This window comes from Pyrgilauda ruficollis, unplaced genomic scaffold (genome assembly GCF_017590135.1).
Source record: "Pyrgilauda ruficollis isolate IOZ18807 unplaced genomic scaffold, ASM1759013v1 scaffold24, whole genome shotgun sequence".
In the NCBI taxonomy this organism is placed as follows: Eukaryota; Metazoa; Chordata; class Aves; order Passeriformes; family Passeridae; genus Pyrgilauda; species Pyrgilauda ruficollis.
Window position 1 is genome coordinate 11,834,014 of NW_024523648.1, and position 71,570 is coordinate 11,905,583.

A 71,570-nucleotide genomic window follows, 5' to 3' on the forward strand; every position below is an offset into this window, starting at 1 on the left:
CTCTAGGACAGCTAATTTACATGTTAATGAAAGTGTTAGCAGGAAAGCCAATTAAACTGGATTTATACAAGTCAAATAAAATCTGCTTTATTACTCTCCTTGAATAAGAGACGGATGTGGCCTTTAGCATTCTATCTTATGTCTGTGTCTGTGGCAAGCTGCCCACCGAAGGATGAATCCCGGCAGCTCGCTGGTTTATGCTATCAGTGACAGGAGATATTGCTCAGTTGCAGCAAATCAAGGGAAGGGGACAGACAGTCCAGCTGAAAAGGTTACAGCACAGAATGAGGAATCTCCTGTCTCAATAAATTACCTTCCACACTGGTGCCCAACATCCCAGCCAAGTGTTTTCTCAGAGGCAGGAGCTTGTGACCTGCTTGTGATCTGGCTCTAGTTTCAATGGTTGGAGGAAGCAAAGCAGAGCCAGACTTGCTCCATGTTTGGGAAATCACTACGGAAAATTCAGCCTGCAGGAGGCAGTGATTCTTTCCTTCTCGTTTGGGATTAAGCCAGGCCCCACCTGCAAAAAGAGGCCAAGTAATCTGAACCCTTAATACCTGATGTCCACAACCAGGGAACCCACAGCACAGCTCTGTTCTCAGCTCTGCTACCCATCCTCATTGGGACATAATCGATGGAAATCAGTGTCCTCAGGGACAGCTGTCACTCTTCAGGGGCATATAATGGGCTGTAGGGAGTGGTTATCTCGTGACATTCTGCCAGTCATGAGCCCAGCACTTGGCAAAAATTGTTGATGGCAGCTGTGAAGCCAGGTATGAATGATTCACCAGACACAAGTCTACAAGTGTCTGCTTCTTTAATATGAGAGGCTTTGGCAAGACACCACATGAGTTTGCCCAAGGTCTGCAGCTTCAAGTTGCAGCAGGCACCCTGGTGGCTCTGCTGCATTCATGTTTGGGGTGGGCAAGTGGCTCTCCTTGGTAAAGCAACTGCCTGAATTAGCTTTTTTAGGGGGGTTACCACTGAGACAAACAAAGAGAACCAAAACATTGGTTAAGATTTTCACTCTGACAAAACAACGTTTTTGCCTTTCCCTTGGCATCCAGAATTGGCATTTTCACCAGATGGAAAATTTCTCATTTCCAGCCAGCTACTCGGGCTGGCACCAGGAAGCACAAATCACAGCAGAAGCCAGTTCACAGCACTGTAACCACAGCAATTGAATACTTGGTGGCTGTTGCTGCTAGAAACACCAACACAGTTACACCAGACTGCTGGACAAGGGCAAGAGGACTGACCAACCCCTTCTAGCCCTCCATTCCCACCTCACTATTTCCTCTTGGATGCCACAATGCAGATGAAACATCATCTCCTGAGACAACTCACACACAACCTGCCTGCCACACCTGCAGCTGAGCCACTGGATGGGATTAAAAGAGTACTTTGAGACCTGAGAATTTACAGAAAGACACTACTCTCAATTAATGTGACACCAGGAAGCATAAAAGCATCCAATTCCCGATGGGAAGCAGACATGAGTGCTAGGCCTCAGAGCTGCTGGCCCTCAAACTCATGTCTGTACCCTGCTGCAAAATCCAAAAGCACAACTGACAAACTGCTCAGTTTGGCAAAACATTCCTGACCAGCCACCCCCCAGCACTGTGCCTCTTACCCAAGAGAAGGGTAATGCTACATTGTCCCAGCACAAGACAATCACTAAAAAATATGCAGATCTTTAACAAAAAAGAACATGGTCCAGAGTATTCAGCTGACAGATCATGAACCTTTAATACACTTTGTGACATATCCAAGGCATATTTTAAATCACATTTTATTACTATATTCCAAAAAAATAAAACCCAAACCCAACGACCCCCCACCAAATATTAGTTTTAGAAGTTACACATATATAAATACAGTTACAAAAAGGAAAATATTGCCTTAAGAATTCCAGTTACAAAACACAGATGCATTTACTAAGATTAATGTTTAATGTCACTGATCTGAATCTGTGTAAGCCAAAGGAGTCTATTAAAACCAATAGATTTGTCACATGAAACAAGCATTCAGTTATTAGAAGTCTTGTCTATTCACCATGAATTCCACATACTCTGTTCTGTGAATACAAAGTGTACTAATATATTTACACTCTGAAATCTAAACCACAGTGTAAAAAATATAAACCTCTTCAGAAATTAAGACACTTCTGTTACATTTTCTGTACGAAATACTGCCATGCAGTGTTCTCACCTACATCTCAGCTGGGGGGCGAAATGCTCTTTTTGCCAGTGTAGTGCTGTACAGTCTCTGTACTGCTCTTATGAATTTTCCTTTGCAGTTCCCTCAATTTCCAGAAGTGTATTTTGAGCTGCAGTGTCCTCCTGGGCTGCTCTCAGGACCTGGCAGGACTGCAGTGCCCACAGCACCAAGCCCATGCAGAACTGCAAGGAGCATCCCCCCTCCTTGGCAGCTTTCACAGCCACCATTTGAAGGACACCAATTCTGGATCCATCTCACAGGAGTGACATGAGGAGACACCTCAAGCCTGTCATCAATACAGAACTTATTTAACAAATGGTCAGCAAAGGCATTACAGCTTTACACAGCCCATGTTTGTTTTCAGAGAGGGATGCAGGTGTAAAGAAAGGGAGTAAAGAGACCACAATAACATGAGGCTTCTTCTATTCACAGTGCAAATTATCTAAGACTTCAAAAAAGTGACTGTGCACTGCCATTTTTTAATCTAAAAATACTGATTTCTCAGTACTGTTAGGGTATCCTAAACATAAACATAAACTCAAATAAGACACTGCTGGTTTTCACTGTATTTACACCAGCAGATATATTTGGGCCCCAGAAAACCAAAACATTTGTGGTAGTTTCCAGTGAGGCCTTACAATCACCTGATTTTCTTCCTGCTTTACTTTTTTCTACCTCAGCTCCAAACTCTAAGCATTAGCTTTCTTTTCAGGGCCTACATCTGTTGTGCTTCACCCGAGCATTTTCAATGCTCTTCTTTAAATCAGCTACAGAAAACTTTCTGTATGAGTAACATGAGCCAGGAATTTGAATGTACCAACTTCTTGGGGTGTCCCAAGAGCAAAGCAGAAGAGCTGAGCTCATCAAACACATCTTCAATGTGAACATGCACAGAACTGCCCTGTCTGACCAGATACACGCTGTCCTAAGGAAAGCAATCTCACAAGTTGCTAAGACTTAAGAGGGAAATGTACAAGAAGATGAATATTTCTTTTCTTTTGTTTTCATTAATAGAAACAGACTAAAACAACCACAATTTTCTAAGCAAGGCAAGCTACCAACCTGTCTCTTTCTCATGCAGAAAAACAGATGCTGTGTCTGCTGACCAATCTGGGCGATGTGTTAAAAGGCAAATGACAAAACCTCCTAAAACTGGGTCACTAGGCCAAAATGCTACCTTCATTCTCTTGAACAGTAATTTTTCAGGCTCCAGTCAGGCTACCCTAGCATGGACATTAAACCAAAACTTTGCAGCAGCCACATGCTGCTTCTGCCCTTTGACACAACAAATAACCACCTCATTTGTTTCTAATCCTGTCTATAAGACTTTATCCCAGGTGTATATTTACCTGCTTTCAAAGCAAGCTTGGGGTTTCTTTTGCTAAAAGAAGATACCCTGGGCACACACTTTTTTTTTTTTTGCCAAGTTTGTATTTGTTTTGAATGTATTTTGAGAAAGTAATTGGACAGGTGTCTAAAGTTCAAGATGTACAGGAAATTATTCAGCAGCAGATACTATTGACACAGCACCCTTGTGATTCTACAGATCCCCTAACAAATGTTAGAAGTTTCTGTGTTACACCAAACACAGGACACAAGCAGGAATGGATGGCAAAACCTCAATCTCACAGTTCTTGGGCTAAAACATCCTGAATGAACTTCAGTGTACGTTGATACAGGAAAGCATCCTTCTTCTTTGGCTTGCAAATATTTAGATGATTAACATCCACTGGAATAAGGTCTCCAATTCCTATTTCTGGACAAGGGGAAAAAAAAAAAAAAGTTCATACCAGAGTTCATAAGACAACCTAGACTGAAAAGAAGATCTTGCATTAGCAATTTCTCTCTCAAGAACAACTTCTCCTATCTTCAGTAAAACTCTTTGTTCATCATTATTTTTTCATGTGCTAAAAGCATCAGTACACACAGTTATGGCCTGATAGAGCTCTGTGCTGCCACAAAACCCACACTGGCACACAACACCATCAGGTCAGAGTTCTGCTGTCTTTGTTTGAAATACACAAGTGTACATTTCTCCATACAGACAGCTTTGCTGAAACAAAACTTCATTTACTGACAGCACAGCCCTGACTGAGGTTTAAGCACTGATATGATCAGGGATGTAGTTTAATGCATGGTAACTTGAATCTGATCACCACTAATTGCCCATACCCCTCACACAAATACTTTGACATGGACATTACAATTTGGACTACAATGAACCTGAAACATGCTGCGAATCACTACGCACATTTCCAGATAAATGAAATATTTATATTGCATAATTGTAGAATACAAATATTCCATTTTCAGCAACTGATTTTGGGCACACTACAGCATTTATTCTTTCTTGACAGCCATCACTACTAACTTTGCAGTTAGGACGCTGTGACTGCCACATTCCAGTTTATTGTCTATTCATTCATCAGCAAGAGAAACCCTCCATTTTGCCTTGACTTCTGTACCTCAAGCCATGAAAAATTACACTAGAGCAGGATGAAGCTCTGCTTTCACGTGCCCAAGCAGACATGCAAGAAACAGGGAGGTGCCTGCTCATCAGCCTGTCTTTTGAACAGAGTGGCCTGCTACAGACCGGCCATGTGCCCTCTAAAGGTTTTCAAGAGCACTCATGTGCTGCTCTAAGCGTCACCCCCAGAAGAGGAGACATGCTACAAAATTGCAAGTGTGAACTACTCACTTGGGTTCTGTTATTCAGCTCTCTTTTTAACCTTATTTTGTTAAACAATAAAGAAAAGGTCCAGTTTTTCAGTCCTTGCCAATAAAATTGCATCAGCAACATTTTTGCAAAACATTGCTGCTCAAGAGGATATGCTGCAAAAGACTGCTAAATAGTGACTCAGATAAACAGGGATGTATAATCCACCTTTTTCAGAGTACCTAACCTTGCACTCAAGCTAGTGGATTTAGCTGGTGGAAAGTCTGATCTAAAACCTACCAAAGCAGTGTTTTCTGGCTTTACAGATACCTTGGGCAGTGCAAAAGAAAGACTGAAAATATAAGGCTTAAATCAGTTTTCTAAGTTGAGCATACATAAATAAAAGGAAGGGAAACAACATGTATGTTTTCCCCTTCTCCTAAAAAAGACAAAAAGATGGAGGAAACTCTTCAGGAGGCAAACTCTATAGCTGGAGTTCACGAGATGTGGAAGGTAAAGGATTCTTAACACTGAAAACCAGCTTTTTGACTTTTTCCTTCCATTAGCAGTTGATTAATTTTCTTAGTTTTTTAAAGGAGAAAATAGCTGGAATTTGCAGAAGCACCTGAAACACTATGCAGCCCACCTATACAAAGATAAAACACAACTAGTCATAATTCCAAAGGAAAGGACTCCAACATCAGACCAGGGTCTACTCTGCTTTTTTAAAAAATTCTGATTTCAGAATTTATTCTGAATTTATTCTGATTTCAAAAAAATCAAAACAAACAACTGCTATTCTAAGATCTAAATGCAGCTGCTTCTGATCTCAGCAGGGAGGCTCACAAAAACCCCCACACTGTAATGGACTTATTTTTCTAGGGTTTTTACCATAATATTTATCACCTTTTCTTGTTATAGATGCTTACATCAATATGTATCAAATCAAATAAATTAAATGGCTATTTCCTCACTTACCTGCTGACTCCACAGGTACAACATGCAGTTTTATCATGCTGCCTATGTGCGTTGGTAGGGTTTCTGCAAAACTCAGCACTGAAAATTTCTTGTCTTTGGCAAAAGACAAGAAGTCATCATTCAGCTCTTTAAGGGCGGGAGAATCTAAGGAAGAGCAACACAATTTTTGCAGCGTTATAAGGTTATAGCACTCTTCTGGCAAGACTACATTGCTAGAGATGTTTTTATTGCTATGACAGTAAAAGGTGCAGCATTTTGTTTATAATCCCTTTTCCCAACTAGCATATGCAACAATTTCTTCTGACTCCCTCATTCCCCCTCACCTCTGCAACCAAATGAAACAGCTACTTGGAATTACTTGCAATAATTCAACACACAAATCAAAACATAAAAAGGAGGTCTGTTGTTTTCCCCCAGCTTTCTCTGACAGCACAATGAAAAAACCCAAAGCACCAAGAAGGGATTAGCAGAGTTCCTGTTGCTAGATGGTAGCAAAGTGAACCTACCCTTGCTGAGCTCTTTAACCTCCACAGACGGGAAGAGGAGATATCTGGCATTTATAGAATATTCAGCCAGCTGGGAACCATGGTGAGGTACGCTATAAAATACGATTCCTCTGGTGTTGTTTACAATTTTATCCATTTCTGGATTCTTGGAAGCATCCACCAGCATCTTTTTGACTAGAAGACCTGGCAACAGAAGCTGAATTAATGTAGGGATTTAAATCACTGGGAAATAATGACCATGCTATATTAACCATGAAACAACTAACCATATTCTTGCCTTGGTTGATTAGTCCTTAGATTGTCAAATATGTAAGATTAACTTGAAAAAAACCCAAACCACGCTTGAGGAGGCATCAATATAAAATGTCAATGAATTATGCAAATCCAATTTTGATTTGTTTTATGTGTTGCTAATGACATTTACTATATGCCTGATCATGGAGAAAATTTTGCCTCTGGATTTCCATTTACATGAATTTCAACTCGTTGAGTTTTTAAATCAACACAGTAAGAACAAACAGCAAAAACAATCCTTTCAAAATGTATATGCTATTAATTATAATGCATTAAGAAAGTAGACATCTGTTTTTCATTTTTAGGTCTTTGCCAATTTTTTTAATAAACCATTTTGAATAATTGCATTTCTACCTCAATTTGGTCAATGGCTTGCTCTGAAATCTTTAATGCAAATAAATGCTTTGTATCAAGCAGGCAACATGCTTACCACCCATGCTATGGGATACCCACACCAGAGGTCGGTCTCCAATCCCAGCAGCTTTGAGCTTGTCAAGCAGCTCACTGCTCCTGAAAGCAATAGATTCCCTGCAAAGAAAAAACAAACACAGGCATAATGGAGCATGACAGGTTAAAAGGCAATGTTGAAACACAACAAATTTTAGTGCTGCACATTAGGAAAGTGAATTAGGTAAACAAATATTAATTATTTAATTACTGTTTCTACATTGAAAAAAGCCAAGAACTTTTGTAAGGATCGCTTCACAAGGACAATGGGAACTGAGCTAAATTCAGTTTCTTGCTCTTGCTAGAAAGTCTTACTATAACTTTGCTCAGCAAACATTTCTGTTTTCTTGACAAGCTGTTTTATGGAGTTTTAAATAGTTTCATTTACACATTGTAGCAAAACAGTTGTTATTCTATGAAAGCAACATCAACACATAATGAACTGCACACCCTGCAACATGAACAAACCTCATACACTTTGCTAAACAATGCTCAAAAGGTGGAGCAATGTACAGAAATTTAAAAACTAAGTGCATGATCAACCAATACATTTAAAAAATCACAACTAGTGTCAGTTGCCAGACAATCTCCAAATGCTTTCTACTGGAATAGTATGAAAGCATAATCATCTCCATTTTATAAACAAGAAGACAGAGCTCTGGAAAGGATAAGCTACACATTAAAGTTTGAAAATGAATCTACAGCAGAACCAAAACAAAACCAATGCCAAAGCCCAATCCAAGCTTGAAAGTGCAACACTTGCACTTTACTTTGCTCTTTGCAGTGTAACAAGAATCAAACACAGAAGGCCCTTGGGTAATGAAAACATCAGGATATGGGTGCAACCACTGTGCAAAATAATTCACCTCATCTCTATTGGTCTCAGCATTCCCACTAGAAATTGCTTTATAACACATATGAAAAGAATAATCAAATGTGTCTTTTCAGATGAGCAGTATGCTCTAGGCTAGCAGAGACATAAAAATTCACTTTTGAAACAGTGAATGAGACTGTACATTTAAGAGCAAACCTGAGGTTGTTTTTCTACTGCGACCTCATTGTTCCTGCTAGTTAAAAAAATCTTCAATGTCTTTCATTTATTATTTAACCATATAAAATTATAAAATTATCAAATATTATGGTTGGGTGACCATAAATAGCTGGTAATGTAATTTTCCATATTATAATGAAAAAGATATTACCTTTGGGAAAGAAAAAGGAAATCTATGTTTATTTCTTTTAACATGCTTACTCCAGACAGACACAAGAAGAGTTTTCTTAGAATCATAGAATCATTTACGTTTAAAAGACCTGTAAGATCATGGAGTCCAACTGCTAGCCCAAGGTGGACAGCCAAGTCCACCACAAACCCATGTCCCTAAGAGCCTTATCTGCCTGTCTTTATATTATCTTCAAGGATCAGGACTCAACCCTTCCCTGGGCAACCTCTTCCAGGGCTTGACGATGCTTTTAGTGAAGAATTTCTTCCTAATACCCAATCTAAACTTCCCCTGCTGCAATTTAAAGCCAATTCCAATCTTCTTGGACCTGCACAGGTAACCACCTACATGCTCCTTACTGTAATTTTTCTGCCTAATTTCAAATAGGCACATTAACAGCCATGTGTTCCTCATTTTCTCCCTGCTTACATGTTTTCCTTAATGCAATAATTGCATTGATCTTTCATATAGCCAGAGAGAGGAGGGAATGAACAAGTACCAAGTTCCCAGTCTATTATACCTGTTGAATTTTTTTTCTTCCCTGCACAAAAACCACTATTAATTTTCAGATTCTTAACCTGTAAGCAGCCATGCACATGCCCCTGCTGCAGTACACAAGTTGAATTTGCAGTACCAGTTACATGCTGAAATATCTGCACAAATGTTTGAAGGATTCTGATTTAAAGATCACTGAACCTAATAACCAAATTCTATTCAAGACAAAAAACCTTTACAGGTTCAAAGTGTTCTTATTTTTCAACATGTTTGGTGGCAGCATCTTCCTCTGACCTACCCTGTTCAAGGTCAGTAAAAACAGCATTCCTCTGGCAAGGGCAATTACACTCTAATTGAATCAGATACAGTTATTGTATTTAATCATCAAAGTAACATTCTTTTAATATAACAGAATGTTTGCATCAGAAATAGTGTGGCCAGCAGGACTAGGGAAGGGATTGGTGAGGCAGTACCTCAAGTCCTGTGTTCAGTTTTGGGCCTCTCACTACAACAAAGACATTGATGCTCTGCATCAGCTCCAGAGAAGGGCAATGGAGCCAGTAAAGGGTCTGGAGCACAAGTCCTGTGAGGAGAGGCTGAGGGAACTGGATTGATTGGCCTGGAGCAAAGGATGCCCAGGGAAGACCTTATCACTCTCTACAACCACCTGAAAGGAGGGTGTAACTGGGTGGGAGCTGGCCTCTTCTCCCAGGGAACCAGTGACAGGGACAAGAGATAACAGGGAAGGTTTAGGTTGGATATCAGGAAAAATTTCATCAAACAAAGGGTTGTGATGCTCTGAAACAGTCTTCCCAGGAAGTGGTTGAGTCCCCATTCCCTGAAGCTTTTAAAAGGCATGTGGATGTGGCACTTAGGAACATTGTTTTGTGGTGGCCTTGGCAGTGCTGGGTTAATGATTGTACTTGATAATCTAAAGGGTCTTTTCCAGCCTAGATGATTCTATGAAAATATATGCTTCATTTTACCAGGTGTATAAAGCCACAGTACAGTGATTTTTTTACTGTGCTTATGAAGCATTATTGTGTCATTTAAAAAAGACACCCCTTAAGACAAAGTTGTAATTTCATAACTAATAGCATCATTTAGTGTCTCCCTTAACATGAAGCAAAATAGACTGTAAGAATTAATGAAATTGCCACATGTGGCTATCCATGAGGCTAAAAACTTCAGCATACCATGACTATACTTAATATTTTTCCTAATTAGATTTTTCAAAGCATCAGGAAAAGTTAAATTGACTCTCTTTCACAGTAGGTAATCCTAAGGATCAGCTTTACAGGTCTATGTCCTGCCCTCTCCTCCAAACTGCATATGCTGCATTTCTTACCTTTGAGCCTCAACAGGACATTTTGCTTTCCAGTCACTCAAATGGGTGTCATACTCCACAGATATGATTCTAAGGGAAGGACAGTCTGAAGCAAGCCATGTCTAAATTAAAGAAAAGCAAAACCAAAGGAGCTTATAATCGATATACTTAAACTCTTGAAAGCAATGGAGAAAAGATGCTACTATGGGGACAATATCAAAAAATACTTTTGCTCTTCAGTTAACCCCCAAATATATGTTACACCTGGATTATCATTCTTTTATCACATGCTGATGAACTCTAGATGTTTCTGAGCCACAAAGCAGGCAAAGAACAAAGATTCATCTCTAACGCGTGCATTCTTGGCTCCCTCTCCTGGGTGCAACGAGTTACTAAGATTACCAACAGGACTGATCAGTTCAAATTTCAGAGACACTTTTAGTGGCTATACCAGTGAGAGTTTGCTTGGAGCAGTAATTACTTATTGACCAACAATACTTAAATAGCAATCTGCACAAAGTAAGGTACTCAGACACCTAGGTAAGGAAGGGAACTTAATTTAAAATGTTATTCTATAAATCTTCCTCAGCAATAACATTCCATTAAAAAAAGAAAAAAAAAAAAAAGAAGAAAGAGCATAAGGAAAGCAGCCATTGCTTCCTCTTTCACTAGCATGTGAACGATGTTGAGAACATAAAACTTGGCAGGGATTTTTCCTTGCAAGAACAACAAACAAGTCATTAACAAAAATTTATCATCAGGAACTTGAAACTGCCACTTGTATAACGAACTACAAGTAATTGAATTAAAAAAGGCATCTGCCAGACAGTGTCCTTCTAGATGCTCGGGACAGCTCTAATGAATGAGCAAACAGCAGCCACATGTGAAAATGTTACTGTCCTTTACCTTTGGCCAGCACTGAGTATAGTCCTCTTCCCCTTCTGAGGCCTTTCTATCCAAACGCCGGTCAATGTCCTGCTGTCGCCAGGTTTTAAACGCTGCTCCCAAAAGACCATGAACGAAAAGGATGTCTGCTCTGACAGGCTGGCTGATCAACCAAAAGGAAATTTTGAGATATGTGGTATGTGTTCTTTCAACAAATTGGAACTTTTAACCTAAGGGATGCCAAAATGCTTTTTCTAACATTACATGTGACTTCTTACCTTACGGACAACATTTCATGATATTTCAAAGAGCATACTCGGACAAAAACAAAAACTAGGGAAGCACACAGAAGAAAGATATAAAATGAGGTATGGAAAGTACACACCTCACAAATCATAATTTTCTATAATGAAAAACACCTTTCCTGCCAGCTACTGTTCCTGTGGCTTCGTAGCTCCAGCCTTATCATCACATTAGATCTTCACTGTAAGCAGAGTAACACCAATGACCCAGGGAATAGTTGCTACTGACACCCATGCTGGAGATTGCTTTAGTCCCAGACACACCATCACTATTACTGAGGATGCAAATTTACTGCATCTTAGGCCAACATGTGCGGTTGCCAGTAGAATAACTACAAGGCACTGTATCCCAAGTCAAAGTGCAAAGGTTAAACAGTTGCAACCCACACAAAGCAGTAATTAATTTCATGTTTGGTGTTCAGATTTTCCAGACATTACAGTAATACTCTGTCCACACCTAGGGACTGCTCCAACCACTTTTACTGTTCTTCCACTTGAGAATCTAAATTCAGTCCTTTCAACCCACCAAAGAACAGGAGAGGCGAGGTAACATCAGTACAGCAGCACTCTGATGCCAGCTCTTCCAAAGTTTTGTAACAGAACAGAACAAGTAACTCCAGCATGTACAATGACTCCTTCTACTTTACCTGCTACGATATTGTGGATGCAAGACATAAACACCATCTGGATATTTTTCTTTCACCATGTCCCTGTCTAGATTAGCCAAAGCTCTGGATGCATGAGAAGACTGAATGATGTGTGGGGATTTCATTACTTCAGCAAGTACAGAAACCCAACCTACATTGAGAAAAGGAAGAGGCAGGTCAACTAATAGAAGTATCATCTGAACAACAGAATTCAGAAACACCAACCATCAAACCATACATCTGAAAATAGATGTTAAAACTTAAGAATGGCAACGTCAAAATAAATTATTTCAATCTACTCTTTATCTCAGGAAAGTCAAGGCTAAGTAAGTGGAATCTCCTAAATTCAAAAATTCAGATATATTTTACTACCATTTATTTTATGATCTGAAGAAGAAATCCTTCTCAGAAGAAAAAGAAAGTGTATTAGCAAGTCAGTACAGCTGTAGCAAGGACAGATCTCAAATCTCTTTTTGCAGGTAAAATGCCAGAAAGATGGAGACAATGAAGCTTAAAGCATAAGAAAGGCAGAGAAAACAACCTACAGGAGCAATGGCAGGCAAAAAAATCGATGCTTGCTGTGAAAGTACAATAATTTCTAATTTTAAAATCTAGCATAAGAAAAACTCTAACTCTCTATGTGATTAAAATATCTTTTCCATTCTAAAATTTGTATACTGTTTACACATTAGAAACATAAGACAATTAAATTGGATACAATCCTCAATAAAATTTTAAGTCAAAGATACTATGACTTACAAACACTTTATGATACTCTAACTGAGGTGTAAAATTTTCTCAAACATGGATGGGAATTTTCATAGATGCTGAGAAATGTGAAGGAATATCTTTTATGTGTATATGCACAGGTTTCTTCAAAATCCTGATAAATCTTGTTGCTAGCAAAAACAGCCTATAAATCAAAGTTACATTACAGTCAAGTCCATAAATAAAACCTGGGAATTTACTTCGTGAGCATTGTTTCAAAACCATGTACATTATGTTGCTACTAGTATAGCCAGGAAGCTGCTAATTCAAAATCATTTACTGTAGACTGAGGAAAAGAGCAAATTGACATTTGAGTTTTGCCTTAAACTAACAAAACTACTAGGACCTTTGAGGACTGTAATCTTTATTTAAGAATAATGTATTTAAACTATGTTTCTAAGCAGAATTGATGCTGACCACTATGAAAGTTGTACTTAAGAAGAATACTATCTAAAGTCTACTTTCAGTTCTCCAAACACAATGGAAGACTGCCAAGACATTCTGACTAAAACTAACTTGGTCTCTGGTTTTGCACTTCTCTTAAATGAGTCAAGATGAAGAGTCAAAAATAACTGTTCAGAATCAAAAATAAGTGTTCTGCCCCCAGACACCCCATCACAGTAATGCACTACACATTTTTCTTCTTCCCATGCCAGCAGTTTTTGCAAAAGCAAGAGCCTTAGAGGTTCTTTCTTCTTATGCATCATCCAGCAATAAAAGAGAAGCTTTATCAACTCTGGACTAGCAGTATCTGACTGCTCATCTCTGGAGTTTGAAACAGGAGTCAGCAGCTCCCTGGGACAGAGCTCTCAGTACAAAAGGAATTTTAGACAGTGAATCAATCTCTTCTATATATATGGTTTCAACAATTATAAGAATTGAAGAACGGTGTTAGAGTCCAGGACAAAGGCCTTTATGTCCAGTTGCCTTTCTTTAGAAGTGAGCAGTAGGGAAGCTGCAGACCAATATAACAGAGCAATAAAAGGACAATTATACAGCTCTGATTCTAGTCTATACTGTCAGATCTTCTGCAGTCAACTTTGTTTCCATTTGTAGAACTTTATGGATTTTTCATTTCATGAATGTGTCTCATCACTCTTTGAAGCTTTGTGAGTCTTCAACTACCGTAATGTTTTGTAGCCAAGTTTTATTTTGGTCATGTAATATATGGAAAACACTATTTATTTGTTCTGTCTCTTTATAATTAATGTGCAAGAACCTTTGGTCTGGCATTACAACAAACAGCAGATGACCATTCCCTCTTTACCAGTGAAGAGAATTTTACAAATCTCCATCACATTCTCTTTCAGTTGCTTTTTCCATGCTAAGTGTCTCAGTCTAGTTATTTGTGCTTCATATCACAGCCACTGCAAATTTTTAATCACCCTCACCATCTTTTCCTGTGCCTTTGCTACTTCTCCTCTGTGTACAAATGCACACTGTATTTGATATCAGACATCAGCTTGGATTTATAAAACTGCATATTGACATTTTCTATTTATTTATTTTATTTCTTTATCTGAAATTTCTAGAATAGAAATCTACCACTGAGACAGCTTTCCTTTTACCTGCACGTACTATGGATGAGTGAAGACGTTCATCCAAAGCCATGTTCCCAATAATGCGGATTATGTTCCTCTGTATCTTGGCTGAATCTTTACGTAGCTGATATATCCTCTGCAGTAGCTGGAGGCCTCCTTTAGCTTCAATTTTATCACAGTGAGAAGAAATCTGGCATTACAAAGTAAATACAGTGACAATAAATAGATGTTCTGCAAAAGGTTTTTTAGATGCTGTTAATTCATAAATTAGGAAGTTTTAAGAAGCAGGTATAACACAGCCCCTGTTGCATGGAAATTATATTAATCTAGAATTTATTATGCTATATTTGAAGAGGAAATAGATGTTTTAATATGCAAAATGCATAATTCCTATGAATTGACAACTTGAAAATCTCCAAGTACCACCTCTCTACCCTTCCTCATGTCTGAGAGGGATGAAATGGTCTCCACTTGGCGATCAAATTTCAACTCAATTTCGAGAGTCTGAACAGGTCAATTGTCTGTATTTGCTAAAGCACTATCTCAACCACAGCCACATGTCCATCATTTTAATTCCTTCTCTTCAAAACAAAAAAGATGTTTTACATTCCAAATAGTACTGCTATCATTACTGATCCTAAGAGAAACAATATAGTCCAGATGAATATGCAGCGTAGCTTTGGAACTGCTGATATCCTCAAGCCTGTGGCTTTCAACAGGCATTTGGAATGAGTACAGTCACAACCTGCTTAAACCGAAAATCTAGAATATAACAAATTCCAGACAAAATCAGAATTTCTATGTATATGGAAGATGTGAAAAGAATACCAGGAAGCTGCACTTCATCCATCCCAACTATCAGTAACCATTTGATGTTCTCAACACTGTTTTTCAGCGTTCTAGGCTTCTGAACAATTAAGTGTACACAGAAGAATGTAGCAATAGGAAACAAGAAGCAACACTGTCATAAAATGTCTTCCATACTCCTCATCTGTGTCTACAAAAAGCAGACTGGTCCTGGGAAGGTCACTGTATTAGCTGCTTGCTGTGCAATATTCTGCCCAAAGAATACCTTTGTGTATGGGTAAGGTTTGCATTCTGTTTTGGTTTCTGATTAGAGTGAATTCATGACACTATTTTTCTTTGTGAAAACCTGGCATTACATCCTCAGAGCCACCCTTTTACCTCTTCAAAGATACATACAGGCACAGTACAGGGGAATTTGTAAGGAATTTGAATTAGAAACAACAGAACTTACACTCTTTGTGAAAACCTGGCATTACATCCTCAGAGCCACCCTTTTACCTCTTCAAAGATACATACAGGCATAGTACAGGGGAATTTGTAAGCGTGAATTAGAAACAACAGAACTTACATGCACTTCCTCATGAGAAAAAACCCTAATTTGTTACAGGAATGTGTTCATTTCACACCCATCTCATTTGTTTAAACATTCTTACAGAAGGAGAACAGGGTAGCAGACAAGGAAATGGCAACTCCTTCCCAATACATGAGAGTGCATTAGAGAGGAATGTCCATAAATGTAGCTTTTCAGTTATAGTTTAAAGAAAAATTACCTTAGAATGCTGTACTAAAGCCTGCAAGCAAAAGAGTTCCACTGTCTCTGAAGGGATTTTACCCAATGTCTCACAATATGGAAGTCCATTTCCTCCAAAACACCATAAGCCTCCCTGAAATGAAAAAACATAAAAATAGTAACACATTCCAAATGGCTACATAAAAAAGAATTTCTAATCTAGAATGTTAAGTGTGTAATGATCTATAGAAATTGCTTTAAAGAGTGCACAGCATGCATGCACTTCTCAAAATGTACAAATTACACAACAGTACATCATAAAAGTATTTACTATTTTTAACTGGAAATATTAACTAGATTTTCAGTGTGTAGTTTCCTTAGTCTATTAACTTCAAAACATACAATAAAGGGGGAAAAATCTAGTATTTTCATTTTGTTAATGAATGTCATCTTTTAAGATCATTTGCTTAAGCATAAAAAAGCAAGAATCAGCATAACTCTAGACTTGCAAAACTTAGAAGAGGAGGAAGAAAGGTCTTCAATATGTGGCTCAGCCTCAGAAGACCAGTCTCTCAATCACGCAGCAGAAAGACCAACATAACCTTGATAAAAATCAAAATACTTCCAAGTGTGATGTCTTACCAAAGCTCCCTTTGTAGCACGAGCTCTGGCTGTGAAAACAGTAAAGCAGTGATAGTGTAAAAATAGCACACATAACTCTGCCATAGAAAATAAAGAGTTATTGCACTCTGGAAACTCTAAACCAAGACTGACAAGCATTGTTATTAAAATGACATTCATTTTTGTTATTGCATCTTATAAAAAATAACAATCACTGATTAAGGAAGTCAGAACTTTTAAATTCACAAGACTGAGTGGATGAAACTGACATAAATATTATTTTTAAACAATAATGGCACTTTAAATGACATTCCTAAAGCCACTTAAGAAGTTGTTGCACAGACACAGTTGGAGAATTCCTAGATCCAGGTCCAAACAAACCACAGACTACTGCAATTCTGGTTTAGTAACAGGGACCTATTTCAAAGAGGCACTTCCATGTGATGTAACAGAGTTTACTATTTAAGGTGTGCTAACAACCTGCCATTTTACTAGAGACTTAAGTGAGGTTTAATAATCTCATCAGTATAAGAACATTCAAACAACAGTAAGATGAAATGTGAAAAATCATTTTATGAGCACTACAAGGGGAAAGAATATTTTGGACAGAGTGTTGCAATGTCTGCTTAATGGGAAGGCTTGTAAGATATAATCTTTAACTACACCTTTCAACTAGCACAGCTGGGAAATACAAACAAGCTTTCAAGCAGACAGACTGTATTTACAAGAGATTTTGCTCATGTTCTACTCATGTTCTGTATTTCTCTTACAATGTATTTCTCTGTATCCTCTTACAATGATAAAAATATAGAAAAAGATTTGTATCTTTGAGCTCTGCAGCAACAAAGAGCCCAAACAGTTCTGTTCTGCAGATGGAAACTCACCCTTTGTGCAGCAAGAGTCTGGCTACTTTCACGTAATGCAAGAGATGTGAAGTACTGGACACATGGATCAAGACCAGTCTGAGGTAAAGATACCAACAACAAGCGAAGTTCATCTTCTATGGGATAGTCCTGTGAGAAGTAAGCATGAACAGCTTTTAGGTTATTTTGTTCAAAGCATGAAGTGAAATGCAGAAGAGAGAAATATTTGAAATAATGGAATCAGCCATACTAATGAGGCCATAAAATATGAACCTCGGACTTAAGTACTTTGTAACTTCAGTTTAATAGTTTTATCTGTAAAGACTTTGGAAACTGATAATTACAAAACCACCAAATAAATGATAAAAAGCAAGCTTTACATTTCATATTTTGGTGATATTATTCTAATTGTTCCAAAGAGCAGAATAAAAACCAGCTCCTCCTTGGCAGAGGAAACTTAAAAGTTCACCCTTAACTACATAGAAATTCTCATAGAATCATAAAATACTCAGAGTTGCAAGTGACCCACAAGCATCATACAAGTCCAACTTATGGTCCTGCACAAGACCATCCCAAGAATCACACCATGTGCCTGAGAGCATTGTCCAAAAGCTGCTTGAGTTCTGTCAGGCCTGGGGCCACGACCACTTCCCTGGGGAGCCTGTTCCAGTGCTCAACCACCCTCTGGGTGAAAAACTTTTCCTGATATCCAACCTAAACCTCCCCTGACAGAGCTTCAGGCCATTCCCCCAGGAGCTGTCACTGGTTGCCAGAGTGAAGAGATCAGTGTCTGCCTCTCAGCTTCCCCTCACGAGGAAGTTGTGACTGCAATGGTCTCCCTTCAGTCTCCTCCAGGCTGAACAGCAAGTGACCTCAGCCACTCCTCATGTGGTTTCCCCTCAAGGCCATCCACCATCTTTGCCCTCCTTTGGACACTCCTCTAATAGTCTAATATACTTTTTATACTGTAGTGCCCAAAACTGCACACAGTGCTCAAGGCGAGGCCACACCAGTGCAGAGCAGAGTGGGACAATCACCTTCCTCATCCACCAACTTGTGATGCTGTGCTTTTGGTGCTGCTCCATTAAAATGAATGTATAAATTATTAGTAAAAAATAAAACATATTTCTTTTAATGTTTGGTCTGAAAAACTAATATAAGTATTCATTTAACATATATTGATATATTGATTGATATATTGATATATTGATTGATAGATCCAACCAAGTAATTTTATTTGCCCACCATCACTGAACTTGCTGTTATTCTAATTCTTTGATAAAATCAGAGATGGAGACTTACTTGGGTAGAGTTGCCACAATGATTTGATTCAACTTCCTAAGCAGCAGATTGGCAACTCTTAGCTTCAATCACCTAGCAATCACACTGCTGTAAAAATATATCCATAACCACATACCAGTGTAACCTAGTATTTAAGGACTGACTGGAACAGATCCTCTATCACATAATGTTACAAAGGCAAAAAAGCAAAGACTGAGAATACCACACCCAATCAAAGCTGATATTCAGAGTTCTGTTGGTTAAGATACACAGGTATTTTCTGACAGGGCCTTCTGCCCCTCTTCATTCTATTAGCAGTCCAAAACACCTTGAATACTATACTTCATATGCCAGTTCTGTTTATGGAAGAAGCTGCTGACATGAGTCCTCAGACCATAATATATATAATAAATACACACACATTTAAAATGTGTTAAGCTTAAAACTAACTTTAAAAAAAAAAAAAAAAAAAAAAAAAGCAAGGCCAAATTTATTTAATAAGGATCTGCTGGCACCCAAAAGCTGACAGTGAAGAGGTGGGCCTACAGCAGAGCACCACAGTACTGCTGAGGAGACAAAAGGCCTCCAGGAGCATGCTCTGTGTGAAGGATTCTGTCAGTGCCAACAAGGCAATCCAGGATGATTTCTTCACATTGACCACTGGATAGAGACAACCAGTGTGTCTGTCAGACTGGTAACTGGCTCAGACTTCACTGCTTGTAAATATGTCATGCGGATAACAGTCCAAGAATAATAATTGATCAATACTTCCAACCTTATTTCTTTCCATCATGCTACTCCCTAATGAAGATATACCCCAAAAGTGTATCACATATTACAGTTTTGTATTTTGGTATTTTACTACTAGTCAGTTTCTTTAGAAGAACTTCACTTTCAACAAAAGTTAACAACAAAAAAAAGAAGTAAGCAACTAAGAATTATCTAATACTTACTCTTCCTTTACTTACAGTCTTTATTTTTGGCAATGGTGGTGGAGGCAGGAAAAAACGAAGGTCAACATCTTTGGAACGAGCCAAACCTATAGCAGTCCTTTGATCACAGGTTTGAGCAACTGTGACATACTGATAATCTGTTGTACAAGAATTTCAATGTTAGAGTTAAAACTACCCTTATATACTTAATTTTGTTTTAAATGTAGTTTGTGATCTACTTTGTAAATATACTTGAAAAGAAGAACCATCTCTCTGCAGTCTACTTAGAAAAACCCTTTGATTTTCTAACCACAAATTCCAAAAGTTAAAAACTGCAGATGTTAGACGAGCACTACACTGAGCTGAAATACACCTGGACACTAACTGTTCATTATAGGCCAGTTTGATTTAGTGGCAAACTGAAGGAAAAGAAAATAAAGTCTTGAAGTGGATCAACACTTTTTTCTACAAAAATTTGCTTCTATTCCTGTTACTGTTATACAATTCTAGAACAAAACTGACAAACAATTTAAAAGATACTTTTTACAGTCATAGATTGGCAACACTTTTCCTTTGGTTGAGGCAATTTATACCTGCAAACTGAACTCACTGGAGCTGAACACTTTGGTCCTAGTTGTGAAAAATCAGCACATACTTTCAGTCCTAAACTTTCTTGACTTGGTTTTGAAGCATCAGGTTTAAAAAAAGCCTGTTTCCCTCATGAGGCAGTCGGCAAGAATAATCAGTGTTTGTGAAATGTCCAAATACTACAACAATGAGCACTACAGAGAAAGAGAGATAACAAAAGGCAACTAAATTCCTGATACTGGATATCTTGTGGTCTGAAATCACCTGCTAACAGCATTCATCTACAAAGGACAAAGCTCAGTTTTGGTACATCCTAGCTTTCAAACATTTTCAAACACACTTTGCTGGTGTAAATTCCCTGTGGAAATTATTTAGCATTTTAAAAAGGCAATTTGAAACAAGATAAATCCCACAGCGTGGAATTGCACTGGAAAAGTGAGAGCCACAACTGACTAAATTATCAAAAATGAGAGTCCAAAATGGAATGTCACCTAGTTGATGTAGCCTGGTGATGGAGGGGAGAGGAGGGAACACAAATACACATACACACACCTCCCCTTTACTTGGGGTTTCAAGGGTATTTGCTGCCAGAGCAAGAGGGAGAACTTATTAAATAATAACTAGGACAAAAAATGGCTTACAGATAATGCTTGTACATACAAGCCCTCTACCTCTGGTTTGTCATTACTACCTATCAGCCCCTAACCAATTTTTATTAACTTAACCAAGGGCCTTAAACTCACTCCTACAGAGGCTTATAAAAAAATAAATCACTGCCAAAACTTGTGACTGCATTAGCAATCCCAACAGAAAATCCAAGGAACTAAAGAGCATGAACTGCTCTCCATGCCACAGCAATGGTTACAATCCTCTGGTGGGGAAACAGAGAGATGCCTGCACTGCAAACACTTGCACTGTGTCAGGGTATTGGGAAAGAACAGCTACTTGAAATGTAAATAATTCCCCCACATTTTAGACCAAGTTTCAGAGCATATTTATGCTTCTTGCACCTACTAGCTTTTCTTCATGTTATCTGCAAACTTGGAACAGCTAACTGAGACTCTGTGGAATTTCTGGGACAAATTAGGCTACATCAGCATACATTACCATGCCAGTGACTGTTGCTTGCCAGGTCTTGCACAGCCTGCAGTCGGATCGCTTTGTCTTCTGACTGACTTCTCTTTAAGAGAAGCCATAAGGCACACTCATGATCTTCTCCATCAAATGTACTGAATTGTTCTTTGACCAGGAAACAAATGAAATCCAAGTTATTATTAATGAGCATTTCAACCACCCATGTTTCTATTTGTGGAGTATGGAAATACGCTGTTTTTTAATATTTGAGTATTACTTGTTCACAGTAATTTAGAGTGTAACATTTTAACCTTAAATTAGTACAATGAACAAGGACAGAATGACATCAGTGAAATGCTGATCCTAAAATGGTGAGTTTGTCTCATTTTAGTGGCACCAAGTAGTTATTTCATGTATCTACGTAACACACACAACCCCTGGCTGGCACTTACCAACCAGAATTACCAGCAGAAGCTGCAAGTTATTAGTAACCCTTGAGGTTCTGACCTTGAAGAATTAATTTCATAAGATGACAGTGGAGATGCACATTGCTATAATCATTTAAGAGAGAGTTAAATGAGAATAGACAGCATGCCTCAGGAGCACAGTTTCTGATACAAATGGAAATTCTTGTTCAAAATTATTTGAAAAAGTATTCAAAGATCCAAAAAACTGTGCTGCTTTCGGTTAATGCTGTCAATTTGATGAAAGCATACATACTTTTCTAAAATGAGACTTTGAGAGTATTTCATCCCACGAACACCTTTTTTACATAAAAATGATATCAAATATTAACTTGGTATCTTAACTTTTAAATATCTTCTAGAACAAGGAAAAAAACAACCCTCAAATCTCCTCTTAACCATCAGTTTCATTTACTTTAAGAAAATAAATTGTTTTAGTACACAGAAAATAGACGACTGACTGATAATCCATATAAATATAGAAATTGTAAGCTATATTATCACTGTTTCAAGAACAAAATAATGTGTTAACTTTGTAAGAAAAAAATGTTTTACTTCCTAACTGCCCTACTTCTTACTATTAAAAAATAAAAATCATAGATAAGTCCTGCTTTTGATACCTACCGTTAAAAGGTCTCCGGAAGATTTTAGCTTCTGTTTCTAGAATTCTCCTCACTGCTTTATGAATTTCTTTTCTGGCTTTGTATGTAAACCCTACAAGAGTATTTTTATATTACTGGAAGTCTGAAAGACAGTTCTCTCATCTCACTTTTCACAGATATATGGAAAAAGAAATACACACACATATACATATAGACACTGTATAAAGAGAATTATTTGATATATAGAGAACCATGTATAGAAAGAACTATCTCAAAAAAAAAAAAAAACCCAAACCAGTCAGCAGCTTAAAATAAATTTGGTGACATCTCTTGGTAACAGACTTAAGGAAATAAACTTTACTTGTTATATAAGGATGATTTCCAGAAACATTGTATTCTATTAGAATTCTGTTTTCAGAACTCAAACAATTATGCATCTTACCTTGATATTCACTTGGACTTAGAGAAGCTGTACGTACATATACATAGGATTTAAGTTTTTCTTGATGTAGAGCTTGAGTATCGATTTGCAGTAACTTATTTAAGGACAGGACTTCATATGTAATGAATACAAAGCCTCTTTAAAGAAAAAAAAAAAGCTGCATATGAATATCAACTACAACAACACAATAAAAATATAGCAATCGCATTGGCATAAATCATAGAGAATTTACAAAATAAATAATAGTCTGTAGATTATTTTAATTTAGCAAAGTAGAGAAAAGGCTATAAAATACTTGAAAAAACTTTAACTATCAGAAACTGTGCTTCAAGACTATATTCTACCATGTCTAATGTCCCCTAATATTATCACATCTTTTGAAAGATACACATATTAAAATTTTAACTGTATCCACAAGTTACATATATGCTCATTAGTTACAACTTACCCTAGTATAAGTGATCCAGTTACCTTTGCAATTTTTCCTTGAAAAAATCAAAACCAAATGTCAAACAAAGTCGTGTGCATCACCTCAATATAAACACAGCTACCATTTGATTATCAGACAGTAGGAATACCAACCATTAAGAAAAAGCTTTAAAAAAAATGTCCATTGTTCTCTAGCTTTCAAGAAATTATTAACCAAAATTTACAACTGGAGAAAACATTACTTGATTCAGATTTCCTGCTCTCCTAAGCAAGATGATAAAACATGTATCCTGCCAGTGCTATTTACTTTGAATATTGCTACCTCTCAATTGCATGCACTGCTCAGCTACCAGAATCAACAGTTAACTTTCTCTGCCTGTAACATTAGCAGTGATTTGGAACTCCAAATAATTTTAAGGAGTTAACTTTTTCTTAAATGTTGCAGCTATTTCTTCAGTGTATATTATTACATATAGGACTATGCATGTTTTTTTGAAAAGTCCTGCAGAGTCTCCATGAGCAAATACTGATTCAATTGAATTATATTTAAAAAAAAAATAGTTCAATTGAACCTAATTTATAAAGCAAACAGATAATAAATACATGCTACTTGCAACAATTTGCCTTTTAAACAAAATTATTCCTTCCAGATTTCAGCTACTTTGTAGCTACAAAGTTGATCTGATTATCTGTATATAAGGATCTCTATACAGAGAAACTCTAATCATTACCAGCAGCAGCAAACCCAATGTAACACATCTCACCTATCATGAATAATTTCTTTTCCTCAGCATGAATTGGGAGATTTGCCCCACAACCACTGCTACCAGCTTCCATCTTTGTGAGGCCGTAAGAATTTTGCATGCAGACAAGAGGCAGCAGCTACATGTTGAAGAAATAACTGGCAGAGAAGTTTGAGAAAGAAAAAAATGCAATGCTTCCTGTACAGCAGAAATTGAAATATCCTATCTTTAATGCCCAGAAATAAATTTCAGAATTATAAGAATTGTCATTATATGTTGAAGACACCAAAGAAAACAGAGACTTACCTGAGCTTGACGTAAATAAGGAAAAGAAAGAATAGAAACAAGCTTTAGTCACTGTTTATGAATGTAAACAGTGAATAAAGAATGGCTCTAGAGATTACAAAAAAAAAAATCAGATACTAGTGGAATTGAAGATAGTTTAAGGAGATCACATTTAGTTAGGGAAAGACCCTCATCTAGTGTTTGTACCAGATAATCTGCTGGGGTCATATTACACATCACTACGCAAAGCAAGGTCAGAAGCAGAGAGCAGGGACAAACAGGAGCTTTTAATCACTAAGCATTCGAGGGCTTAAAACTTCAGTAGCTTTTAATTATGCATGGTGTCATGTCATTCCTTTTTATTAACACTTCAGATCAATACATAATGAATGGTACTTACTGATATCATTCCAGGGTAGTTGTTTTTTTGTGGCTGGACCAGAAGTTCCTATTTTTCTGTAGCAAAATACACAGTAAGCAGCCACTGACATTCTGCATATTGAGGGGGAAAGAAAAAAAGTAATGATTGATTTGAGAATTACAGCAGAAATCCTGTAGCATTTTTTTCCTGTCTTTTTACAGCAAAGGTCATGATGGTAAAGGTCACAATAAACCATGTTTATGTCATTTTGCTCCATAAAAAGCACTCCAATTAAAGAACTCTATAAATTTCTCAATTTATGGGCTAAATAATGGGCTGAATTTCAATTATAAGAAAAGTTTAAAGCAGTTTTTAATCAATTATGTTACTGTTGATTTTAGTGACTACGTATCTCCAATTAACTTCTCTGTGTCTAGGTTTCCTTTCCTACTTCTTAGTCACTCTTCCCTAAATACCAGATATGGTCCTATCTCCATCAAGACATTACCCAGTATGACACAGGCATTAATACAACTCAGTAACCAACCCCTTTTAAAAGTTCATAATTTATTGTGTTGGCAAGTAAGTCTTTTATTTTGACTAACAAGACTTAAGGAACTACTACATTAAAAAAAAAAAACCCAAAACTAACACTTTTTGCATACAGTGCAGAAGTAACATGAAACTCCTATCTTCTAAGTGAAATTTTAGTGTCTGCATTGGTGCAATTGTACTAACTGAAATATTGAGTTAATGTGTCTATAGTGATGAAAAACACACCGGTATCTCCCACATACAAATCGAATTCTTGTCAAATTAGATCTCTGTTACCGTAATCACAATTAACCCAAAACGATAAAATATCACATGTGTAAACCTGATGTTGAAATATGGAAGCCTGATAGTCTCCTTGAATTTAAGGTAATCTCTGCAGACCAAGCAAAGTGTTTATATCACTTTTATCGTCAGTGTCCAACAGCTCTGAACAAGGGGACTCTTTTTGTGTCCTTCTTTTAACATGTCTTCCCTCTTTTCTTATTTCCCCAAAAGTTTTGATTTTTCTCTTCTCTCTTGCTTGTGTTTGGGAGATTTTTGAAAAACAACAGCATTACCCCAGCACTGTCAAAATCACTGCAGACTGCTTTTTGACTTCTGTCATTTCAACATTGTTTATCATTTCACTTCAACAGAGTACACCACACTGTGAAACACTTTTAAGACTTTGATCACCAGTCCTCTAGAGACACCTCTCCTGCCTCCAAACCCCATCTCATGACAGCTCCTTACCACCTTTACTCACAGAGTCACAGTACTCACATTTACTCCTCTCTCTAACCACAGTCTGAAATAAACATGTTGTTCAGTGACAGCAAGTGCCACAATTACTAAAATTTAAAACATGCACCTGCAAACACGAAGGAGGACGAAGTGAGCACCGCTCCTCTGTTGCCAGGAGCTCCTGTTCAGGTCCGAGGGCAAGCATCAAATCATCAAACGTTAAGGGTCTGGAATGGACCTTAAAGATCACCTAATCCCAACACCCCTGCCATGGGCAGGGGAACTCCCACCAGACCATGTTGATCACGGCCTTTTCCAGCCTGGCCTTGAACACTTCCAAGGTTGGGGCATCCACAACCTTCCTGAGAAATCTGTTTCAGTGTCTCACCACCTGCACACTCAAGAATTTCTTTCAAAATAGCTAATCTAAACGTCTCCCCTTTTCATTTGCACCCATTACTCCTTCTTCCTGATTAAGTGTCCCTCTCTGACTTCCCTGCAGGACCCTCCAGACAGGGAAGGCTGCCCTGGGGTCTCCACGCAACCTTCTCATCTCTAGGCTGAGCCGCCCAAACTTCCTCGCCCTGCTTTCACAGGGGAAGCGCTCCAGCCCTCTTAGCAACTCCGTGGCCCATCTCCAGCCTTGCTCTAGCAGCTCCGTGTCCTTGTGATGTTGGGCAGCCCAGGTGAGGCCTCACCAGGGCGGAGGAGGGGGCACAATCGCCGCCCTGGACGCGCCGCCCGCTCCAGCCGGTTGCTCTCGGGGCTGCGAGCGCGCACTGCCGGCTCACGCTCAGCTTTTCGTGCTTAGGCACATACAAACATAACGCAAAAGGACCCATTTCGCACCGCTCCACAGCTGGCCCAGGCAGCTCCGAGCCCCGTCCCGCACCGGGGTGCGGTCCCCACCTACCCGCCCCGCGACTGCGCAGCTGGGGCGCACTGGAAAAAAAGACAAAAACACCACCGCAAGCCCAACTTTAAGCGATGCAACACGTAAACGGGCAAGGAGCCAGGCTGGGGTGGCTCTGTGCCTCTTTCCAACGGGGAGAAGCAGCGCACTGCGCTACCCTGACCCAGCCCGCCCGTCCAGCGCCGCCCGCCATCCCCGCGCCCCCCGCCCAGGCCGCCGCTCCCACCTTCCGCCTGCGCCGAGCTCCCAGCGGCGGCCCCCGCGCGCCGCGTGACGCCATCGCGCCGCCGGGAGCCCCGGCCAATCCGCGGGCGCTGCCGGGGGCCGGTGGCGCGCGCGCATGCGCAGGCGAAGGGGAAGCACTTCCGCCGGCAGGGACGCGGCGGGCGTGAGGGGCCGGAGCCGAGGTTTGGGGAACCCCTCTGTGCAAGGCGGGTTCGGATCCCTTGGGAACTCCTCTGACCATAGCGGAGGTGACGGGCACGACGGGCCAGCAACTCCCCTGGGGGGAGTAGGGTTGTCGTAAAGAGCCTCTGAGTTTAACCGAGGCGTTGTTTGTTTGGGTTTGTGTGTTGGGGGTGTGTGGGGCGTGTTGTGCTTTCAGATTTCCTGTGATCGCCAGTGCTGTTATAGATGATAATATAACATTGGCTTTCGTATTTATAGATTAGCTTTTTGCATCGCAAGTATTTTGATACAGTACAATTTATACTTGCTTTAACTGCTTTTGTATACTATAACCTGTTTATGTATTCACTGTATAGCTCATATAAATGTGAATAGCGTGATAAATGTATCACACTTTAGCAAAGCTTTAGCAAACTGTTAAAATAGAGACTAAAATGCTTCCATGTAGCTAACTCAGAGAATAGTGTAAAGCAATTATTTTATTTCTTGCATCTGTGGACTGCAAGTGATAACAGTGACAGAAAACAGAGCATAAGCATCCGGGAAGGATTTATCAATTCTTTGCTGTAAGCAAGTGTGAAACAACAGGATAGTACTACAGAAAGAAATAAAATATATGGACCTAACCTACAGAATGTCCTGCAGACAAGTCAGAGGTTAAAACCAAACAAGAGAAACATCAAAATCTCAAAGGAATGTTTCAATAATGTATAAAGTAATGAATATGCATGTAACCCCAGCAATGTAACTATATATTGAGAACATGATTTTAGGCTACCTCTGTGCTCTTTTGCCATTTGCCAAAAGCACCCCAGCACTGGAAATTTGTCCTTTTATCCTTTATTAAAGCTCTAAAAATTCTAAAGAGTGAACTCTGTTTTTCACAGTGTGTTCCAGAGCAGGAGTTGCTCTTGCCGACTCTTCAGTGTTCGTAAGGGAGCCGGGAAGATGGTGAATGTTCTGAAAGGTGTTCTGGTTGAGTGGTGAGTAACAGCATTTACTGCCTCTCCTCGTCAAGTCAAAGGCTGTGTTTCTTTAGAAGGAGTTGCTCTTGCCGACTCTTCAGTGTTCGTAAGGGAGCCGGGAAGATGGTGAATGTTCTGAAAGGTGTTCTGGTTGAGTGGTGAGTAACAGCATTTACTGCCTCTCCTCATGTCAAAGGCTGTGTTTCTTTAGACCTGGAACTGAGTGAAGTAACTGAAGAGCCCAGACAAAAGGAATTATTGTGGGAAAGGTGGTGCTGAACAAGCAGAGACAAGTGCAGCCTTTGGAGGAAGAAGGAAAAGGCAATTGTAGATAATCCTAATGCCAAACTCCCGTTTTTCTGTTCAAGAGACTGTTTTCCACTTATGCCTAACCTCTAAGAAAAGAAAACTGCACATGAATATGGGGTTAAAAAATATGATGGCAAAAAAGTTAGCAGTCACATGGTTACAAAAATCCATTTTTTAAAAAAAATATATAACAGTCTGCAGATTATTTTAATTTAGAAGAGAAAATTATGTAAAATACCTAAAATAAGCATTAACTATGAGAAATTATGTTTCAAAGCTATATTCTACCATGTGTGATGGTCCCCTAATATTGTGACATATTTTGAAAGGTACACAAGTTAAAATTTTAGCTGTATATGTAAGTTACCTGTATGCTTGTCAGGTAGACTTACCCTAGTACAAGTGATCCAGTTATCCTGGCCATTTTTCCTTGAAAATATTAGATGCTCCCTCTTGTTCTTTGTATTGCTTGCAAACAGAGTTTCTTGCTGTTGTTGTTTGTGAACAAAGTGTTTCTCTACTGATTCTTGAGGGAGATGAGGTAATCTTTCATTTCTCCGTTCCTGTTTTGTTTTTATTTAATCAGCTCTAGACTGAATCAGTGCAAGACTAACATGTGGTGCTGTTTGTAGATCATATTCGAAAGGAATGTGCTTGGAGTTGGTAAATGCCAGCTTTTGGTGTAGGTGCAATGTACCTATTTTCATATAATCTCACCTCTGGACTGAGACTCAAGTCCCTGGCTACCTCCAAAATTAAAGGAAGCATCACTCAAGATTTGTGGGGTCATTGTATAGCATTATATGATGTGTGAGATTTCTGCTGTACATTTAATCTCTTAATATGTTTGCAACCTATAACTGCACAAAGCAGTTCTGTACTTCCAAAATGTTTTCTTTTAAACATTTAAATTTTATTTAGAAGGTGACATTGTGACTGTTCAGTTAGAGTGTGAGAAATGTAGTATTCTTATATGGGCACTCTTTGTCTGTGCTATAGTACTTTGAGTGAGATCTGTGTTCTCCTCTTTTTTGGTTATCATGGTGCTTTAAGGAAACATATTTTTATGAGGCTATTGCTGAAATCAGGAATGTAAGTTCAGTCTTGCCTTATTAAGGGTTGGACTTTTGAGTTTTAGTTTTGGTTTGGGTGTTTTTGAAGCTGCTTTAACAGCAGCAAACAGAAACTTATCTGCTAATCAAGCAGCTGGTTCTACTCATTAGACTTTATTACCATTTTATTTTTGTCTCTATAGTAACCAAAACTACTTGGAAAGAATTGACTTTTACTAAAGCTTCACAACCTGTATTTAAGTTGTGAAAATTCATTTTAGTTTTCTTAAACCCTTTGGGAAAGTCTTTGGATGGTGTTTCTTCTGTTTGCAACTGTAACTGTGAGGTGGGGTCTGACCTGTGTTTGTCTCTACAGTGACCCTGCAATGAAGCAGTTTCTGCTCTACTTGGATGAGTCGAATGCTTTGGGAAAGAAGTTCATCATACAAGACCTGGATGAAACTCATGTCTTTGTATTAGCTGAGCTGGTCAACTTCCTCCAGGAGAGAGTGGGCGAGTTAATGGACCAGAACTCATTTCCTATTACTCAGAAGTGAGAAAAACCAGAGAAATGAGATTACTGCAAGTTTTGGAACAGTGAATTTCAGTAGTTTGGGTTGTTACTGTTTTAATAGATAACAGTGTGGCATGTAAGTTCTACATAGAAGTGGCTACTATAGAAAATGCATCATTTTCATAGACAAAACAGTCTGGAATTGGATTTTGTTTCTCATTTTGAAAGAATGTGTTATCTTTATTAAAAGTCTTAAAATTATACACTTGAGGAGTTCCCTTGAGAATTTTTGATGCATGCTCTCTGGTTTTCCTTTAGGTTTTTATCTTGCAAGATGATATGACCCAAAAAATAGAGTAGTGTTTCTGTATTGGAGTGCTGTATGAAGTCTTCTGACATGTTGTGTTCTTGTGTGTTGTTGAATCTGATTATAGTGTGACTGATAGAAAGTAAAGAATATCTATTGAATCTGTGCTTGATGGAACATCTCTAAGCTGGAGGCATGGTCAGATGGGTTGATGGGTTTTATACAGCAGGATGAGAGTTGGTCTGAGTGTTTTGTTGTGTTGGTTGGGGTTTTTTTGTTAAAACATGTTACAAATGCCCCATACTACTTGCCTGCTTTTACCAAGGCTGTGCTTACTGAGTTGTTCTGAGTTTGGGGAGAGGTGGTGGGAGTTTGGAGAGGAAGGAGGGATATGGAGGGAATGGGACAACAAAATCTCTTGCCCTAGACCATCATAAATTAAAGGGGTGACAGAAATGGGAGACCAGTCCTATAGATATAATTGCTTGTATTTTTTCACTGGAACTGATAGTCAAATAAGTTATGTGATCAGACTCCCATGCTCTACCTAAACAAGAAAGCTGGCTTTGGATTTTTGGTTATGGGTTTTTTTCCTTCCGCTTAGTTCTTTTTCCCATGTTGCCTTTTGCTGCAAAGAAAAAAGCTTTATAGTGTCATGGTTTGGTTGTTTGGGGTTTTTTTTACGCTGTATTTGTAACTTTAGCTCAGACACTGGCTTGGTTTTCAGACCTATTCGTGTACATCAGATAGATGCCACCATTTTGTCTTTGAGAAAAAATGTAAAGAGAAGAGCTTTTATAAGGAACAGTTTTTCTTACTGACTCTCCCACTACTGCTTGTTTTCTCTTGTCCAGTAGATATCAGATTAATTGGTAGGTTTGTCCTTGGTCTTTGTTCAGTTTGGTTTTTTGGTTTGCTTTTTTTTTTTTCTTCGGGAAGAAGGAATCTTCAGCAGAAAGTTTCACTAGATGTTTTTAATCAAAAAGCTGTCCAAAGAAAGTTCTGTAAAATTGTGTATAGTCAGGCTCATGTGGATGAGCAATTAGCCCTGTAAAATTTAACTTCATGACATTTCTGATACCTTCCCTTTTCTCTGACTGTATAGAACAATGAGTTTGGGTCCAAATTGTTTCATCTCTTTCTTTCACTAGTGGATGCTTCCCTGGTCATGTAGATTAAGAACCAGCTACATGTCTGAAAAGAAAGAACCGTCTACATGTCTGAAATAAGAAGTTTAAATCTTATTTATAAATGGTTTATGGTTTCTTGCCTCTTTCTTGAGATTGATCTCAAGAGACCGATCAAATATTGACCTCATAACTGTTATTTTTTTGGAAGATTGGGTGCTCATTTAATGGAGAAATAATCAGTAGTTTTAACATGGCATTATAACTTAGTACAATTTATTTAGAAGTGTCTGTTTCCTTTCTTTGGAATCCTGTTTTATTTTCCATCCAAATTCTGCTGAAAGGTAAATCATCCATCACTCTCTTCAAATTACAGCATTTGAAAAGTCATGTTTGGAATTCCACATGTTGAGCTTCTCTGTATTTCACATGTCTAGTGCTCCATTTCTATTGTGACTTTCCTTTTCAGTCTGTAATAAACTTCTTGCAGTTCTTGTCTTTTTCTCCTGGTTAACTGTACAGCTTTGCTGCTGTTTTCCCTGTATTTTAGCTTATATTTACAATTGATGCATGACTTATGCGATACAGAGGGATAGAAGTTCCAAACTGTATAAACTAAACAGTTGGACATGCATTCTTATACTCTCTGCTCAAAATTTGGTTTTTTTGAGCAAACAAGTTAATGGACCTTTAACTTCTAAACCTGTCAATACTTTTGATCCTTCCTGTACCCTAACAAGGCATAACCAATCCGGTGCTGGAAGAATAAACAAAAGATGTAAAGATGTAAGTTGATATCATCACGTGTAGTCTAAGGAGCTGAGTTCACTGTAGTTCCTAGAGGAAAAAGGATCTTGAATCAGGTAGTATGGTGAAGGAAATCCAATGAGGAAACTTTAGAAATTGAGTTTGTGTATGATTTTAAAAAGCAAACAAGCAAAAAACCCAAGGAAGGGATTCTGTGATTTGAATAAACTTGGACCTCTGAAACGTTTTGATTGTTTTTAAATGCATGTAATCCTAGAACTTACATGCTTCAACAACAACAAAAATATTTGCCCAGATGGGAGAAAAGTAGATACTAGTGTTAAAAATATCTATACATTTTGAGATAATCAGCATTTGCACTTACAGATTTTAAACTTTGTGCTGGTGTTCATTCAGGTGTGAAATATTCTTGGTGAGTACAGCTTGGAATGAAACACGGTGTTAAAATACATTTTTTAAAGGCTGGAAACATTTGAGAATAAGAGCTGTAGGAGTCCTGTTTAAATATATCCATGCTTTGGTAATAGAGTTGATAGGGTGAGAAAATAGCCTTCACTGAATTTGGAATATTGTATGTTAATTTAATGTTTGTATCCATAACTAATATGTTCACTTTTTTGCTAGTATCTATCAAAGAATTACAGTGTTCTCAGGTCCTGTTTGAGCAGCCAAAATAGAGCTTGAATGACAGACTTGTTGCTGCTTGTAGAAGCACCAAATTTTATCTTGAAGGGCTTTCACTGCTCACTTTTTGCTTTCAATTTGAGTTGAAAGTATTTTGTGTACTGGAAGAAGAGCATGGTAGTAGAATTACATAAAAGAGACTTACTTGAACTTCCTTTATTACTTGCTACTTACTTATACTTAGATCTAAATAAGATTATTATTATTATTATTATTATTATTATTATAAGATTGCAAGTTCACTTGTTAGCATTTTGTGATGTAAACAGTTGTTCTTGTATAGTTATTGTAACTTGAACCTGCTCATAAATTCTTTTTTCATTAACACATGTAGAAGCTAAAGAGTTGTATTAATAGAAGGGTGAGACAGCTCTCTAAAGCAAGGTAAGAGAATTTGAATAAATCAAACAACGTGTTATGTGGGAAGAGAGGGATAGAAACTGAAAATGCAGCTTCCTAGTGAAATAAAGCAATAACATTTCATTTTTATTGAAGATTATACTATTGGACATTTTGGTTTTTTTGTTTGAAACCTCAAAATTTTAAAAAAATTGTTTATTAACGGCCTTTGAAGAAAGTTGTGTAAAAAGTAAGTAAGTCTAAAAGCTGTCACATATTTAGATAGTCTTATAAATTGTGGAATAAGCTAATTCTGGAGAGGGGATTGTTTTAGCAGGGGGCTGGCAGCACAATGAGTATGACCCTGGTTGGTCAGTGTAGATGGGGCTGTAATGACTTGGTTCACTTGTGATCAATACCTGAGTCCCTCTTCCTTCTCTCTGGTACAAGAACTAGTCCAGGAGGAATAATTGTCCAGTACAGTAAAGGAGGAAATAACCAACAATCACTAGAGAGAATGGATGTGTCCTCAAGAAAGAAAATAGAGATTGCTGTTGAAAGAAAATAGAGAATGCTTTAGGAAATTCTTCCATTTTACCTGAGAGAACTAGGCTGAGTAGATTTGCTTCTGCAGCTAAACTGCCTGTGTTTCACAGAAAATGTAGGCATCTGAATCCATTAGAATAGTAGTGGGTTTGTTTATTTGTTTAATGTAATTATAATGAAAATATATTTTTGATTTTTGTTTTTTGTTACTTAGTGGTGAGAGCTAGATGGCTGTCTGATATGCTGTACTAAACCTCCTCCAAGTGCTGTTATACATTAAGAAATCCTGTTTTACAGTCTTTCCAGGTTTACAGGCTACATTCAAAAGCATATCCTCTGATTCCCTCTATTTTTTTTTCCTAATGTGCCAAAACAACAGATTTTACAGTTTTTTCTCACTCAGCTCTGCAGGGCCACCTCATGTGTGTGAGAACAATCCAGAGAACATGTATTTTATGCATTAACAGGATTGTTTACTGTGGGATGAAGTAAACAAGATTGTTTACTGTGAATTAAAGATAATGGTATTTCATAAAAATTACTTGTATTTAACCTTTCTTAGTTGGCTTCTTCACCCTTAGGCTGACCTTACAAGAGTAGGGCACTAAAAATCATATATAAATGTGTATACATACATATATCTCTATATGTATCTTAACCACTCTTTAATCATATAAACCAACACAGTCTGAGAGGTATATTTTGCTCTTAAAATCAAACAGTAGGCCATTGAAGAAAACAAAGCTTTCATAATATTTTTTTTTTTGCAGTTCCAAATGCCATATAAATTTCCACGCTGACTCCTTGATTGTCAGTGAGAAATACAAATGATCCCATTGAAGCTGGTGGTGGTTACTGTGAAATAAGTGCATTACTCAGTATGTTAGAATTGGGTGTTTTGTAATTTCAGCTGTGGCAAGGCCTATATGTGCTGTACAAAATCAAGGATTCAAAATAAGTTGAAGTTCACAGTGATGGAAGAGTAATTTTTTCCTAAACTAAGTCATTATCTTTGGGTTTATGACCTAGCAGCTAGTCAGAAATGTGAACAATAGGATATCTGATATAAATTTGATGTGGACCTGGGTTTTTGTTTGTTTTTTTTTTGTTTTTTTTTTTTTTTTTTTTTTTTTTTTTTTTTTTGTTTTTTGTTTTTTTCTGAAATGTGGAATATAGGTAATATTTTACCCATCTTTGTTTCATATAAAAGATTTTCAGGACGGAAGAGCTGATAGTTTGAAAGCAGACCAGTAAGGGGAGCTCTTGCCAATATTTTAAGCTGCTTAAAAAAAACTGTTGCAGCCTGGGCAGTAGTGGGTCAGAGACTTACCGTTCTTTGGACCATCAGATATGCTTTCAGCTAGAGATGAATATTCAGCTTCAAAGTGTCCTGCTAAAAAGATATTCACTGTTGGAGATTTTGGAATATTTTTAGCTCAGAAATTTCTTAGCTGTAGATATCCAGGGTTTTCTCTCTGTAGGTACACAGCCATGTTACATTAAAATGAGTCTGAAATGTGGTCTTGCCATCAGATGTTACTGGTAGGTCTGTGTATCTCCACACCATGAGCCTGCTTTAGATGTTGCTCCATATTAAGTTACATAATTTTGAGTGAGTGTAAATCAAAAGAAGTCATTGTTGATAAGAAGTAAGATTTATGAGGTTTTTTTTCTTTATTTCCTCATAGTACAAAATTTTTGTAGGGTACCTGTTCCTCAAATCACATGCATCATACTGTGTGGAAGACCATACAACATTCAATCTTACTGTATTTCAGTCTGCACTGGGGGTGTCTGCATCTTTCTCCTTACAGTGTTGCTCATATTGTATGAAAGTGAGACATAGAGAAAGTTTTTCCCTCCTTGGCCCCCAAATGAGTAGCTTTGTTGGTTTACAGATATGTAATGGTAAAACTCAGTATGTTTCCTAACCAAACAAAAAACTACAATGCCTACCAATTAAGTTTTAATATGAGGGGCAACCCCCCTAGGTCTTTGAATATTAGGGATTTTATTTTTCATATAGACTGAAAAAGTAATTTTTTCACTTCTGATTGCTTAGCACTAAAAAGAAGATTAAGACTAGAAGCAGACTATAAAATTGCTGCCCAGTGGAAAAAAAATTTAAGTGAAAATTTTAGAGCATTGCTGCCAGCTTTTAGCTTTTTGTGCTTGAGCAATTCTAGCCATTAGTAACAAGAAGTGTAAGGTTCCTGAAAGAAGTCTTAAGACTCATAATACCAATGCAGGAATGTGCTTGAAAACCCATCGAACACCAAAACTGACAGATAATTGATTAGCCACATAACTAACCCCTCAGGAAAGAAACAGCAACATTTCTGGATGACTACAGACTGAAGGAGTTGACTGTCAGAGCTGTGCAGCTGTTCATTTTTCTATTACAGAAAAGATGGCCCCAGCTGTAAATGGTAGGATGTGCAGAGCCATGGGCACCCTTGCAGCTGTGAAGATCTCAATTGCAGATAAGATAGTGTTGCATGTTTCTGCAATGTTGGCACAGCTCATACACTCTCAGTAGAGTGGTACACACACCTAGCAAATGATCTCTCACTGTTTCCTGTGTTGTGCTCCTGACGTATCAAAGCTAGAGGGGTGAGATGGGAGGGCAAAAGAGAAAAAAGGCAGGAAAGAGGGGGAAGAGTACTTTAGGCTTGTGACTATTATTTGCTGTTAATTCTAAAATTGAACAAGATCAGAATGAGCATAAGGATCAAAACATTTACTTGCAGTTAACTAGATCTTAATTAGTTTACAAAAGGCTCTGTGTTTATCCAACCAGAGACCAAGCTTTCTTAATATTGCACCTCCTATTCTACTTGGCTCTGTCCTGAATGGGACTACTTTTCTCTGTGGAATGATAGTGTAGTTTTACTTCCTCTTAATCTCTTAATTCTCCTACACTGGCAACTTGATTGTGTGTAAGACATGTTTTGCCTGTGTGTCATATCATTAGATATACAGGTATTCCAGAAGCTAGAATTTCAGCAGAAGTGAGTAACCCTGGAATAATGATGACCTTCTGAATCATCAACCAGATATGAAAGAAAAATTTCCCTTCAGTAAAATGAAGCATGCTCCCTATATTTGATTTTACTTTTGGTCTCAACAGAGACTAATTTTATCTTTTAATATTAGGAAAGTTATAAAATCAGTATAAAACTGAAGAAAAAAGGAGCCTGGTTTCTTAATGGATATTTGAACTCAATATTGTTAAGCATACCCACATCAAGGCCAGTGTAATAAAGGACTGTGACAGCTTTTTGTGTTGGTCAGGTTGCCTTTTGGGCAGAGGGAGCTGCAAATAGCATTTGAGAGGAGCCCTAGAGGAGGGCTGAGGAGTGGGCAAAGCTAGCATCTTACCAAATCTGTCAAGAGGACTAGGGAACCCAAAGTCTTGGAATCAGTAAATGTTTCCCCTTTTGGCTTTGGGTAAGGTTTTTTAAAGCTATTTCTGCCTGTTTAGCCTACTGTGTGACAGCAGGAGCCAGAAGGAGCTGCAGGGAGTGGGAAGGAAAAATTCTGAAGGTGGATGTGTTTCAGAAGGTGGTTCCTAAAGTAGTTTGCTGCAAGTATGAAAAACTAGACCAAATTGAGACTGTCTTTTCAATGTGCAGTTATTCTGGCTCTTTTTTTAATGTACTATAAAACAAAAGAAACTGTGAAGGTCCAACAAAAAACTTCTATTGTTTGACTTGGTAGCTATGAGAAGCAATCCACTACACTCTAAATTTGAGACAGTGAAGGAATGTAATGCATTAATGCAATGCATTTTTTCATTGTCATCGTAGTTATATGGATATCATAACCAAACTGAGTCATAAAAACAAAGAGAAGACTGTGAATATACTCTGCCTGGACTTTAGTCTCTTTGACACCATTTCTCACTGCATTCTCCTGGAGAAACTGGCTGCTCATGGTTTGGCCTGGTGCTGTTTGCTGGGTAAAAAGCTGGCTGGATGGCAGGGCCCAGAGAGAGGTGGTCAATGGTGCTGCACCCAGGTGGTGATCTGTCACTTGTGTTAGGCTGAGTACTGGGGTCAGTGCTGTTTAACAACTTTATCAATAGTCTGGACAAGGGGATTCAGGGCACCTTCAATCAGTTTGCAGGTGACATCAAGGTAGGCGAGAGTGTTGCTCTGCTGGAGGGCAGGAAGGCTCTGCAGAGGGATCTGGACAGGCTGGACCAGTGGGCTGAGGCCAGTAGTACGAGGTTCAGTAAAGCCAAGTGCTGGGTCCTGTCCTTGGGTCACCACAACCCCAGGCAGGGCTACAGGCTGGGGAAGAGAGGCTGGAAAGTGGCCTGGCAGAAAAGGACCTGGGGGTGCTGGTCAACAGCAGCTGAACATGAGCCAGCTGTGCCCAGGTGGCCAAGAAGGCCGATGGCATCCTGGCCTGGATCAGCAATGGTGTGGCAGCAGGAGCAGGGCAGGGATTGTCCCCCTGTACTCGGCACTGGTGAGGCTGAGCCTCAAATCCTGTGATCAGCTCTGGGCCTGTCGCTACAACAAAGATATTGAAGCATGGGAGTGAGTCCAAAGAAGGGCAACAGAGGTTGGAGCACAAATCTTACAAGGAATGGCTGTGGGAGCTGGGAGTGTTTAGCCTGGAGAAAAGAAGGCTTGTGGGAGACCTTATCACACTCTACAACAATGTGAAAGGAGGTTGTGGTGGGGTGGGGGTTGTTCTCTTCTCCCAGGTAACAAGTGATAAGAGGAAATGGCCTCCAGTTTTTCCAGGGGAGGTTTTGGTTGGATATTAGGAAAAATTTATTGACCAAAAGGTTGGTCTGGCATTGGAACAGGTTGCCCAGGGAAGTGGTGGAATGCAATCACCAGCTCTGGAAGTGTTCAAATGGCATGTGGATGTGGCACTTGGGTATATGGTCTTATGAGAACCATGGCAGTGCTGGGTTAACAGTTGGACTTAGTGATCTGAGAGGACTTTCCCAACTTTAATGATTCTGTGATTCCACAGCATGCTTACTCTGTGGGAGAAAGAGACTTTTCCTTGCCCAACAATATTTCTTAACATTTAGGGAGGAAAGGGATTTTGCAGTCCTTACACTGAGTGGCATTACTGTAAGGTGGAGGTCTCAAGGGGGAACAAACATAGAAAATTGAGTGCTAATAAGGATAACCAGACCTTTCACATTTAGAATTTATTTTTGTGTCCTTCTAACACTAGGATTAAAAAGATCAGTGAAATCCCTAATCAGGTATTCATGAAAGTAAGGGTGTTTCTTAAATAATTTTGTTTGGACACGGAGCTGCTTTCTATCATTGTATTATATTTTGCTAAAACCATTAAAAATGCAAAAAGTCATCACATTCTTGCAGTGTATTTTTCTACTCTTAAATCTACGTTGAAATGTGGTTTTTTTCCAGTGGAATAAATGGACTTAAATATTTGGTCATGTTCCTCTGTAGAACTACCCACAATAATGCAGGCATTATGCTGTAATTAAGCTGGGTTTAATTTGGGTGGTTTTTAAATGAATTAACATTTGATTTTGCAACAGTCTCTGTATTTGCCATATCTTCTAAAATGGAATGTAATAGTACAGAGTACACTAATTTGGGACTCTGGTGCTAAATTGTGCTTAAGGCCTTGAATATTTTGGTGGCTTTTCTCTTATTTCACATTTTTCAAGATTTTTCTCTTTATTTTTGCATTTGAATATTATCTCCATTGAAAAAAAAAAAAAAAAAAAAAAAAAAGACTGCTTAAGTTTTGCTGCCCTGTCCTTTTACTTAAGCTGCTCATGAGACCACACTTGGAAATAAGAGGTTTTGAAGAAATTATATATGGTATGGGTCTCTTTAGATTTAAGCTGAAAAATATATAAATTCAGCCATTAAGGCACTTGTCTGAAAAGCCTAGGGACCTTGGAAGTATTTCTACCAGCTGCTATTTGTTTTAATATTCTAATGTGCTCTTTGCTGAGAAAGATCTATTAATTTATCTTTTTTATATTGTAGACATATTAAAAGGGCTCACTTTGAGCTAGTGTTTCATAATGCTAGACTTCTTGTGAAGAGCATAAAAAGGGAGCCTAACCTGATGCAATAAGTGAAATAGGCAAAATTACTCTGTTTTATAGAGTAACACACAGATAGTCATGTCTATTTCCCCTGGCCCTCCTTAGTACCCATTTCAAGTTTAATTTAATTCTTCAATGTAATTGATCAGCACACTCTTTTTCATATTCCAGAACTCTCTTTGAAATTCAGCACACTCTTTTTCATATTCTGGAACTCTTTGAAATTCTGGGAGTATTGTCTTCTTTCACAATGTCATCAAATACCTTACAGGTATTCTGTTGCTGACTGACAGATTTTTATTCTCTCTTTTCACTTGATGCCTTCAGTTAAAAATGTTCAAGTCCTTCAATTCATGACTTTTTACTATCATATTTAATCCTATTCTTTTTAGTGGTCTGCTTCTGGGGGTCATCCATTGTTTTCAGAATGATGTGTCTATTTTGAATCTAGGCTGTATTGTTGAATCTCAGGTTTGTGTGATCAGCAAATTTAATTAGCACACTCATATTTTTGTTCTAGGGTCACCTAACAAAAATATTAGAAAGGACAGTATCATGACTAATTTTTCAGGGACTCCATTTACTCTATCTCCTCAGTCTGTTTTCTTTGTAGCACCATCCACTGCCACACTTAACTAGTTCTGATCCTGTGCCATCTGTACTAATCTTCATCTCTTCAGTTATCATCTTGTGTGGCATAATTTGAAATACTATGTAAAGTTAAAAAAACCCCAAAAAATCCCCACACATGAATATATTTCCCTTGTTCAGCAGTGTAGTGGTTTGGCCCTGGTTGGATGCCAGGACTCACCAAAGCCATTCTATGACGCCTCTCCACACCTGAACATGGGAGAGCAAAGAGTTCCTGGGCTGAGGTAAGGACAGAGAGAGATCGCTCACCAAATACTGTCACGGCCAAATCAAACTTAAATTAGAGACAGTAATTGAATTTATTGCTAACAAAATCAGAGCATGATAATGAGAAGTAAAATAAGACCTTAAAAACACCTTTCCCCTCCCCTCCCTCCTTCCCAGCTCTACCTCCTCCCCATCAGTGGTGCAGGGAGACAGGGAATGGGGGTTCTGGTCAGTCCATCACCATATGTTTCTCCCACTGCTCAGGGAGAAGAGTCCTTCCCCTGCTCCAGTGTGGGGTCCCTCCTACAGGAGACAGCTCTCCATGAACTTCTCCAGTGTGAGTCCATCCCATATGCAACAGTCCTCCCAAACTGCTGCAATGGGGGTCACTGCTCCATCAGATGCAGTCCTGCAGGCACAGCCTGCTCCACCTGGGTTCCCCACAGGGTCACAAGTCCTACCAGGAATTCGGCTCCAGTGTGAACTTCTCTCTGAGGGGCTGCAGGTCTTGTTTTCCCTGTTCAGGTCTTGAAGAAGTGGGGCAAAATATATGTGGAAGCTTGGAGCTGCTTCCACAACAAAAATGAGGCAGGAGGAAGCTGGAGTGAACAGCCAGGCAACTGGAGGGTTTGGTCAATCCCCATTCAGCCTGGCTATTCCCTCAGCCATGCAGGAAATCATTGCTCTCTTGGGGAATCTGCCTAGGTTAGCTGACTTGTTTCTCTTTTTCTGATGTCTTCCTCTGTGGTGGAGGAAAATTCAGGGTGAGGTACATCCTTTTGGAATCAGCTGAGCATATGAAACTAACAAAAATGCGTTAGGTTTATGTGTGGAAGGAGTGAATAGATTTGCAGGAGAAAAAAGGGAGCAACTTTGCATATGAAACTCTCTAATGCATTAAAAATGGGACAGTCATTCATGCTGTAAATCCAGATAGAGGTGAAGGAGGAAAGTAGAATAATGGAGGCATCTACAAAAGCAGCTTTTGTATTGCAAGACACTTCAGTACCTATTCTAGGTTCTGTGAGGTAGTGTTCTGCAAGGTGAATTCTATTTGCCTTTTTTTTTTTTACAACCTATAAAGGAAATGTTTCTATTTCTTTTAATTTTTATACTGTTAGCACCATAATCTAATGAACTGGTAGTTTAGGTCAGACTTTAGTAGACTGGAGGAGGAATGGATGAGTGGGCTAGTGAAGGAAAAGGTTGTCTATTTCCTTTGGGTTTTATATATTTTGTATATATCTTCAAAAATATTGTGAAGAGTGAATTAAGTATGCTTTAAAATGCTTCATTATCCAAGAGAGGTAGCTTTAATCACAGTAAAATATGGTTCAAAAAAGTACAAATTAGTTTCACAAACCTGATGCAATACAGCAGTGGTATTTTCCTAGGTGTGGTCTCCTGTTGCATTTATAGAGCAACAGTGTCCCGTAGGCAAGTTACAAGCCTATAGTCTATTGCTATAAATAGTAGAGATTTTAACTGCTATTTTCACTTTGGAAGATGAGGCCTTGTCTTATCTGTAAGGATACTCTTGAGTTCCACGCACTCAGATTATGGATTCTATGAGAGATTGCTGTAGCTTCCCTTCTGCACATGGAGGAATGCTGTAGTCCATCCCCAGCACAGAAAAAGATCTTGTTGATTCACACATGCAGATGAAAAAGATGGGGACTTGTTACTCTGTTGCAAGGTTTAAACACCTGAAGTATCTGGTTCTCGTTCCTGGGACTCTCGTGCATCTGTGTAAATTCATTTTTAGAAGACAAATATGTTACGTTGATAGAGTGAGATGGAAAAGACATCTTCTCATGTGTTTTACTTCACTCCTCAACACACAACTGGGTGCAGAATGGATGGGATTCCTGCAAGGTATCAGTCAAGGTCATGGTGTGTAGAGGCTGGTGAGCAACTACCAAACAGATTTCTCTTGTGATTAGGAACCAGCCACAGCTTCTAATGCAGCTCAGAAGGGACCAGTGGACAACACTGTTGCACCACAGGTCATGTGCCTGGGGTGAAGAGGAGCTGCAGTGGTGCTTTGCAAACCTCTCTCTGATTTTTTTTTTCTTCTTTCCTACCTAAATTCTTATGATGGCCAGTAAACTAGGAATTGACTAAGACACAGATAGCTGAAGTCAGACACAAGAATTGAGTGAACAGTGGTTTGGACTTTGTGGCTCCTCAACAGTTTCTACTGAAATATATGAAATATAAGCCTACCAGTGGTGGTGATGGCTGTCTTGTGAAGATATCCAGTGGGCAATTCAGGGAAGAACCTGGTCTTCACAGCTCACCAGTTGATAACAACTCTGTAATGCACCCAGAAGTGGAGCCTGACAGCTTTTTATTTTATTTATTTAGCTATAGGATCTTTTAAGAGGTGTCACAGGGTTTAGCTGTGTAGTGCAACTGAAAATCTTCAGTAAAAAGCTACTCTTTTCCTAAATGAGAATTTTATTAACAGACAAAATGTATACCCAGCTCTACCACATTATCTTGGGCTTCAGTCTTTCAGATTTTCGCACATGTACCTGGTCCTCTGGCACAAAGTTTGGCCCCTTCTTGCTATAGGTTGTAAGATAAAATCCTTATGGAGCTTTGGGCAGTGGTGTGAAAAATATTTACCTTTTTAGATTTTGAAATGGTCTGTAAGTTTTGATTGCTAAAACCCGCAGGGGATAGGGCCTTTCCACTTCCTGCTCCCCATGTGCTATTGGTTGGATGGCTTTTCTAGAGCTGATAATTGCGGTTTGTTCGAGGTTTCCTTAAACTACGGAGTGCTTCACACTTTTCGTGTTCAGGCATTTTGTTACTCCTTTCTGAAGAAAGTGAATGTGCATTGAATGTGATACAAGAACATCGCCAGTTCGCTTTTACCGAGGCTCCCCCAGGTCTTGTAGTGTTGGTATCTCTGGATTTTATCCTGAATTTCCAAGTTTGAAGGATAAAGGCATTCTCTCCGACAAGACACCCCCTTGACCCATTACTGTAAGCATTATTTTCTAGGAGCGAAGGTCACGCTTAGCATGGAACACTGGTCAGCACAGCTAATTTTCGCTCGCTGTGGCGTTTCGTGTGAGTCAAAAATTGTAGGAATACAGCGCTTGTTATTCTTGCGGGGAGGAGTGTGAAGTACACGATGGGGCTCGATGTCCCAGATGTTGGCACCAACTTACCGTCCTTCATTCTCACCCTGAAGGCAGGAGGGGCAAGCCCGCTCTCAGCGCTTGGCTGGCACATCCCTCCCGCTGTTGTGGTTCCAGCGGGCGCTGAGGGGCTGGGGGGCACAGCGACGTGCTGGCGGCTGTTTCCCCGTCAGACGGGCTGTTCCCACGCCCAGCTGCGGTGTGTCCCCGCCGTGGCCGTGGCCCGGCCGGGTCCCGCGGTGCAGCCCCACTCCCCGGTGGGGCCCATCCCGGTCCATCCCATCCCGGTCCATCCCATCCCGGCGCGGCCGGGCGGGCGGGCGGCGGGGGCGGAGCCGGGCCGGGGCAGGGCGGTGGTCACGTGGCGGGGTCACGTGGCGGGGGAGCCGGGCCCAGCCGCCGCCGCCGCCGCTCCGGGAGCGGTGAGAGACGGAGCCGTGAGGGCGGGCAGGGAAGGAGGGAGGGAGGGGAACAGGGAGCGGGAGGGAGGGAGCCCGCGGGCGCGAGCGGCCGCCGCCCGCTCCGCTGCCGCGCCGAGGTGAGTGCGGGAGGTGGGGCGGGATGGGCCGGGCGCTGTGCGGGGCCGCGGGCGGCTCCGGGGCTGTTTTCCTTTTGTTCCGGTGGGCGCCGGCCGCCGGCAGGGCGGTCCCGCTCCCCGGGGGCGGGGGGTCCCGGTGCGCCGCCGGGACGTGCGCGTCCGCCGTGTGCCGCCAGCCGCGTCCTTCCCGCGGCGGTTCCCCCGCGCCCGGCGGGCACCGGCCGGGATGAGCCTCGGGAAGGCGGGCGGGAGGCTGCCCGGAGCCCCCGTCCTGCCCGTACACCTGCGGCTCCGGGCCGTGCGGCGGGGGTGGTGCTCGCCCTCCCCCGGAGGTCCGGGAGCGGCCGGGGGGTCTGGGAGCCCCGGGCGGCGGCGGGGAGGGAAGCGCTGGCTCCGGCATCACCTGTGACTCTCCGTGCACCGCCCGTAGCGCTGCCATTTGTAAATATTTTTATTTTTTTCTTCTGTTTTTTTTTTTTCCCCTTCCCGCTACGTGCCCGCCGTGCCCCCGCCGTAGCGGGGTTGGGGGTGGCGGGGGGCGCAGGGCTCGGAGCCGTGCCCCGCGATGTGCAGAGATCCGCCTCGGGAGCGCAACTCCTTCGCATTCTTTGTGTTGTGCCTTCTCGTCGTGCCTTTCAGTAAGCGTCTGTGCGCGAACGTGTTCCAGCACCTTGGCTTCCTAAAGGTTTCCGAAAAAGTGCAGGAATCGTTTAGCAGCTCAGTGCTTAAATTTGACTGAGGCATTAGAACAGGCGATTAGAACCAGCTGTGTGGGGTGAGATCAAAGGTCTGTCTTGTTTGGATTGCCGTTTCTGCAAGTGGCACATAGCAGATGCTTAGGAAACACCATAACAACAGGGTGAGCGTGCTGTGATTCTTTGGGAAACCAGCCAGGCCTCCAGCAATTTGAGGTTAAGGGATTGCCTGAGTCAAATGTGATGTTTTTGTATTTAAGAGTCCTTTTTTGCCCGTGGTTTAGATATCCGTGTTTTTCAAACAAGAGATAAACAAAGGCCTCTTAATAGAAAATGTTTATCTTTTAAAAAAATGCAATTGCACTCATATTATTGTCATAGGTAGTTTCATTTTGCCAGGATTAAATTTGCCTGTCCAAGGACTACTGATTCTTGAGCAACATCGTGTGTTTTGAATAGGTAAAGGGGTATTTGCAATGGATATTTTCTATACCTATGAAAACTGTAAATAAAAAAATTTGTTTCTTAATGTTTGTTTCTACAAATAATTTGCAAAATTTGAATCTTCAAGTATCTGTTTAATAAAATGAAGTATAGTAAGAGCTATGTCAAAATAGCAAGTATTTTACCATAATACAGTATTGACAGCTTTGGAGATGATCATATGAACCACTAACATTTAGCTGTTTATACTTAAGCTTAAAGACTTAAATTGTTGTCTCATTGCATCAAGATTTCTGGTAAAATTATTTTGAGAATACCATCACAGATTTTTCCACAGTAGCAAAATCATGGTGATCCCTGGGGATGCTAGCTGTCAGCTTGATCCTGTAATCCTAATTCAAGAAATAGCTTAATGCCAGCAGTTCCTAACCTGATTGCTCTTATAAGGAACATTTGCGCGAGTGGGCCTCATTTTTCACAGGCAGTGGGAATGTCAGGCAAAGTAGAGCTATTTCAAAAAAACTGCATATTCCCCCACGCCCCCAATGGAATTTTGTAAGAAGGTCATTAGCAGTTTCTTGGGGGCTGAAAGGAGGTAGTGGGTTGATGGTATATATAGATAGCTATTTATAAGATTAAAAATAGCTTAGAAAACTGACAACTATAACTGTTATGAATGATTTTCATAGAAAGACAATTTATTTTTTTGTACATTGCATCACTGCTTCTGACAACAGACTGGATTTCTCACCTAGTCAACAGATGTTTATTGATGTTATTGTAGAACCCTTAACGCATTCATTATTCTATGAAAACCCTACTCATGTTGAGCTATACTGAGCCCGTGGTGGACAGTTTAAAATATTCATTATATTTCCTTCAGTGAGGCAATGAATAGATTTAAATGGTTCAATTGTGAACTTGCACCAAGAAGGCTGTTGTAATGCAGCTGATTCATTTTTATCACAAAAAATTGATTGATGCAGCTGAACTTTCAAATAAAATCAGTTTTGCTTATAGCTAGCCTGTAGAAAAAAGTTGTACTTGTTTTATATAATTATTAAGCATACTTATAATACACAGCTTTTAGCATTGCTTTTTATTAGTAGGGCTCAAGGCACCTTGCAAAATAATTCAGTGCAATTATTCTCTTCTTATCTTAGGGTAATTATTATAATGTTATCTAGTGCTCATAAAGAGATCATTGTCTGCTGTGATCACTATAAGAAGCTCTCTAAGAACGTCTAATAATAAAATCAGACTTTTTGATTTAATTTTTTTTTTTTACAATAAAACCCCAACAAACTCACCTTTCTGTTTCTGTTGTTCATTTAATGGGGACTGAGGTAATTTCATACCATACTTTCCATGCCAGTGTTGGGAACTAAGCCTGTGCTTTATGGAGGACAGACTTCTCTTCCTAGTGTCAGAAGAAACCTTGCTGAAGGCTTAACTAAATTCATTGATGACTTAGAAAATGCTTCAGGACAGCTCCTGTTAAGGTGATCCAGGTACTAATGGTGCATGTCTCTAGTTCAGTGACCAGGGAGCTTGACTGCTCAGAGAGTTTGTCCCTATGTCTCTTGATATCGATCAGGATAAAAAAAAAGTGTGTGTGAATGAGCAAGTTACATGGCCAGCATCCTCCTCATATCTTACGTGTTTTGGTTCATCTCTACTATGGTAGAGCTGGTAGAAATGGTACAGAATCTTTCATTTTTTAGAGTCACTATCAGTGTCTCATTTTGTAATGCATCTAGTGGCAGAACAACTTTTGATGCTAGGAATGTGAAGTACACATCTTTAAGTTGTTTCCCAACTGTCTCTGTCAGTTGGGATGTGCAGTTGATTATTACTAATGACATTTTTAGTGCATTTTCATAGTTACTTAGGACTTGAGGTCTTATGATGGGTTGATAGTTGGCACAACAGAACAAAAAGTTGTTTTTTTTTTATTTTTTTAATTCAAGATAATATATTACGCCATTGTCATTTAGAGATAAAATACAAATTAGGAAATGTATGGTAAATTTGATAATGGAAAGATTATAACTTGAAAACTGTATAATGTAATATATGCTAAATAATATGGAAACTGTATTTGTAGACAGTGTAATGCTATCAAGAAACAGAAGCTTGTATTACTGAGATCTAATTTGTAAACCTTTTATTAAGGCTTAGCTACTGTAATAAAATGTTTGTCAGAAGTTGGGCAGGTGTAGTCAGTGATTTTGGTTGGCTCTCTGTGGAAACAATGCCTTCTTGCTGGCAGACTTGCATCTAGATTTCACTTAGATGTGTGTGGTTTCAGATTATTTGGAAAAAGGTCCAAGAGGAAATGTTTTGAGAAGTCCAGTTTCAAGAAACTGCCTGTTGCTGTGCTCATTGTTTTTGTCTGACTCTTGTTTTGATCCATGCTTTTATTATTTGATCCATTGCTTCTCTATTGTGTAATTTTTGATTAATCTTTGTTTACATAATTTTGCAGTATTTAAAACTTCAGTATCTTTTAAATGGTTCACAACAATAGTTTTCACTTTGTGCTCACACCCTTGAAAGGCCTCAGTATTACTCTGCTTTGTGCCACCTCCTTGATAGCTGTAAGGTATCAGATGTGGTCTGGAGAGCCTCTGACTGGAAAGCTGGGCTGTGTAGTGTGGAGGTTCTTTGTTGCCTTCTGCATAGTTTGAGAGCTGACAGACCCAGCTGGCAGTCATACACTTTCCTGGTGCCCTGGGTTTGAATAGCCTCCAACATCCTTGTCTAGTGCAAAATACTCTTTGCAAAACATTCACTTGAAGGCTGACTCTCCCATTAGAATAGAAAGGTCTAGCATTTCTCAATACTCACATCAGTCCATCCTATCAGTTCCTCCTCTGCTTTGTACGTGCCATGGAATAGATTCTTCTCCTTTGAAAACACTCTTTTCATGACATGTTTGTTGAAGCAAATATCTAGCAACTGAACTGTTTTCTAAATAAAATCCTCATATATCTCTTGTTTCACTAGTTTGAACAGTAAATCTCAAAGGTTGCCAAATCCATGCATATAGCCATTTAAAGAGAATTGGTACAAGTACTTTACCAGGGGTCTCTGGCACCACCTAAGCAGACAAAAGACACGAAAAGGAGCCATAAATGTTGCACACAATAGGCAAGAAAAGAATCTGTCTGCATGTATAGCAAGAATATGATAGAAGAGCAGTGTTTTTGAAGATAAGTAGCAAGTAAAGTTATTGGGAAAAGCAAAGGTTGACTGCCTGCTGTGATTGTGATGGATCGCAGTCCACAGGAGACTCTTTAGCTGGAGAAAGACCATAACTAACAAAATTCTTAAATGAGAGAGAAAGCACTCTCACTTTTCTTCTCTTTTGGATGCAGTATCTAACACAATCAGAACCTTGGTCTTTTGAGCATGCAAGCATTAGTAGCAATGTTATTGCTGTCTCTGCTTTATAAAGAACAGATCTCTCTATTCTGTTAGAATGGTGGGATGACTTTTATGAAATCCTTTCAGTTGTAAATAACTAAAAAATGAAACACAACCCTGGAGATCTACCTATCTAAAATCTGATTAAAATACATGAAAGATAGATTGACTAACACAAATCCTGTCTTGCAGATCATAGAGGGTATGGATAATAGTTACTGTTGTATAAAAATAGAAAAAATGTTACTCATAAAGCTATTTTAAGTGTTAAGCAAAACTTTTAAGGGGGAGTGAATTCAGCTAAGGGAGAAGGAGGAAGAGTTACATACTTGTGGTGTCTTCCCCAGCTCTCACGAGTCATGTAAGTATATTAAGAACTGTTACTATATAAATATCTTGGCTGCCATACAAGTGCCCTACATAGTGTTTGGAAACGAGGGACTTGAACAGTGTAGGTGTTGAACCAGCTTTAGATATTGTACCTTCTTTTTTTCCCAGGCACAAAAATATGGACCTATGAATGGCATATCAGCTCAGACCAGAGGCGTTTCTGCATTGGTATCTTGTTTTTAACAGTGAATGATAGATGCCCAGGGCAGAGTATGATAGGGTGTGCAAATAGCTGAGTGTCTGAAGGGAAGTGTCACTGGCTTCTAGCAGGTTGCAGTTTAGGGGTCCGTGGGCAGATGGTATTTAATCATTTGGGTTTTAATACTTGTGGTGAATTTATGCCATCTTTTTTTTGAACCCTTGATAGCTTTAGCATCTGCAATCCCCTGTGGCACAAGAATGACAAAAGTTTAACGTGTCCATTTTTAGTTTGTCTGTTGCCAGCTTAGGAGTTAAAATCCTCCACGCCTTTAATTTGCTTGATGTAAAACCCTGTTTTTTTTCAATTTGTAAAATTTGATAAGAAACTTCTATGGATAAAGTTGAGTGCTTGATGTGGAAGACATGGAATGTCAGGCCTTGTAAGCAAAGTCCTGTTTGCTGTGAAATAAAAAGAAAGGACTCTTCATAAAAGTTCTTTTCACATTGGGTAAAGTCCATTCATCTTAATCTGGAACCTGAGAAATGCTTATAGCGACTTTTGCTCTTAACAGTGTATCTTTTTGTAAAGATTGTGGGGTTCCTATCTACTGTATATGAATTCTATCTGTAGAGACATTGTGAGCATAAAAAGCTGGCCTGTGGAAAGTAATTGCCAAGTTTATAAGATTGAAGAAAGTTTTGATTGAGGTTTTAGGAAAGCTTTCTATAGTTGCACAGTAGAAGAGTGGTATTTGTCTGTATTTGTCCTATTAGTCGTTCAGAAAAGAAGAGACAGTCCTGAATAATTTGGAAACAGAACAATATGTAAATGAAACGTCTCTTTCGTATGGTCAGTACAGGAGCTTTCACTTAATCTGTAAAGAAATAATGAGGTAAGTCAAATGGGTTTGTTTTGCATTTCCCAGCTTGGATTGGGCTGGAGTCTGTTAAGGACTTTTCTAGTTTGATGTCGACTTATCGCTGGTTTGGATTTCTGCTTCCTTCTCTTATCTGGTAGGGTTGTTCGAAGATCTTTAATGATGTTTGATGCTTAAGGCAAAGGATCCTTTATAGGACATATATATATGTATTTATGTTTTTTAATTTGTCATCAAAAAATGGGGCTGCAGCTTCCATTGTCCTGTAAGTGTTTATGAATTCAACTGGCTGTAGCAATCAAAGTGTTTGAATTCTAGGAGAGAATTAAATAAATGCATTTTTATTTTATATTGATATGAGAAGCTATGCAGTGAAAACCTGATAACTTGCATGAATTATCAAGGGATAAAATTAAACCAGCTCATGTTACAGGTATGCATTTTGGAACCATTTGCTGTTTTTCCAAAGTGGAGATGAAGATATAAAATAGATTAAAAATAGATTAGACCAGTGGGGGAGGGGATGTGGTTCTTCTGAAGATATCTATACGAAGTCTTATGGTGAATTGTAGCAGAGCATTATGTGCAAGAATTAGTCTGTTTCTCTCAACAGCCAAAGCTTTGATGCAGCAATAGGATTCCATTAAAAGCAAATACAAATCATAGGATTAAGTCCTCTTTCTCTGAGTTGCAGGCCTTTTAGAGATGGATTCCTTCCAGATTTTGCCAGCCCACTGAGGAGACCTTCTGTCTTCCTTCATACCAGTAGGATAACCCTGTGGAACATGTATTAAATCCAATACCAGTTATTTCCCAGTGTTGCAAAGAGAATTTTTGAATTTGAAAATCTGTTCACTGGACCTGTAATAAGATTGAGGAAAGTATACTATATAAAAAAGTATAATTTGAGCTCAGTACTTGTGCTAGGAGTGTGCCTGTACAGTATTAGTCCCTCCTCCCAGAGGCCTCAGGGGCTTATGCTGGTTGAGTGCAGTGGCAGCATCTCCTGAAAAACACCTCAACCTGCGTGCTGCAGGTCTGATTAGAAAGGTGCTGGTATGCACTTCTGCAGAGGAGATGGACATGGAGAGAAGACATAAGTAAACCAGCAAAGATGAGGTGTTCAGTCACATGTCATCCGGATATTATCATGAGAACTGTGTATTATATACTTTGCAGTAACAAGTTGCTGACTGTGTCTTTTAGGAAAACATATTCTGTCAAAAAATACCCATATCCAATGGATGAATAACCAGTGTGTGATGACAGAGAGATGGTGAAGGTGCAGGAACAGGGGTGAAGTGAAGCAGTATGAGAATTGAACAACCATATTGGCTCTTATAGGTAGGATTCACAATGGTTTTTTAAAGAAAGGATTTTAGAGTCTGGCTGCTGTGGCTTTTGCATGGTATCTTTTAAATCCTTTCAAGGAGTTATGGAAGACTTTGTTTCCTTAGTTGTTATGAATTACAAGTCAATAACAGAACCACCCCCCTACCCCCACCACAAACTAGTACTTACTTTTATTAATAAAGGAATTGGAAATTGCTCTTTCTTCCAAGGATTTAAATGAGAGACCACTGAAGAGAGAGTGATGTTGTAGCTAGGGAGTTGAGGGAGAAGATGTATAGAAAATTCTTACAATACAGTTTCATTTTCAGTACTGTATTTCTCTATTTTGCAGTTATTAATGCAGAAAGCAGATGACCTGAATGGTGGTTGCTCTGGGCTAGAAGTGACCATTAATGCTGCAAGATCTCATAAAAGATAGTCTCCCATTTCCATGAGATGCAACAGTAAAGTCTTTTGTCTCGGTCGTAGGAAGTTTATGTTCCAAAGGTTGGATAGCTGTCTTCCCCTTCTCCCTTTGGAGTTTGCTTTAAATATTTCTGGTGGCTTGGAGAGAAAATATTTGTGATTTGATTGTCTGATGCTGTGGTGCCAGAACAAGCTTTTGCAGTTTTAAAATAGTATTACTTGTTCAAGCTCCAGAAATACTAGGAAAACTTTGTTGCCTGCTTTGGATTTGAAATTATGTCCATCTTTGTCATCCAAGGGATGCATAGGGAAACCAAGAAATAGCCAGCATTTGTTTAATGAAAATTCTCCTAAAACAATCAAATGACCTTTCCATGGGAAATGATAATAAAATTTTTATAATGCCTTCAGGAGGAGATTTGCTACTAGTTGTCCATTTTTTGTTAAGGAAGATACAATGGACAGACAGGTTGTGAGGATTTGGATCATACTGATTTGCCTCCAGCAGAGTTGTTACAGTTTGACAAATACCATCAGCCTGATGACTGAGGTCCATAGTGATGTGCAACTGTCTGTTTTCACTTACATTTACTTCTGCTTTGTTGGTGTGGAGACTTAAGATCTCATTACTTTCTGAGCCTAACACTTGCTCAACCTGTGAATAACTTTTCTGCCTTGGAGTATCCTAAGAGGTTTGGGTTGTTGCCTTCTTCACTGGCAGGACTAGCATGGAAGGACTGAATGGAAAATCCTTAAGTGCTGACATTGCTCACTGTTGTTTCTGTTTTGGTTGTCCCTAATGACATCTTTAAGTGCACCCATCCACGTGTGGGATGATAACACTTGATAAGAATAGGCTTGAGGTGATGTAGGTTTAATGGAGAAAGCACTGGAGAACCTACTAAGGAGTACATGAGCTCTTTCAGTTTGGGCTCTTAATTAGGCTGTGAGCTTGGGCATGTGTAGTGTATTGTTTATGTCTATTTTCATTTGTTTGTTTGTTGTAGTTTTGATTTCAAACTATTTTTCAGTGTTTAGGGCAGTTTCGTCCAGTCTTTCTGGTTAAGGGTTAGGACCATATTTCCTGGGTGTTGGTTATTGTTACTGTCTTTGCCTTCATTGAAATTCACAATTTTGTGATTTTGTGGAATGCCAGGCAAGAGACTGCATTTTGTTATTGCTTCCTGATTTCATCTACATCTTTATAGGAAATGTGATCAGGAGAGAAACCTTGGGGGTTTCTTTTGTTTAGTTTTAAAACACCCCATTCTGTTAGCTGATCTAGAAACCTACCTGGAAAATTACTCAAATTTAAAAATAAATAACAATTGCATGCAGGCATACTTGGCTGCACAGCAAGATCTATTTTTAGAGAAGGTTTCTGCCCTGTTTTTGCTTCATTTTAGATTCAGAGTCTTACCTTCATTTGAGACATCCTAAGGAATTTTGGCTTATTTTCCAGTCCTTCATAACAGATAAATGCATGCATCCTCTGGATCAGATTTCAGAATTGTTTTTGTAAGGGAAGCCATGCTTATCTTCAGGTAACCTCAGGTATTCCAGTAATTCCTAAGGGTGTGTTTGAGGTTCTGCCTCAGCTTGTTTGGTGTTTACTCGTGGGTCTTGTGGTTAGAAAGGTGAAGTAGGTTGTAGGAGGCTGCTGCCATGTAAGCGCAACAACTTAAAAAGCAATTGCAACCTCATGCAAATGGGTGTTCTGGTGAAATGATGATTTAGGAAAAAACCAAAGCCATCCTATGTCAGTCTAAAGTAACATCTAAATTTTCATTTTTCGTTTTTTTTTTTTTTTGCACTAGTTGATGATTACAGCAGCAGACTATGAGGCAGAACACCTGTACTTCTCTCTCAATTCTACCATAAGCTTGTGTATTGTCTTGAGATGCTTAAATTGTCTTTTACTTAGCAGTATAGTGGGAATAATGTTATTTTACTACTTTTCTCAGAATCACTCACACTAGTAGAGCACTCCTAGGACACTGGATAAAGGGTTCAAAATATCAGGGTAATGTTAAAAGAAATCATGTTGTAGTTGGAATAGAGTCAGATGTTCACTCAGCTGAAGATGACTAGTCTAGGTACACCTGAAGCTAAAAACGTTGCAGAAAGAGAGGGGCCTGAAATGGGACAGGTGAAACTATAAGTATGATTATGCAGCTCCTTATTTCCTGGTGTTCTTGTTGATTCTGGAGACTATGAGCTCTGGCTTATCACTTAATGTCTGTAAACCATCAGAACAACACTGCTAAAGTTACAATACTTCAGAATGTCATTAATACTGGCAAAAGGGCATGGCTGGATGAGGTACCCAGATAGGGTATTTGTATTTGACATATTGTATTTGAACATATTCACTGAAGTGCACTTGTATTGAAAAATTCCTCCACGTGTTTGTAGGAGATAGTGAATCACAGGGTTCACAGCATTGCTTAGAGTACTGTGTGTTGGGAGTTTTGGGAGTTAGCAATGACAAGTCTTTATCACTCATTCATTGGTAAGGGTGTATTTGTGAAAAAAGGTTAGTGCATTTTATTCACCCCTATGTAATAGAAAACATATCTGTAGAGTATTCCACTTTATTCATAGAGACGCTTTTTGGCTGCAGATATTTATGTAAGGTTGTGGGAGTTTTCATTTTCACAGTCCTTTAGCAATGTTTGTATTTACTCAAGCAGTACAAATAAAGCAGGGATGCTCTTTTGTTGGAGAGTCTTAGCCTACCTGTTTGGGATTGTTTCTGGAGAACATACTGCTAATTCCATTTATAATTTTCTTTAATACTTAACTCAGCTATTATGTCCCAGATTTATTTTTGGACTGTATAGTATACAATATGCAAAATATAATTTAATCAATGTCTATGTTAAGTTATAATTTTCTTTAATACTTAACTCAGCTGTTATGTCCCAGATTTATTTTTGGACAGTGTAGTATATAATATGCAAAATATAATTTATCAATGTCTATGTTAAGATGAAAATGAAACACTAGGGTTATGTGGTCTGAAGTTCCACACAACAGTGTCTTTGGATTATATGTGAAGATGAGTGCTTACATTAAACTAGTGCTCTTTTCAGAGGAGGTAAGATGTAAATTCATGATGCAGGTATGAGGCTTGCTCTCACACAGTCCACTGCTAATAGGCCTGCTGTTTTCTTGTGTCTGCATATAGGCAGAGACCTTGAGAAGAAGAGAATTGTACTCCAGGCAAAGAGGCACATACAAAATTCCCCGGGTCGCAGAGAGAAGTAGGAAAAGTCAAGAAGGTCCTTTTTTGTGGTTTATGGGTGTTTAGGTGCAAATGTTTGTTCAGAAATTTGCCTGAAGAAATGAAGCATGCTATGAAAAATGCAATGAACAAAATCACATTCTTCTCTGGTAATTTTCTTCGCTGTTTCTCAAGTTGTGATGCAAAGCTGCCTGTGTGTCTCACCTTGAGCTACTTGTTACCTCTCTTTGTTCACGTCTTGTTCACCTATCCTTTTTTTTTTTCTATTTTTTGAGGGACTTATTCTTTGCCTTTGCAGATTTGCTTATATTCTTTGAGTAAGTGAGTAAATTCAGGGATCTCTCAGGGATTTAAATTCATCAGAAGATAATAGCACTGTCATTTTTCTTCCTTTTTCCCCTCTGCATTTTGAGTTGTTCTTTCAGGACAGGCTCCTGTGGCTATGTGGATGATAGTGTGCACAGATCCTCAAAGTGAGACTGTTAAGGTTTTTGCTCTCTAGACTGTGATGTTTGTTAGGTGGCCTGTACCATAGTACTCAGGTCTTCTCTTTCAAGCTTTTCTTGCAGGATATTTCAAAGCTGTCTGTTTTAAAGTAGAATAAGTGATAACAGGGAGGGAGAAGTTGGGGGAAATGCTGGATTCCGTACCAAATGAAACTCAAAGAAGTGCACAGCTTGTTTGGCAGCATTAGGTTCTCTAGTGCACTTTGCAGCACACTTGCTGTGAACTGAGAGCCAGAAACCTTTTGTTCACTGTTTCAGAAAATTTCTGGCCCAGAACTCTGGCCAAAACAGTATTTAGACAAAAAATGGTGTACAGGCACTGCTCTGAAAGCCGTAGTCTCCCTTCTAATGTAGAGGTTTTTGGACCATACTCTCTACTATTTTAAGGATCAAAGTAGGATCAAAGATCTTAATGAATGAGATACTTCAAATTGTGAATTATTTGCTCTAGCACTCGTTCACATGCAGTACCTTCTGCAGAATTTTTCTGGTATTTAGTAACAAAGTGGACAGATTTTCCTCAAGTAGGTTTGTTTAGTCTGTGTTTAATTTTTTTTGTTTTGTCCCCCTCTAGATTCAAAATCTTTACCGATTATAAGCAAGACATTCTCTCTTGCTGGTGATAAGTCTAAATCTGCCTTGGGACAATTGCCTCTTTCTTAGCATGATGTCAGTGGAAAGCCTGGAAGTACTGCCACACAGCAGTTTGCTTTCTCAGCTAGAAAGCATTGTTGATTGGCAATGCTTGTTAGGTCCTTTGTATCACAGAAATTGGTTGTGTATAACATAGAAGTGACATCCTTTGGTCAAATGCCCTGACTCTTTGTGGTGAGTCACAATCAGCAGGGTATCGTGGTGTGTTCATGGCTTGAGAGTATAAAGACATATTTTGCTGAACCTAGGCCTTGGTCAAATGGAAAGATTTCTTCCTGCTCTTCTGCTTTCTATGCTGTTTTTTTTGTTGTTGCATGTTTGTGTCATGCAGAAGTGAAAATGAAACAAAGGTACGCAGGTTTTGGGCTGAGACAGATGTATTGGTTGTCAGAGAGGTGTTTCTGCATGTCCTAACCCGTTCCCCCAGCTGTGTTTTGTGGTTAGAGTAGTAGCCAAAAATATGTCTGGAAAGAATCCAGCATGAGGATAACACTCTTCTCTTAGGAGCATGCAATCTGTATAATTTTTTAAGGCGAACAACTAATATATATTTCTATCAGTTGAGTCTTTAGGAGAATAATATGAAGGGAATCACTGCCCTCCTAAATTTTTCTTCAGCATTTTCCTCTCTTTTGCTTAATTGCTGATTGTACTTTTTAAAAAAATAAAACAGTCCTATCTCCCTATGTGGACTTAGTATCTAATTTATAGAGACAGGATTGTCTTGCATAGTGGATTTTATGAACATGTAATTTCTTACGTCAGTGTAGCATTTCATTAGCATGCTGATTAAAAAATGCATCAATAACTTTGGTTTTGTATAGTTTGGGTTTGGTTGGGTTTTTTTATTTGGTTGGTTTTGGGTGGTGGTTTTTTTTTAGGGTTTTTTGAGTGTAAAAGTGTCTTACAAACATTATTACTAGTCTGAAGGACACAGATTCTCCCACTTGCCTTCCCCTCAAACCCTGTATCCCTACTTAGCTAATTAAACATCTCTGTACTAGATGGCTGATGATGCTCTAACATGTGTGTACAGACTCTTGGCCTGTTTACTCAGTGCAGGTAGTTGATACTGTGCCTGAAGTCTGATTTGAGCCTTTTGGCCAAGAACTTCAGCATCATGGTTTCAAAATAAAACTACATGACTTCCACATCTTAATCTAGTGCTCTTTTTACCTTATGAACCACCTGTCTCTTTTCAGTAAGACCTTAATTCATCCCATTTTCCCAGAAGGAAGCTTGCTCCTTTTCTCTTTGCTTTCCTCTTAGAGGGATTCCCTCCAGCTCTGCCATCAGCTGCGTGTCTGGGATAATGCTTGTCCTGACCTGATGTCACAGCTGCAGGGGAGCACATCAGCCCCTGCTCAGGCTGGAGCCAGCTTCTAAAGATTGACTCACTGCTGCCATATGACACTGCATTGTTTGCCAAATAACCATTGCAATTTTTCTTGTTGTATGCATATGTAGGTGGCCTTGAATGAGGGGAAGTAGAAATACGAATTTCTGCATAGCATGTCTTCTGTGGGCTGGATATATGCATTGTTCATGCCATATTCATCATCTGAAATCTTGTGGATGTTGAGATTAGAATGATGAAGACTATTTTTTCCTGAAGCTTTAAGTAAATAATACACCCAAAGGGATTTTTTTTTATTTTTTCTGTAAAGCAGACAAAACATGTTGAAGTCTGGCTTTGTCCTTTTAATATGTCTTCTCCTGCTGTACCTGGTAGAGACTATCACAGGTTTGCTGCTGAATGGTTAGAAGAGGATGTGTGCCTGTACCTCATGCAATTCACTTTAGAATTTGGCTTTTTAGCTTGGTTTATCTTTATTATCAGCTTTTCAACTGAGATTTGGGACCTTTTAGTGTTGTGATGGAAGTGCCATGGGTCTGTAATAGAAGAGGAGCCTATGGCAATAGCATTGCCAAGTCTTTTTTTACTGTGCTGCATTAGAGAACATTTACAGGGTGGCTAAAAATGGATATAAAAAGATACTATTTTTAAGTAGGACTTCCTTTGTTTTAGTCTATTGTAGTAAATTTAGCCTTTCATAAAAGTTGTCAAATTGAATTAAAATAGCATTAATAATAATTAATGTATGCATTGCTTAAATGTTTTTGCTGAGGTTTTAAAAGTGCCACAGATCACTAAAATGAGGGAAATTGCTGGGTAAATAACTGGTTTCAGTTTGCTGAAGGAGCAGATCAGCTTGCAACAGATTTTCTTCAGGCATAGAGGAAAAATCGTGTTTATTTCAGTATAGTTTATGTCAGGTTTTTTTTCAGGGAGAAGCTGAAAAGGATTGTTTTCTTCTTGAAAAATGTAAAAAAAAGAAATTTGATGTTGAGATCAGCTATTTCTACTGATGTAGCGATTCAGCACCTAAAAAGTCACCTCAGGTCAGAAGCTAAAGGTAATTCTTCCTTTTGTATAAAAACAAATCAATTTTCAATTAAAAACATGATTAATGTGAAACTGAAACATCTAGTATGTCGTTTTATTAGTAATATTCTCTAAATCTTCTAAACCTTGGATTTCTGTAAATGGAATTCTAGTTTCCTTTGAAAGTAACTTGATACCATTGTGAGTTTGGAAGATAATCCTAAAATACAATTCTTTAAAATATTGCTTTTTGGGGGGGATTTTTTTTCCTGTTACCCCATCAGTGTTGGAGATTAGAGAGACATTAAATTCTGGACTGTTGTCAGCCTTGTTCTAGCCTGGGTCTTAAAACATTTCAGGGTATTTTGTGTACTTGCAGTTTTATGTGTGCATGTGTTGTGTGTCAGTGGGGCATATAGGGCAGTTTGGAGAACATTGTTCCAGAAGGAAGGTCCATTTAACCATTCATTTTTTGAATGCAGATTAGAAATGGACAGAAATGTTTTGAAGCAAGATAGAAATAGACTAGAAAACATTAGATGAGCTACACTCAGGGGTCGTACCACAGACTGGAAACCAATTATGTTAAATTCTGCCTTCTTATTTATGAAGAATGCTGTATTTCCCTTCAGTATTAAGGAAGTTGCTCCAGCTCTGTCCCAGGGGTGAAGTTTTATGGTGCAGCTGAGCTGAGCTAACATCCTTGTGTTTCTGCAGGCATCTGAACCTTCCCGCACCTCAGTCTTGTGCCTGCTCCTTAGCTGCAATTCCAGCACTCACCTGACCCATCAGTGATTTAATCCAAATCCCTAAAGCCACAGAATATTTCTCACTTTTTAAAATATTTATCTTGCGGTGTTGTAAGAAACTGAGTCTGCCCAGAGAGATGTTGGATGGGCACCTGGCAGTGAAAACAGGGATGAGGGCCAAGTGGATCTGGGAAGGGAAACTGGAGTGGGTCACTGAGGTGTCAGAGATTAAGAAGTCTTTTTACAGCTTAGGCTTCTTTGAACAGTTTGCTGTCTTGCAGGCCTTTGGGAAGGAACTGTACTTATCTATCTGACAGAGTTGCTAAAAAGACTCTGTAGTGTGTGCATTCAAGGCATCATGGGGTGTGAAAGATTTTACAGGAGCAATCCTGCCTGACTGTATATGGAATATACTACTACTTTGGCCATAAAACTTTATTTCTCAAGAGACAAGATGTCATAAAGCTGTTGGATTGCCAGTGGTAGTGGTGACTCTGCCAGTCACGTACCAGCTCTTCTGTTGAAGATGGATGAAGCGCTCTTAGTAATTTTGTGGTAAGAGCAGGGCTCTCTGAGTCATTGAGGGTTGCTATGAGAAACCCAGTAGTGTTTCCATAGGGCACAGCAGTGTAATTATAGAAGCTTCATTTGGAAATGGGTGAGGTGTCAGTTATTCGTAGCTCTGCTTCAGAGCAAGAGAAACAATAAATGTGGAAATTATTTTCTCTGCATTTGCATGTGGTCTTCCAGGAGATAGGCTTGGGTTTGCTTTTCGTCTGCTGGAGCTCTTGCGGATCTGGGTACTGTTTTGAGAAGCAGCAATAAAGGACATTCCCTGTCAACCCAGAACAATTGCTTTGTAGTTTGGCTTTTGGCTCTTGCAAGGAAAGCAACAGATCCAAGAATCACAGGCACATTGCATGAGGGAACGTTATTAAACAGTAAATGCCTTGCTATGCTCTGCTTAAAAATTTTGATAAAGCGTTGAAGCATTGAGAGGGAATAATCCTGCAACATTTGTAAGGCTCTACATAAGAAACACTTTTATTGTAGAACATCCCAGCAGATGTGTTCCCCATCCCAGTGGGAGACTGACTGCCTGGCAGGAGATAGTCTGTAATCAGATCCCTGCAGCTCTGCATTGCTCTAGTGTGTCTGTTTAGAATCTAGCAGTGTCTTGCTTCATTTTATGGTTCATATTGCTTTCTGTGGGATGGCTTTCTTCATCTGAAATGAAAATTGGTAAACATGCAAGTCCAAAATAAAGCTTGTGAGTTGGATTTATAAAAACCTATGTTACTGGTTTCAGTCAACTGAAAAATCAATTGAACTGGTTTTTTTTTTTTTGCATGTGAGCTCTAGCTTCTCAAGCTTTAATCAACATAACGTAACTTCCCAGACTTTTTTGCTAACATTGATTACAAGACTGCAGAAAATATTTAACTACAATTAGCATCTGAAGCAAAATCGTAGGGATTGGAAATGATATTATTTTATTGACATTTTGCTCTTAAAGGGGGGAAACATCCATGAAACTTGCTAATACTGCCTCCTACCTACTTATCCAATAGAAATAAAAAATTATATGCACGATAATTAAACAGACCAGATAGGCTTTGCAGATAATTTATAGCTGTCTTAGGATACTGAGCGTAGAATATCTCAGTCTACATGGATGGGAACAAGAAAGAAGTGTTAGAGATTTCTTAAATCTAGTGCTATGCTTTGATCACTCCTGAGAACAGGGGGAAAAATTTTTGGGTTTGTTTGCATGCCCCTTAAATGTCACATTTGTGTGGGATTTTTTTGTGGCTAAGTTGCTTAAGGACTTTGTTTACATTAGGGATTTGACAGGAAAGAATGGAATATTTGTGTTATGGGTTATCCATCAGTAAAATGTTGTTTATTCCAATTTTTAGTGATAGATTCTGGTAGGATTACTGTGATATTGACACTGTGGGGGATAAAAACAAAACTGACATATTACATATCTCTCAGGTGCATTAATTTGTAAAATTATTTGCTCTTACATGATGATTGCCTTTAGAGGTTTGCATTTTGCAAGCTTGCTATGGAACATTTATCCACTCACTTCCATGTTAGGGTTATTAACATTCTTGGAATGGTGTATGCCATCCCCTTGCACTGTCTTATGGCCTTGTGGTTTTATTAATTACACTGAATTCCTCATCCTAGGAATGTAATGAGTAGGTTATTATTTTTTTTTCTTCCTAGATAGTCCTAGCAACCTTTCCACATTCCGTTTTGACCAGTGGCACAAGCATTACACAGCCCCTTTAACAAGAGAAATACATTGCAATGTAGATGTAAGGAGGAATAGCAGCAGCAGTAAAACAACTCTGCTGTGACAGTGTACAGGTATAGACAAGGCAGTATATTAGTTTGTAATGTAAATCTTGTTTTATGCCTTTTTAGAAAAGAAACAGACTGATTTCAGGCAAACATATAATCTGTGAAATATATATTAAGCATAACAGATTTTTTTAAATTTTTTTTTTATCTTGCAGCATTTTAATCAAGCAGACAAGTAGTGAGTTGTTAGGTTGACAATCCAATGAAATCAGCATCTGTCACATAATATTTGAGGTTTTAGAGTCACTGAGTAGCTAGATTTTCCCATATTTAATTTAGGTATTTAATTCTTTTAATAGCCTGGAATAGAATTTTTGTATTCTGATACTGTAATTTCTGTATGTTCCTCATCTTTGTTTCATGCTGTCATTCAGTAGAAGAGTAAGTGAAAAGTAATATATAATTTTAGTTATTGGGATAGAATTTTCTTACAATATCGTTAGGTTACCTAATTTCAGAAGCATTGTATGAAAATACTTTATATAATACTGTATTTTAACCTTTTTCTCTAATGTCGGTTGTGTGCATCCATCTGCTGCAGATCAAATATAATGTCAGTTTCAAGCAGATGCTGAACTGTTGAATTCATTGTAATCTAGCTAATAGAGGTAACAACAAAGCATATAGTTTCCTCATAGTAACCTGTGATTATGTGCTCTGTGAATAATACACAGCTAATGGAGAGTGTATTAAGGTGTCAATGCAGCATTAGGCACTGAAGTACTGTACTGTCTTATGTTCCTTGAATCTAAGAAGGAACTGGAATATCCTGATCCTCTTAAGCTACTGAATTGAAATCCTGAAAAAGATGTTTTCATGTAATTTGTTTTAATAGACTTTGTAAGCTCAAGGGGATGACTGACACTGCAAGATTATGATGTTACCTTGCCAAGCTGCTTACCACAAAAAGCAGCAGAATTCTCCTTACACAGTTTGCAAGCAGGCTTTTTAAATACAGATGTTGAACCTTCAGTACAGATGTTGAGTTTTACAGAGGGAATGATCAGAGTGGATGGTATGTTGTTTCTTTTCTCTAATTGTTCTGCTTTTTCACCTCTTCCAAAAACTCTTAACATGGTAAATATCGAGCTTTCATACAGCTCTGGAGGTACTTCGTGAAGTACTTTTTTGACTAAAACAAGATTGTACTGAAATAGGCTTGTCTAAATATATAGTAGTCTTAGGCACAGAAGGAAAAAAGTAACTAAAATAAATATAAAATTTTACATCAAAGTTATGTTATGAAATTACCTCAGATTACTTTTGTCTTATTATTACTTTTGTCTAGAAAGTGCAAAGCATGCTTGAGGAAAGTGTGATTGCAGGACTCTGACCTATATTTGTCAGATTTAGCAGAAGCTGTCTGCTCGGTAGCACATCATCTGCTGAATGCAATCATATTGCTTTCCCAAATCCATGTTTCTAAAATGAAGTACAAGATGTATGAAGCTGATACTCTTCAACCAAATCAATCTTTCCTCTGGCTATTTTGAAAAGTTTACTGTCTTGCGCTGGAGATCCTTGTGTTCCTTGGGAAAGGCAGTAAGGTGAAACTTGGCAGTGGGAAAGAAGAAAATCCAAAGGGAAAAAAACCCACACCAGCATTCTTTCTCTTGTTTAGTCAAGCATAACTTTAATTGTATGTGGATGCATTAGCTCTGTGTGAGTGTTTATCTAAAAGATACAGATTTAACTGTGATGATCAATCTTCCTTTTTGATTCTCATGCTTTGTAGATTTTGAATCTGAGTTTTACAAAAAAAATCCCTTTTGGATATAGGTTAGGTAAAGGTGCATTTAAAAAGGCATTGAGAGTTTTCTGTTGAGGAAGAGAAGTAATTGGGTCCAAGCAGTTTGACAGTTACTTCATTTATATAACTTCCTGGGGATAAAAACAAGAGAATAAAATTAATTATAGCACTAGCTACTAAGTAATGAGAATATTACTTTTCCTCAAAAAACCCACACTAATTTACAACATTTGTTGACTTTCTTGATGAAATATGAATACTTTTTCAATGGAAGAGCATTTTCATAATTTTGTAGAGATTAGAGTTAGAAGCAACTACTATGTGATAGTTGTACAGAGGGCATAGAATTCAGAATTCCTACTGAAAATAACTTGTGTTGCTCCTTGAATATACTTTTCTAGAGTTTTTGCAACCCTATTTCTGTTCGTTCATTGTCATCTGTGATCATTTTAACACATTGATTTTTCATTGATTTTTCATCTTTAAGAAAATAGAAGACACAGTCATTGGTAGCCATCCTCCTACTGATTACTTCTGTAACTGGCAATTTTTAACTGTTGTGGATTACTTAATAGAAAGGTTGTAGTGTCCCAGTCATGCATGAGGAATAGCCTACTGCTATTTCTTATCCCCACTTCAAAATTTTGTATTTTAATGTAACTACTATTTCATGTTCCTATTTATATGAAATAGACATATTTGATATGTCTAGCAGGAGCTAGGCCAGCATGAAGAGAGAATTTTGAAGACGTGTGTAAAATTAAACCTCTTGGACACAAGACTGCTCTGTAAATTTACCTAGGTGCAGATCTGCTTTCCTGCCTTCAGCTCACCCACCAGACCATGACTGTACCTGGTGGACATCTGTGTCTTGTTGACTTCCTTGCTTCTGTCTGGGCAGGTGAGCAGTCCTGCTTAATACAGAGCAGATCAAAACCATCATTCACCTAACAGGGCACATGTGTATGCAGCTGATCTTGAGTCTTTGTAGTGAAACACTAACTTTCAGAAGTCTTTGCTTTGTCCAAGCATTTATTTAAAGCTCCTGACTTTTACAAAGGCTTCTTCAGTGATTCTTCATTATCAAGGTTGCTTCTAAAGCAACCACTCGTTGAGTTAGTCTGTTTCCATTCTATTATATGCCTCCTTTAACCCAGAGATCTTGACACGACCTTCCAGAACCATGAGAAAAAAACATGGAACTTGGAGCAAAAGAGGACAGGTAGAGGGAGGAGATGAAGCTGTTGTTAAGGTTTGTGCCTCTTTGTTGCAAGGGCAGAGTATCCCTGCTCTGCATCTGGACCTCTAAGCAGTGGTGGTGAGGTGAGTGCAGGTCCTCAAAGCAGCCTGAAATCTTGAGTTCAGCACATTTGAGGGACAGCCAGGACTAGAGTTCAGTTCTTCATCCCAAAGCCAAAGACTGAGAAACCCAAGCTGTTTGAAAAATGCGACTCCTGTCTTTTTGCATTTTTAAATACACGCCCACATCTCACAATCCATCTCACACCTGTGGTGCAGCTTGCAGGCATCACCAGGAGCTCCCTCTCTGCTGCCACACGCTGCACTTGCACCAGCAATTCTCAGCAATTATCAGATTTCTGACTTAAATATGTCTTGCTGTCCAAAAGACATAATTCTTATTTATGAGGCTCTTCTGAACTTTAAAAACTGATGACATCTGTTTTTGCTTCATCTCCCCTTCCTTTCCTTTTTTAAATGTTATTGTTTGTTTCCAGCCTGGTAGTGTGTCACATACAAAGGCGTATTGGGATTTTTGAGGAGAAGATTGAAAGTTCAGTGTATGTTCATAAGAAAGTATTAAAGAGCCTGTGGGCAGATATGGGAGATAATTAGGAAGTAGCTGGAACTGCTGCGGACTCAAGGGATGTTTGCAGGCTGCAGAATGTTCCTACAGGAAAGAAATTGCTCTGTAATTACAGGCAAGGTCAGCGCAGTCAGTTCAATGGAAAAGAGATGGTGAGAGCTGGGGTGCCCTCCAATGAAGGTCTTTGAATGTTATTAGTAGGACACAGTTGTTGCCATTTTTTGATGAAGTGCCTGGTGAAGTATGCATTGTCTAGGGCTTCTCTGTGCTGTGAGGATTGCAGCCTTTTCTTGAGAAAGAAGATTGACACTTGTAAGTGTCAGGAATTTGTTGGTCACACTTCACGTTTCTTTGAATCGTTGAAGTGTTTGGATATGTTTTTCAGTGGTGTGAATCTCCCAACTCTTTAAAAGGCTAGTATGTGTTATTTGTGCATTTTCATTTCCTGAAACAGGTTTTTCAACACCTGTCTGGAGTATTTCAGCTCACTTCTGTTAATTTGAAAATGAGGCATATTTTCTTGGCTGATGGGTAGCTTTGGCTCCAGGACATCCAACCATCTTAAATTCATCTTCAAGAGGAAAAACTTTGCTTCTCTTTCTTCTAAGGACAAACCCTGAGTTCAGAAATATTCTGTGCCCACACTTTGTTATGAATAGTCTTCAAGTGGCAATACTAGTTGCAGGTACTCCTCCCTTCTGTTTCTCACTTGTTTTGTACCTTTTCCAGTTTGCCAGTGCAGCTGAATGTGGGGCAGCACTGGGGCTGTGGCAGGGATTGGTTCTACTTAAAAGAGCAAAAACTTTGGGGCACAGCTCAGACTGTTTGAAATTCATTGCCACAATTCCTAACCCCTTTGTGCATGGTGAGTTCAGGAGGGGTAGCTCTCTTAAAATCAGTTGCTTTTTTTGGAGAGTAAGTTTTCAGCGAGATCAGCTTCCAAGCCAGATACTTTTTCTTCAGGCTTTTTAGGAAAGTAGTTAGTCTTGTTAAGTAATTTTCTTTCACTTTTTTGATAGGATTGTTTAATGAATTTTGTTAATTTAGAGATTGGACTAAATAAACAACAAATTGTATCATCTTACCAGCTTCTATCTCTATAGTATTTAGCCTGTAATACAGTAACTCTGTTACATGATAGAGTAAATTTTGTACTGTGGTGTTCAGCAGTGACCTTGGAGGTTGCTCCCACAGTCCCCATTTGATAGCTGGTAGGATCATCTGCCATCAGCTTGTGCCAAACCAGTTGTGGCTGGCACTTTTAAAATACCTTGCTATCTTCATGGACGCTGATGTACATTTTTTCCTTCTTAGACTGCAAAGGGAGGGAAAACTACAGTTTCCTTTCACCTTATGCAGGTTTGGCAGGTAGGGAATCTGGTTAGGCTGAAAAATCCTGAAGTCTTTTCCAAGACTCTTTATCTTCTATTTCTTTCCTTAAGATGTTTGGGCTGTCAGAATCTTCCAAAAGCAGGCTGTGAGTCTTTATTTGTTTCGGTTTCTTGGAGATAATAATTCAGAAATAGTGTATATGCACTTCACTTTTCCTTCTTTGCTTTCCTTCCCTTCTCAGTCCCCTTTTATCCTTGCCTTCAGATTCTCTGCTCTGCAGCCTTGAAGAGTAGGGGTTTGAATAAATATGAAATGCTGAAGAGCTTGCTGCAGTAGTGGTACATTTGGCTGTGCTTGGCTTCTTTCTGTCAACAAAAGAGACGCCTCAATGAAAGACGCATGAGGACAAACAAATACTTTTCTGGTTGTCCAACTGTGGCTTAACACCCTTTAAGTATCAGTTAGTAGGAACAGAAGATAAAAATGATGAGTTAAATATTGACACTATAATAAGAGAGCTACTGTTTATAAGCTCATTTTTAAAAATTAATACCTAAATTTTCTGTCATGCAGAAACATAACTTGCTGCTGGGTTTTGCATTTGAGAAGAGCTATGCTTTGAAAAGAAAATGAAATAAAATAGTAGTGGATCCTGCTTTCCTGTGTCACAGGTCTAATATGTTTTTGTCTCATTAGGTGTCTGTACTTAAATGTTTTACATCACTGGGCTTAGACTCAACAGTATTAAAGGATGAGTTCAAGTAGCATCTCCCTTTGTTAAAGGGAAAATCCAGAGAAAAGATATTTTCAAGTACCTTTTAAGTGAGAGTGGAAGTAGAGAATTCGTTGATATTTATTGTCCTAGTAGTGTCAGAAACAATTTACCAGCAAAATCAGATTTTGGTGCACTTCTGTGATTAGTCCTTGCACTGCTGTGGAAGGAAAGGTACATAAAGTTTGATTTCAAAAAATCTTCAGTTAAAAATTTAGTTAGAATGAGTTCCATCTGGAAGACCAAGTTCTGTTTGTGTGGTGAGCCCAAACTGACTTAGGACTAATGGTAGGACTGTGCAGGTAACACCCAGCTCTTCTATCATGCTTTTTATCCTCTGCTATTATACACTTCACAACAGAGGTGGAAGCCATTACCCTGGTGTTCCATGGTGGGGGAAAACAAGACAAAGAACTTGGTTTCAAAATACAAAAATGAGCAGAACTGTGAGGCTGCTGTAATGGTGGCAGAAAGGGAGTGTCTAAATTACTGATTTTTTTAGAGGGAAGACTAGCACTTGAATCTTTTAGATTATTTCTTAGGAAATACAGAGTGCATGGAAATGAAGAAGAGGGAATGGAAAGCATTAATATATAATATATGTAGTCTTAATTCAGCCTGTATTTTGAGTGTTTGATACTATAGTCTTAAAAGTCTTTTTTTTTTCTTGTCTCTGAATATAACATAAAGGTAGTATTGATCCTCAGTTATTCAAAGGTAAAATATTCTCATAGGTTCTATTGTATTGGGAAAGTATTTGAATAATGCATTCGAATAATGGCTGATTTTATTGCTTTTGTAGTTATTTTAGATTTTCATCTCTCCCTGACCGGCATTTCTAATGCAGTTAGGATATTTTTAAGAGGAGAAGCCTTTGGTCTGTCTGATCTTGAAAGTGATGGTAAATGGGACTAAGGTGAGAGAAGGTTATTGACCAAGATGCAGATGAGTCCTTTTCTCAACCTTGTTAATCTTATATGCAGTGAATAAGGGCAGAAGTTGTACACAGATTTTATGCAAAGCTGCTGTATCTGTAGTTACCTGTATTTTAAAATCCACTTGTAAACTCATGATTCTTGTACAGTTCAAACAATTCTGTTTAGTGCTTATCTCTGCTCTGACATTTCAGAGACTTTGTTTTCTCAGTAAACATTTTTTTTTTATTTCTCTGTAGGATTAGTAAAGGCTTGCATCATAATACTCATGCTGCTAAAATAAAATGTCAGCTTTTGAATGCAGATGTCTGTTAGGAGGATGTCAGTGGTATGGAAACAATGGCACTGATCCTTCAGAGGATCAAGTTTGCTTATAGGATAAATGCAGAAGTTTGTCTACAAACCGTTGTACTCTGAAAGTTTTTCTGTGTTTTCCTATATATGAACTTTCTCTGGGCTGTAATTGATAAGTACCAGAAATTTGGAAAGGTGGCATTTGTCATGTCACCATCTTGCCATGATGAAAAAGAAAGTAATAGCAACCATTATTTTAAAACTTCAGTGAGGTGTAGTGCTGAAGAGGTCTGGCACTGACTCACCAGATCTTGGGGACAGTGTTTCTGATAAGTCAGCCAACTGTGTAGTGTTGTAAACTACTTTACAACTTCGCCTTTGTGTCTGTAAATTTGTTTTCTTATCTAGTCCCCTTTTTTTAAAACAAAATTAATTAATACTTTTATGCTAGAATGAAATAAGTGGTTAATTACAGGAAACATGAGGTTAGTATAGTGCTTTATGTAACAAAGACAAGACCATTTTTACAGCTCTGATGACTGTTATGAATGCAGCTCTGAATTTAAATGAGCTCTCTTTAGCAGTAACTGTGTAGATGCAATAACTGTGCATATGTGTGCACTTTGGATACAACTACTGGAATATCCTGAATGGCCTTTTGCTTGGTCTCTTGTGCTTTATTTGTATACACTCTTTTGTATAAAATTGACTTTGGGGAATTTTTCTCCCTTTTTTTCAAATGGAGATTTAAGCAGGATTTGAATAGTTTTAAAATTCATCTGTATTGATTCAGACTTTAAAGCTTTAATTTTGAAGTACCTTAGATCTCTTCAAAGCAGTAGTTTAAGCCCTGGAGGAATCTTCCCAGTCTCTTTGAGACTGATAAGTTCAGTACTGTATTTTCATGGTTTGGAGCATCTTTTCTGTGAGGAAAGTCTCAGAGCTGAGACTTCAGCCTGGAGAAGAAAAAGCTTAAGGAGATCTTCTTCTTGTGTACAGTTGATGGGAGGGAATTAAATGAGAGAGACAGGCTCTTAACGGTGGTATCCAGTGACAGAACCAGAGGCAATGAGCACAAACTGAAACACAGATGGTTCCCTCTAAACATCAGGAAACACTTTTCTGTGAGGATGACTGAGCACTGGCACAGGTTGCCCAGAGAATTCATAGGGTTTTCATCCTTGGAGATATTCAGAAACTGCCTGGATACAATCCTGGGCAACTGACTCCAGATGACCCTGCTTGAGCACAGTGGTTGGACCAGATGATGTCCAGAGGTCCCTTCCAGGTCAGCCATTCTGTGATTCTGTTTGTGTGCCTCGGGGTCTGACCCTGTGCCTGCTCTATCATTAGCATCTCCCTTCCCCATCTTCACTTCAAAGTTGTGAAATGTTTAAGACTTTGCCCCAGAGACTGTGCCCAGGAGAAAGCTCTTCCCCCTCCTCCCTCACCAAAGTATCCTTCCCAGATACATTTCAATAGCGATACATGTCCATTGTGAAAAGTTTTAGGAATTTTGGAGGTGAAAAAGAAAATTCTGTAGTTCGTCTTTGTGTGTCTACCAAATACAAATATACCAAATGTGTATGTTCTGAATAATGTTTTTTTCTATATATAATACACTGTGTAGGAGTCCAGTATAAAATTCTTAATCATAATACTTCAATGACTGTAACAGTAGTACCAGTATCTTTAACTTGTTTTGTGACATCTTTTATTCACTTTTTTCTTCTTATGTGTGTGTGTGCTTTGCCTTGCAGAGTTGGAAGAATCCAGGGATTTCGAGTTTTGAGTAGCGGGCGTCTTACAAGATTACCACACCTAAACTGAAAAGGGAAATGCAGCTCTGAGTACCAGATTGGCGTGTGCACTGCATGTACATGAAAACACACATGTTCTTGTCATCACGTAGACTTGTTCTGGCATATTCCTGAGAGCTTTGCAATTGATGAAAATTAATTTGATAACCAGATGGAGCACCTTCGCAGCACAGGAATCAGTAATCTATGGAAAGACACCTGCCAGTAATGTTCAACTTTCCACATGGTCTTCACGCGTGAAAAAAGTCTGCAAGAAGAGAAAGAAAAAACACCCTCTGTGCAGAAGAAGCCTAATAAATACCTCCACAATCTAAATCGATAGCTGTGAGGGAAACAGAAGGATCAAGAGGGCAGAGGAAACTGATTTAGTTCTAGCAGAGGCATAATGTATGGTCTTCAGCACGTTTCGCTTTGGGCTCAGTAGATTGTGAATGGACAATAAATGGTGACCTTCTGCTGAGCAATGATGACTGGAAGTAAATAAGTTGAGGAACTATGGGACAAGTCTGGGCATTGAACTGAGCAAACCTCGCCGTCCTTCTTGAGTTAACCAGGTCATCAAACTTGCATATCCTTTCTCCCTCTCCCTTTTCCTCTTTTCACCTAGTGTGATATAAATACTAGCTAATTGAGCTCATAAATGTTATTCAAATAAAACAATTGGAATACTTCATATGTTTCCTTCTTGTACAGCTGCAAATGTTGTGTCTGGAACTATGAATCTGTGCTGTAGACAAGCATCAAGAAGGAAAGATCCTGTCAAACAAGCAAGGAAAACACCTAGAGAAATAGTGAACCCAGGAAGTCAGATTTTTAATGCTGCTTCTCTTTCTTTTTTAGATGATTATATTTCTTCCTTCCCTGA

General features: G+C 38.8%; 3 protein-coding genes across 14 annotated transcripts in view; 2 read left to right on the plus strand and 1 right to left on the minus strand.

The window, feature by feature from the left end:
- Nucleotides 1-1,730: 1,730 nt before the first annotated feature.
- On the minus strand, nucleotides 1,731-26,990 carry SERAC1 (serine active site containing 1). Of its 4 annotated transcripts, XM_041470043.1 has the most exons (18): nucleotides 26,926-26,968; nucleotides 24,548-24,639; nucleotides 23,884-24,020; nucleotides 23,139-23,175; nucleotides 22,691-22,827; nucleotides 22,271-22,360; nucleotides 21,216-21,347; nucleotides 19,557-19,678; nucleotides 17,329-17,457; nucleotides 15,864-15,977; nucleotides 14,314-14,476; nucleotides 11,978-12,128; nucleotides 11,050-11,191; nucleotides 10,165-10,265; nucleotides 7,085-7,182; nucleotides 6,361-6,543; nucleotides 5,855-5,998; nucleotides 1,731-3,976 (listed from the first exon to the last, which is right to left on the minus strand). In XM_041470043.1, exons 3-18 carry the CDS (start codon nucleotides 23,981-23,983, stop codon nucleotides 3,846-3,848), a joined length of 1,974 nt encoding a protein of 657 aa, XP_041325977.1. In that variant the 5' UTR covers nucleotides 23,984-24,020; nucleotides 24,548-24,639; nucleotides 26,926-26,968; the 3' UTR covers nucleotides 1,731-3,845. The 4 variants fall into 4 exon arrangements, with proteins under 4 accessions (XP_041325977.1, XP_041325976.1, XP_041325979.1 ...); XM_041470042.1 differs by lacking the exon at nucleotides 23,884-24,020 and having other exon boundaries at nucleotides 26,926-26,990; XM_041470045.1 differs by lacking the exons at nucleotides 23,884-24,020; nucleotides 26,926-26,968 and adding an exon at nucleotides 25,914-26,408.
- A 1,148-nt stretch (nucleotides 26,991-28,138) lies between these two features.
- GTF2H5 (general transcription factor IIH subunit 5) lies at nucleotides 28,139-30,208 on the plus strand. The gene is made up of 2 exons (XM_041470046.1): nucleotides 28,139-28,230; nucleotides 29,810-30,208. Exons 1-2 carry the CDS (start codon nucleotides 28,196-28,198, stop codon nucleotides 29,988-29,990), a joined length of 216 nt encoding a protein of 71 aa, XP_041325980.1. The 5' UTR covers nucleotides 28,139-28,195; the 3' UTR covers nucleotides 29,991-30,208.
- Nucleotides 30,209-44,114: 13,906 nt separating this feature from the next.
- TULP4 (TUB like protein 4) overlaps nucleotides 44,115-71,570 on the plus strand; it is a 151,213-nt gene continuing 123,757 nt past the window's right edge. Inside the window, exons 1-3 of one of the 9 annotated variants that reach the window (XM_041469655.1) lie at nucleotides 44,182-44,211; nucleotides 44,845-44,965; nucleotides 70,646-71,570. The exon at nucleotides 70,646-71,570 is cut by the window's right edge and continues 1,361 nt beyond it. The gene's annotated coding sequence lies outside the window, so the exon portion shown is untranslated. Of the gene's footprint in view, nucleotides 44,212-44,234; nucleotides 44,328-44,636; nucleotides 44,769-44,844; nucleotides 44,966-51,527; nucleotides 51,649-58,782; nucleotides 58,887-70,645 lie in introns of those variants that run through there. The other 8 variants (XM_041469656.1, XM_041469653.1, XM_041469654.1 and 5 more) reach the window with 8 other exon arrangements.

Excerpts from the sequence above, each read along its gene's own strand:
- GTF2H5 (XM_041470046.1), top strand. The coding sequence starts at position 28,196 with ATGGTGAATGTTCTGAAAGGTGTTCTGGTTGAGTG. Across the intron at positions 28,231-29,809 it reads AAAGGTGTTCTGGTTGAGTG|TGACCCTGCAATGAAGCAGT; the intron begins GTGAGTAACAGC and ends TTGTCTCTACAG.
- SERAC1 (XM_041470043.1), bottom strand. The coding sequence starts at position 23,983 with ATGCAAAATTCTTACGGCCTCACAAAGATGGAAGCTGGTAGCAGTGGT. Across the intron at positions 23,176-23,883 it reads AAAGAAATTATTCATGATAG|GAAAAATTGCAAAGGTAACT; the intron begins GTGAGATGTGTT and ends GATTTTTTCAAG. Across the intron at positions 12,129-14,313 it reads CTCATCCATAGTACGTGCAG|GTTGGGTTTCTGTACTTGCT; the intron begins GTAAAAGGAAAG and ends TTCTCAATGTAG.